Source organism: Mya arenaria, chromosome 6 (genome assembly GCF_026914265.1).
Source record: "Mya arenaria isolate MELC-2E11 chromosome 6, ASM2691426v1".
Taxonomy (NCBI): domain Eukaryota; kingdom Metazoa; phylum Mollusca; class Bivalvia; order Myida; family Myidae; genus Mya; species Mya arenaria.
The window spans coordinates 27,038,912-27,094,508 of NC_069127.1; the positions used below are offsets into that span (position 1 = coordinate 27,038,912).

The 55,597-nt window shown below is 34.0% G+C and overlaps 1 long non-coding RNA gene and 1 pseudogene across 1 annotated transcript; both read left to right on the forward strand.

The window, feature by feature from the left end:
* Positions 1–28,674: 28,674 nt before the first annotated feature.
* Positions 28,675–32,661, forward strand: LOC128236537 (uncharacterized). Its single transcript, XR_008261379.1, has 4 exons — positions 28,675–28,745; positions 31,608–31,800; positions 31,933–32,064; positions 32,294–32,661. It is a non-coding gene; the product is annotated as an uncharacterized LOC128236537 (long non-coding RNA).
* Positions 32,662–36,098: 3,437 nt separating this feature from the next.
* LOC128237667 (copine-8-like) lies at positions 36,099–53,182 on the forward strand (annotated as a pseudogene).
* Positions 53,183–55,597: the final 2,415 nt, after the last annotated feature.

A 55,597-nucleotide genomic window follows, 5' to 3' on the forward strand; every position in this document is an offset into this window, starting at 1 on the left:
AAGCACAATTGTGAACGTATAAAAGGGTATGCATTTAAATAAAGTTAGGTACAAATGCATAAATAACATTCCAATTTCAAATGAGACATTTTATTTAATTTTAATTATTAAAATATTTAGTCATGGCCGGAACATATTCCAATGATTCATTTTAAAACACTATAAGGCAAACGCTTTCCTCTGTACTATAATAGAAAAAATCAAGGTATAACAACTCTTCCTAGTTTTTTTTCCAAATAAACTTACACAACGTCAATTCAAAAAATGATAACTTCTTACAAAATAGTTATGGGATGCGATTTTCAGGGGAGAGCAATGTTTTATTTTAGTTGTCAGACAATTGGTAAGAGTTTTACCTCTTAGACTGGATTTTTGCCGAAACCAGTGTTACCGATTTATTTCAAATTACTTTCTACGTGTGAACAATATTTTCGATATAAGAACTATGATATAATATGAACATTCTATAACTAAATCACTGAATAACCAAAATCAACACACACCTAATGAGTCTCTTTCACAAACTAAAGTGGTGAGGCCGTAAAATATTTAGTCAACTTTTGAAAACGTATTTTTGTTTGAACAAAATCTGTTCTATTGTCTTCCGTTTACTCACACCACTGAATCAACCATACTTTCAGTGTGAACTCTGTGTGAACAGACTGACATCAAACAGACAGACAGACAGACATCAGAAGTACATCAAACAGACAGGCATTCAACAGACATATTTCAGGCAGACATAAGACAGACACGCAGACATAAGACAGACAGGCAAACATCGGACAGACATCAGACAGACAGTGACTAGACACAGGCAGGCAGACAGACATAAGACAGGCATCAGACTCAGGCAGGCAGACAGGCAGGCAAACATCAGACAGACAGTCAGGCAGACATTTCAAATGTCCTTTACACTGTATCCATTCAAAATAGTATGCAACTAAATGTTTTTACATCAATATCAAAGTCAATCTGAGTTAGTAAATTTGATAATATTGTGCAAGATCTATGCAGAAAACCTCATAGTCATTGCATGATAATCATATAAACAATAATTCAATTGAACAAACAAGACACTTAATGAATTGTAGTTAATAAAAGTCCTTAAAATTGATTCAAAGATTTCCTACAAAAGAGCATTATGTGTGGCATGCTACTGTACAATAAAAGTGGTAATGGAAGATCCTATTTCTCATTTATATTACATATTTAAAAGGCATCATTTATAATATACTCTTAGAATAATACTTCATACAATGTTTTGCCAAAGTAATAAAAAAAAGTCGGCTATTTGTTCAGAACTTTGTTGATTTTAACAACTTTGTTAACATCATCTTGTTAGCTGTCTAATCTTAACAGCTCTGTAAATTTCATGGATATACCTTTCATCTGCAGTATTTTTAACAAGATTCGCAACATCTGTTTCAGGTGTACTTATTTCATTTAAATTTATGAGCGTAATATCAATTAATTCACCTTTAACAACAAAGGCATTTACCACATTGTTAACTTTAACAAAGTTAAAAAAGTGGCTCAATATCTCCTTAAAATTGTAAATTTCAAGAATAATGACAATATAACACACCAAATAAGGAGATTCAGTCTCAAAAGAGAGAACCATACTCTAGACACATGTTCAGCATTGTACAGAAACATCAAAGCAATGAAAATATTATCAAAATAATTACCCCAAAATAATTTATAATAACAATTTTAACAAGAAGCAGTGACGCGAGGCAAATGCCAATGTTTGTCTGTTGTTGATTTTCAGACAAACAAGGGGCATAACTCAACAATTACTAAAGCCAGAATTATGGGCCTTTCTATACATGTAAAAAGACTTCTGATGGTCTTCAATGGGTTGAGAATTATGGCTTAGGGTAAAGTTTCTTAACGGCTGACAACAACACCAAGGCGATGACAAAACCTTAACTGTTTTAGGCTAAAACCGATGACCTAAAAATAGGGATGAGACGATACAGTGAATATCGATACTGTATCGATATATGCTGTTGCCGATACGTATCGATACACAAGCCCGTCGTATCGATACGACTTGGTCGAATTTCCGGGACGAAACTGTTTTATACCGTTCCTTAATCGGTACAATTTGTATTATTCGGTGTAAATTTTATCCTTTTGTAATACGCCGTCTCATTGGTTGATTGGTTAGGAGTAGCCAATAGTATGCGTTGTTAGGGAAGCGCTCGGCATAATCATCAGTATGGCGGACGAAGGAGATTTTGTAGAATTGAGCAAGCCGAAAAATACCTCATCCCGCATCTGGGATTTCTTTGGGAACCCAGTGTATCTAAGAGATGGTAAGAGGGTAGTCGAGCGTGAGAATGCAGTATGGAGGTTGTGCAACAAACTCGTAAAAAACTGCAAGGGAACCAAAAACATGTGGTTTCACTTTGAGCGTCACCACAAGAAGGACTATGCAAAGTTAAATTCACAAAATAGTCTGGCCTCACAACCAACACCCTCTGGTGAAAAGCCTGAACTCGTATCAGAGACAACAATTAAAAATAATTTCTGATAAAGTTATCCCCGATATGTACACAGTTGGGCACAGGTTGAAGCTAAACTTAACGACTGTATAAGCATCGCAATAACAACTGACGGATGGACATCACGTGCGTGTCAAAGTTATTTGACGGTCACCGTACATGGGCTAGATTCTAACTGGAACCTCCACAACTATGTTGTTGCTACTCGGATGCTAGATGTATCTCACACTGGGGTCAATGTTGGTGAAGCACTTGCCGGCGTTATTTGTGAATTTGATCTTATGAGATCGTCAGGCATTGCTGTTGTAAGTGACAATGCAGCAAATATGGATGTTGTGGCAAAGGCTGCTATGCTGTCTCCACACATCAAGTGTTTGCCCATACCGTAAATCTTGCTTGTCAAAGGTGTCACAGTTGAAGGACTAAATGCCTTACTGTCAAAGGTACGAAGAATAATCACATTTTTTCACAAATCCACTACAGCAAGGGCTGCATTAAAACTGTATCAGAATACGGACAAACAACACAAGCTTGTCCAAGATGTGTCAACACGGTGGAATAGCACTTACGAGATGCTAGCACGCTACGTTGAACAGCATGAAACAGTCATAAAAATACTGAGTTCCAGTGATTTCAGGAAGAATGTAAAAGGCATTGTGCCTTTGTCTCCAGATGATGTCAGTGACCTTGAATTGGTAATAAAAGTACTTGCTCTGCTGAAACAAATAACAACCATCATGTGTGATACAAAAGTTCCCACAATACCACTCATTCTTCTGTTTAAGATGAGAATTATAAACGCTTTGAGAGCCGAAGACAATGACTCCGAACTTGTATGCTTTGTGAAAAATGCCATTCGGGTAAACATGGAAAAACGATATACAAACTTGGTAACTGAGGAGTTCTTGTATATTGCTACAGCCCTAGATCCTAGATTCAAATGTCTCCCGGACCTGCCGGAGGTCAAGCGAGAGGAATTATACTCCAAACTTGCAGAGAGGGCTGAAGTAATTGATATTCAGGTAAAATATTACCATATTAAATACAAGCAATTTGATTTATTACGAAGAGGGTTTTTTTCTAAATATTTATTGTTTCAGCCAATATTTCTAGTTGCAATAATGTCTTATAGAGTATTTGACAAACATGTATACTTTAATGGCATTTCCAAGAACACTTCTGGTGACCGACTTGATACTTCAATAACATACTAACTTACAGTAGGAATTTCTTTTCATCAAAATAAATAACTAATTTGTAATAGATGTAATGATTTATTTCAATAAATCAAGACTGAATCTACAGGACATGATGTCACCATTGCCACGCCAACTTCACCAAGGGCAGGATCATCTTCAGGAAGTCTTCCCAGTCTACCGCGCCTACCAAACCTGGATGAAAATCAAAACAAGTTGACTGAAGGTACAAATTTAATTTTATTTCACAGAACAAGTCTACTTTTGGTTTTAAACTTTTGAACACTCAAGTTTTTCATCATATTGAATGCAGTATTTATATTGTTTAAATCCTACTAGACCTGTACCTGTGGAATAGATTTTAATGGAGCCGCCTTTCTTGAACGATATTTCTCGACCTCAACTCGAGCCTGTTCAGACGCACTGACAGCAGGGTCGGTGTTGGTAATGTATACATCTCCCAATAATTCCTCCATCACACTTTTAGCCTTTTTCTTCACCGGCTCACACAAAACTGGAAAATAATTTCAAATAAAGCCATTGGTCACTTCAATAAACTTTCTGAATTGTTTTTTTTATTTATATTTAAGTAAAATAAATTTTTATTTGAATAAACAAGTGTGTTATCTACAATATATTTCCATTATCTTATTTTGTATGAACTATGAATAGTAGCCTAATGCATATTAATTGTTATATGTACCAAAAGGATATTAATTCATTTCAGATGTATGCAGTTGCTTAAATTTCAGGGAAATATAATGACTAAATTATTGCACTGTGTTGCTTTGTTAAATAAGTTTGAGTATAATTAATTAATTAATTAGCAAAGGCATTGTAGAGTTTAATCAGTTAACAATGGTTCTTTATGAATTGTTGCCAGGTGTTGCATATGTTTTCTACTTTGCAGGACTGGTGGAGACAACATGAGGAGGAATTTCCTCGTCTGAGTAGGCTAGCTAAAGAAGTTCTGCATATCCCAGCCACATCAGTTTCCAGTGAGAGAGTCTTCAGTGTTGCTGGGGACATAGTTACAGCAACATGAAGCCGCTTAGCACCAGACTTGGTGGACACCCTTTTGCTTTTAAAATATAATATGTGACTCTGTTCATTGGCTCCAGGAAGGATTCATTAAGGAGAAAATAAGTTCAAATAACTTTGTGAATGACATTCAAATTTCATATTGGCGAGATGTATTATTTTGTTCATAAGTTAAAACAGTTCATATGTTCTAGTCATTGGTGTTCTAGTCACATAGTAGCCCAAAGAATGCATTAGTATGTATCTAATTAGTATGTAATATGTACAGTTAGATTATATAAAATAGGAAACATTTAAAAATTATAACGAACATATTACTGTAAAATTTTACTTTTAACATACTAGTCAATATATTTTTTTCTATAATATCATTACAATAATGTTAGAAAATATTTCATTAGTTATCATTAAAATTAACACATTGGTTGTTACAAATTTATTATATAAAATAAAACAATTCTGGTATCTTTTGTGTGTTTCTGTAACTGTGTTTACGTATCTGTATCGTATCAAAAATATCGTATCTGCATGTAGTTGTATCGATATGTATCGTATCACCTGATGACCGTATCTTCTCATCCCTACCTAAAAACGATGCTTATTGTACATGTCCCTTACATTTCTGCGAACTGCACTTGATTCTTGTCCTAATTGGAATGAATTTGTGTGTAGCACTTCCAGTGACAGTTTTTTGTTTAAACTGGGATGCATTTGGTTGTAAATCAGTCAATATAGCTGATATCAATATAGCGCCCAAGTGTGCATCTATTTTCCTCAAAGTTCATCAAGAGGCATAACTTTGCACTTATAACTCGTACCAAGTCTCATGTCAATATGTTGATCGTTTTTGAGTTAAGACTAGAACATGTAACAAAAAACTTTGGCCTGAAATAGAGGCCAACAACAACAAGGCTTTGACAACATGTAACTTGTGTTTCTTTCAAAAAACACTACATGTATGAAAAAACAATCATGAATTCTAATATAGCCTTATAGATAATTAACAACAGATCATAAGATCAGAGTTCATCATCGTCGTCGTTGTCCTGCAGGAGATGGTGTGAGTGCTGAAGGTTCCCGGCGGGGCTTTGGAATCTGCAGAGTAGGAGGCGCGGCTTCTTTAGCGGATGGTGGCACACACAGATGGCAAACAAGCAGTGTACCGTCATGATAAACACCATCAACACTGGAATAACACATAATTAATTACTAATTTGGGTAATTTCATCATTTCTCATATATATAAAACATGTGTATGTATAATTTAAAAATTCTACGTAACTGAATAACTTTGAAACTGTTTCTTAAATATTTAATGGAACGCAACAGGTAGAATCATAAAATCAAATGTCATACATTGTTTTATCGTTTTTACATCCATGGAAAGTAAAAATACATCATTGAAAATGTATTTCATTTTGTATATACATATACATGTATGTCCTAACCTTTATGCATGAATTCACTGCTTACAGTCAAACAAGCAGTTAAAGAATTCTTTCATTTAATAGAATGATAATGAACATAATAGAACAAGAGGCCCAAAAGGGCCTATGCACTACTGGCATGGCTTTTGTGGTTATATCAATCCAGAGCATGTATGTATGGGTAAAAGGCAACAGACATATAGTTTATGTTTTGTGTTTGGGTTACCTGAAAACGTAGCACGTTCAACATCTGAGCCCAGAAAGTATTGTAAGCAGATTAGTTGCATGAACTATTTTAATATGTGCCGAGTAAAAGTCATCTGACAAAAAAAAATGCTTTCAAAACTGTACTCATAGTAAAAATTTCTGTAGTTTTAAAAGTTAAAAAAGTTGGTCAAAAGGTCAAAGTCAAGGGCATCCTAGGACAACATTGATCAATTTGAACAAACATTCACAATCAATTGATCAATTGTGCTGAGATGGATGCACGAACACACCAAAAGATTTTCAAACCTTTCCAGATTTATGTTTACCAAACCTGTGAACCCTGGGTGTGGCCAGTAATGACACCAGGTGCATAACTTATACATTCACAACCAATTTTGTTAAGATGATTGTGCAAACTACAGAACTTAAAGCTAAAAAATGGCCTTTTGGGCTTTCAACAAGAACAAGGCAGAGTAATTCACAAAATCAACTGCAGAAGCAAAAAGCAAATTGTCTCTCAAAATCCTAGACTTGCAAATTGTCTCCCTCAACTCTAGACTTGAATTTACATGTACATGTAAACTTGGCTAAAAATAGAATTCACTCATGCAGACCTGGCTAAAAATAGAAAGCATTTCTTTACAACTTTCATGGCCCATAATCTAGGCATTCATGGGCGGATCTTGCTGGTTTTCGAAAGGAAGCGAGCTCTAATGGATATCTAGATACTGTAGAAGTTTCATCGAGCTACAATCAAAACTGAAGACTGTATAGTGTTCACAACCAATTGTATACACAATAGCATTTTTTATACTATCAAGGGCCATAATCTAGGCATGCATGGGCGGATCTGGTTTTCGAAAGGAACCCAGCTCTAATGGATATCTAGATACTGAACAAGTTTCATCAAGATACAATCAAAACTGAAGACTGTATCGTGTTCACAAGCAATTGTTTACAGACGCACGAACGCACGGCCGCACGGATGCACATACTACGTACACATTACCATTGCATAAGCTCTTCTGGCCTTTGGTCAGTAGAGCTAAAAATAGTTCAGAACAAAAGATATAGAGAATAGTTGGGGATATTTTCATTGTTTTCCAATGAGTAATCAAAGACGCACTTTCAATAGTAGCACAATCACAAGAGAAAACATAATTTTCTCTGATCACGAGTAAAATATGTTTTAGTTTACACAGAAATTAAACAATCCTGTTTCTTTTAAGCTAAATAAAACAAGATGTCATTTTAATAAGTGTAAATTGGAAATTTGTGTGACAACATTGTGGTGAAAACTTTTAAAACAAAATCCTGCAAAGTGATGTTAATATGCTATACATGAACCAATATCAAGGAAATTCTCAAAATTAAAAAAAAAAATCACTGCAGTGAAAATAACCAGTGTGAATAACATGCTATTCAAAAATATCAATATTTTAAACAACATTCATGTAGTTTCTGTTACAGTAAACTCATCCTCTTATTGAATCTTTGAAAAACTGCTGTACTCTCTTAAGGGACCAATTGTTGAGAGCTGGAGGGACCTTTAGTAAATGACACATTAAAGGATAAATATTCACATTTAGAAATACTTTTTTCAGTCTTGTAACAGGTCTTGGATCTTAAATCAAACTAGTAAGGCAATCCATTTGGAGAAGGCACGAGCATAAACACAATGTAAATTGATTTCTTTAATGCTTCTCCATTAAATATCATGTTTGTTTCAGGTTCCCCTGTTGCTTAATAAAAGTATTATAGTTGATTATGATAATGATGTCACCAAGATGACATCAGAATGTTATGATTCTCACACAATTCTTCATTGACATCATATAAAAAATAACATAAAGAAACAGAAAATTTGTAAAATTTGGTGTAAGATTGAAGTTTATTTCGCGTGATCACATGTGATCAATTTGAGTATTTTGATCTTGATTTTGCTATTAAAAACATTTGTTCAATTAATTTCTTTTTTTAATAAGTCAATTTCTGGATTTATTCTTAAATTGGTGAAAAAAGGTATACAATGTGTTTAGCATGCATGTGAAATCAACTAGCTTTGCCCCCATCACCCCCAAGTTTCAAGACTCTGGACCCCCCCCCCCCCCGTGAAAAAACAATTCTTACTTTCTTGTTATCAAGCTTAAAACTATTTATTTTGTAGAATTTTACAAATTTGGATTAAGATTTGTTCTTCTATCCGCACAACTGAAACCAAATACCAAAGTAAACCTGACTGGACAAAAAATTGCACCTTCAATTATACTGTAATAAATTACATCGCCTGTACCTATAGTTACCTGGTACATGTAGGGTTGTTTTCTCCTTGAAGCTCTTGTTGGCAGTTCGTCAAAACCATGTCCTATCAGGCAAAACCATCAACCTGCTTGTTGATGACATCTTAACAGAAGTTTCATCTGAAATAATTGAACATTCTGGTCAAAATCATAGTCCATAAAATACATGACATTATGTCTACAATTGAAAGATACATGTTTGACACAGCCTAACAAGAGCACTGCAAAGGGAATTAATATACACACGTAAAAGTCGTATTATGTCAGTAGAGAGGGCTTATTGGGGATGGGGGTATTCCAATTTGGATGTCAGACATGATTCCTTATGCCATTTAAAATTGATTTTCCCCAATACGGAAATGTTCCCAATTAATTTTTAAAACTAGAAATTCTGCAATGTGATAAAGATTTTTCATTTTTGAAATTTCAAGTTTGGGCACTGCATCTGAATTACGCCATTCTTACCAATTGAAATTCCTATTTTTTTGAGATTGCTATATACCAAGTTCATCCAGTACACATTATTCTTATCTTAAAACCTTTTAAAAATTCTGTATTTAGTAGTAAAAAGCTCAGACTAGAGACTATTTTCATGCTGTTGTGGTGTACTTGCGTGTTAATATTACCTGATAACACAACATCATAGGAAGGTTTTTATTTGTTGCACGCATCGGTAGAGCCCAGTTTCTTTCTGGCAACTTTGTTCTTTGTGGAAATCAGCTTGGAAGACATGTAGCTTGGCATTGCAAACATCCAACCAACGATCTTCCTGTAAAAAAAGGATCAAATTAAAGCCAAAAATAAAATAGTTAATGTTTCTCCTCATATTACGGACTCAAGGAATTCAGCCTGACACACTTATTGCCCTGACTCAAAAATTTAATTATTTTAAGTGCAAAAAATTCTTTCAGCCTAACATGGAACAAATCTCTTTGTTTCGACAGCACCATAGCCAGTGTTTTCCCCCGTTGCATCTTCTTTTCTTAAAACATCAGTAAACTAGAAATGTGTCCATAGGACACGGATGCCCCCACTTCGATTTTTTGTCACAGAAAATAAGCCATAATGATTATTCAGGATAATCTGCACATATAGGATAAGTTGAGTTGAGTTGGGTTTTACGGCATCGCAAGACTGTATAGGTTATATGGCGCCATTCAGGCAGGAAAAAACTTGTTGGATCCACATTGGAAACATACTTTTCAAGAATTAGATTGGAAACATATATTTTTGAAGTATTTTTGGCAAAAAAGGGCCGTAACTCCTAAATGACTTAAGCGATTTCCATGACTATCGAACTTGATCAAGATATTATGGTCACAAACATGTGTTTAAAGTTTGGTGAGGATTGGACAAACAGTTTTCAAGAATTAGATTGGAAACATATATTTTTGAAGTATTTTTGGCAAAAAGGGCCGTAACTCCTAAATGACTAAAGCGATTTCCATGACTATCGAACTTGATCAAGATATTATGGTCACAAACATGTGGTTAAAGTTTGGTGAGGATTGAACAAACGGTTTTCAAGAATTAGATCGGAAACAATCTTCGGGACGTACGTACGTACAGACAGACGTACGTACGGACAAGGGCAACCCTATATGCCGCCACTTTGTGGGGGCATAAAAATTAAAGAAAAGATTGCCATTTGGTCTGCATTTTGTAAATATATAGCATCTGGTTGGTAAATGTTTTCAATAAAGCCTGTATACTTTACTTATAATATTGCTATTGACATCAGTGGGCATCAGTGCGGAGGGAAACAGCTAAAATTGTTACCCACTGCAGATTACTATTTATGTATTATATTGAAATTTAAAGCAGTCAACTATATATATATATATATATATATATGTTGAGATATTAGAGCATTTCAAAATGTGATAGTATATTAAACCAAATAAATCAACATTAATACTGAAATAATACAACAAACAAGGTTTTTAGACCATAAATATAGACAAGATGTTGGTCATATTGGACTAGCCGAAAATTGTAATTGGGCCGAACAGACCTGATAGGCGATACAAATTAAATGGACCTGACATATTACAACAAGAAACGCCGCAATGCAACGAAACCAGGTTTTTAATGAATGACAGAAGAACTTCAGTCTGTGTATGTGTTTCTATTTTTAGTAACAGTGACCTTGACCCTAGGGACCCCAAACACAATCCCATGAAAGGTCTCCATAAACTCTTCCTTTATACCAAGTTGTGTCAGGATATGTCATCCCTAACTACAGTTTTTCAGTTTCAACCGTTTTTCTACTTTTAGTGACAGTGACCTTGACCTTGACCCTAGGGACCCCAAACGCAATCCCATGAAAGGTCTCCATACACTCTTCCTATAGACCAAGTTTAGTCAAGATATGTCATCCCTAACTAAAGTTATTCAGTTTCAACCGTTTTTCTATTTTTAGTAACAGTGACCTTGACATTGACCCTAGTGACCCCAAACGCAAACCCATAAAAGGTATCCATAAACTCTTCCTATAGACCAAGTTAAGTCACGATATGTCATCCCTAACTAAAATTATTCAGTTTCAACCGTTTTTATATTTATAGTAACAGTGACCTTGACCTTGACCATAGGGACCCCAAACCCCAATTACAGCATATATCAAAAGAAGCAGATATTGTGTTCTTGCACTAAGATGATGCTTATACTGTCTCACTCACTATAAGACATCATCATGTTTATGGCTTCATCAATAAAATGTTGTGTTAGCGTTATTTTGTTTCATTTACGTACAAGTTTTATTTAAATATTGTATTAACTTAAAACAACATGAAATAATCATTTGGCAATAAAACAATACGTACTGATGAAGCCATGAACAGTTTATGTCGTATAAAGTTTGGGTTTTTTGGTACAAAGAAGAAGTTGTAGACCAAAACTTAATGTTAACTTTCTTAGTTCGGAGTGCGAGACGCCTCTAATGACTTAATGGAATGCTTTTGGTTGTAATTCGCTAAAAAGGATTTTTATTGTTCTGAGTTCTTTTAAATGGTAAAATATATCCGGAGATCTCATTGACAGAGGCTCGTGTGCGAACGTTATTGTTCAGCTTTAGACGTCAGTACTCATTCATTAAAGCACTTTGCAAAATATATACGCACTTAAACCATGGTTTCAAATAAAAGAATATTCGATGAATTTTCAACGGCGTTGGAGTTGTACAAGCATTTCATTCTTTAGTTAGCTATAACCTGACATGAAATTAAAGATCGCTTACATATAAACAATAATGCACACGTGTAGTAAGTCATATAACTCTGGCAAGCATGTTTGTCAATTTATGACGGACTGAGGTTTGTATGCACGTTTGTTGCTCTTGTTTCCAGATATGTTTATAGGGATAAAACAAAATCATCTAAACGTGTAAATGAAATGGACCTGACAAGTTACTGTGAGTCATATCTCGAATGGCGGTGGCGGAAGATGGCGTTTTGCTAACCGGAATTGCATGAGCAGGCGCTAAGATATTTTGGCGCTGTGTTCTTCTATAATCTCTTCGGTCTGTATGGGGGATGCCGGGGGCTATCCTAAATACGCTGAACCTAAAGGCAGTTATTCTAAATAGTTTGCGAAGACAGCTGTATCGGCTGATACATGATGTGTATTTTCATTGCGAATTGTGTACTGAACTTAATAATACATACATGCCATTGTGATACTGAGAGGTAGATCTGCTTTAAGATCGATGTATACTTAGATAAACATAATCGTTGACCTTTGTTTATAGCAGATTAAATATTTGTAAAGCATTGTAAACTGTTAGGTTATGTATGGTTATCTAAGGTTATCCAACGCTTGTGGACTGTTTTAATCATTGTAGTAATTCCGATAATCATAATCATACATTGCGTTTGAACTCAATTATCCTAATGACGTTCGTTGGGACAATGTTTTATGAGATTTTTTTTTATGTTGATGAAGTAGCCGGAACTATTTGACATGAACCTTCTTATTTTGCTTTGTAAACAGAAATCCAACACATATGAAATAATGAAGGTTTCATCCAGGTACCCGGTCAATCATGTGACGGGCTGAAAATGGTATTGTGATTAAGCGTAGGCTTCTTGCGAAAGACGCTGTGGGTTGGACCCTTATTTGACACGTACTATTTACCTCACGTTTCTACAGCGGAAGCGGACTCAACGAATATTGATGTCAAATTAAACAGCTTCCTTTGCAATATAGATAAAGTAAACATTTTAAAGTGAGCCATGTTCCGTATTTGTGTCACTTGTTGTGAGGGTATGCACGGACCCAGTGCAGTTTACCAGAAATTCAAATTGCACACCTGCTCATCGTTGACAAAAGCTCGTTGTCTATTCCTTTCAAAACTAACGAGCTTATGGTCATCGTGATTTTGTGCGTTGCCGTTTTTGAAGTTTAACATAGGAGATACCGCAAATTTAAAATCCTTTGAAAGAGCTCTGACAAGTTGAACCCAAATTCAATTAAGCAGATTATAACCGCGAAATGTCAGTTTAGTCTTTTATTGGATTTATAAAGTAGGTTATTTAGAAACTAGTGTCGAGGTATTTTGCGCTCAACACTAAGAAAAGATAGCACTTACTGATGGTCACTTACTAATACGGTGTCCTAATGATGCTGTTTAATCTAGTTAATAAAGATAAAACGTTTAATGATAAATTTGCGCTACTACTATAAATAATATTGATGAAGATATTGAGGAAGTCATAATAAGTATGTCGTATAGTGACAGTATTTTTGAAAATAATCTACTTTTAAAATTCTATATTGATCGACGTTTTACGTGCCGTACTTAGTTTGAATGGCCGATATATCACATTAAACTTGTATGGTTTATCTGATTAAATCGTGAGATAAGCGTTATACGTCAGTGTTAAAGAAAGTATATGGAGAGTTGCCATACTGCTTAGATTACACCAAGATATTGTTATTTTATTTCTAGCAGTTGAATAATAAAATTGCAGAAGTTTAATATTGCATTCAATGCTAAGATAATATTTCACCCAGATTTTGTCATTTTAATTTTAGCAGTTGAATAACAACCTTGCAGAAGTTTAATTGCATTACATGCTAAGATTATAGTTTGAAGTTTATTTTTGCAGTTGGAAATTATCTCATGTCTTGCTATTATCTAACCCTCTGAAAACGCCAATAATCTTGTGTACTGTAAAAGGGAGCTTAGATTATGTTTTTACATATATTTTTATAGTCGGAAATAGCTGCTCTTTGTTTGTATATACCTAACTATACGTTAGTAATATAAACTTGTCCTAGTATTTTTTCTTACAGTTCTGTATTACCGTAAGGACATGCTATGCGATACTCACACAATATCAAAATGGACGTCGCGGGTTTGAAGTTTAAAACCTTTGTCTTGTCTTATGAAGCCACAGCACCATGCAAATTTAACTGAACATTTATAATAAAAAAGGTGTAACTAGATTTTTTTTATCCTTTAAAGGAAATATATTCTGATCCTCACATTGATCAAACCTCATTGCACCATCTCAACTGCTTGCTGTTAATATGTAAATAAGTTTACAGAAGAAGTTATTGAAGGCAAATTCAGCCATTGAAATAGCATATTAAAAGTTACAATTTCATTCTGTCCCTTGAATCTTACGTATAATTTGTATTGTATTTGCATTTACAAACATTGAGGCTAACAAACCCAAAAAGGCATGTAAGTGCTTACTTAAAATATGTGTTATAAAAGTCGTCAAAAGGCATATAAATATAAGATATATAGTAAACTGACGAAAAGAGGTTGAAACTAAGGAAACTTGATTTAAGGGTCTAATAGGCCATTAGATACTTAATTAAATCGGGACGATATACTTGTGCTTATCATAATCACAGTTATCCTATTACATCTACATTTAAGCGAGTCCATAAAATGAATAAAATCAATTCATCGCTATTCGTTTGAAAGGACTTAGTGTTTGCTTGCTTCACGTTCTCACCGGCAGTCTTTAAGCGCTTTCAGCGCTTTGATAGAGTACAATAAGCAAAATAATTAGTGGGAAAAAAAACTATCAACCCTCAATCCATTTATTATTCGTATTACTACTCCATACTGTTTATACTTCAATAATACACATGTTAGTTTAAATAGTAACATTTTACTGTAGAAATCCACAAAATCATGTTTTTAAACCCTTTTGTATTCATTAACAAATGACAAAACATATGTATTTTACAGGATAATACATGGTTGACCATGGCTTTCGGTTGATAATTGCCCCCTTGAAAATATTCCTTCCACTTGAGCAATTATCAACAAAAGCCTTGGTCAACCATGTATTATTTAATAAGTAATTATTGTGTTTCATTTCATAAGTCGTTTAAAGGGCCAGATAATCCAGAATTCGAGGACCGCTTTAAAGCACGCACTTTATGAAACCTCACCCTAATGTTTAAATTAATTGTAGGCTGTTCTTATTCGCTCATCTTGTTTCTACCATTTTAATCTAAAGTATCCGATCTACAAATAAGCTTCGCAGTTTAGCGAGCCATTGTTCATAATGTTCAATGTTGATGCCTCTTGACCCTATATCAATTGTGATAGTTACTAAAAGAGTATTGTATGTTGATAACTTCTATTTTAAATCTATGACCAAAGCATCTTCGTAGAAAAAGTTACAGCAGTTTATATGTTTGTTCTTTATTTCAATTGAAAGCGGAAGTAAGACGATATATTTTGTTAACTTTCGAGGCCGATATAAATTACAGGTTATCTTTTACGTATTGTTTTTTACCAATCAATTTTGTGCTATTAGATAAAACCAAAATAATAATAAATCACCATGCATTTAAAACATTCTTGAATTAAGAATCTGATAGGCCATTGGATACTTGATTAAGTCTGTAAGATATACTTGTGCTTATTATAATAACGTTTTATCTACTTTAAGCGAGTTCATACGAATTATGAATAAAATCGATTTATCGCTATACATTTGGAAGGCCGTAGTATTTGTTTGCTTCAGTTATCTCACCGACAGCCTTTAAGCGCTTTCAGCGATTTGATAGAGTACAGGTAGCCAAATTATTAAATGGGGGAGAAACCCTCTCAACCCTCACCCCATGTATTATTTATTATTATTAGTTATTTGTTTGAACTGAAATCGATAGTATGGTATCATTACAATTTATTTGTCGATATATTGGATTGGATTTCAAGTTTGTAATTTATATACGTATACAAACTGATAATATGACATGTTAACATGACTCCGTCAGCAGGAATCTTGCTATTCTTAATTGATCGTAACTAAATTATATATAATTATGTTTGAGTCTTTATTTAGTGTTAATTGCGGATTTATCTGTAAATAAAAGTAATTATTCGACTCTATGCGTGCGTGAACATTGACGTTTTATATAGAAATAATACACTTTATACACGGCTCCTTTAAAGGACTCTATTACGTTTTATAGAGTCAAACAAACAAGTGACATCATACCGTGTAAAACAAATGAACCAAATGATTTTAACCAGAATTGAAATTTTAAGCTAGAAAACTTTTGTTTACAATTTTCTTCATATATGACAGCAAATGCTCTCTTTCCCCGTTGGTAACACTATTGGAGATTGAATTAAGTTAGGTTCGGATATTTGTAAATGTTTCTCACTTCATGTACAAATTACTAAAGAAATGGATGTCACCTGTATTGTTAGCCATTTGCTATTTATACTTTCGTTACATTGCCATACCACGTAAATTCGATTGCATTTCTTGGGTTGCCGCATGACGTGGTCTTAGACATTCCATAAAAAGTACTTGACTTGACTGGACTTGGGTATGAAATATTCATTCAAATAAGTATCTGTCATTTTGATGCAGGTTGGTGTTTGTTCATTAAAGTAAGTGAATAAAAAACCCTTTGATTTCTTTAACAAAAATATAGAGTAATCTCTTAAAGGTTTCCCCTAAGTTATTTCCTTTATGATTGATCATGTACAATAATTTCGGATTCACACCTCCAGTGTTAAAACCAATTATAATATTGAAAGAACCTTCTGTTACGATATCAAATAACTTCTACATTGATAATAATATTTACCTTATCGTCGCTGAAAGAGTGGTTTTTCAAAAGGCCTTCGTGATCAATAACTTTTATGATTTATGAAAGTATTTATTTACATTAAGTACATTGAATTCAAGTCATTGTCATTTAGTAGACTTTGCTTAAAGGGATATGAAAAGTGCCGTTTGTATGCCAAACTATGATGTTTTGATCATGATCATTTACATTGCAGTTACTGCTAAGTTCTCGTCTTGTAAAATAAATTTAAAGTGACACACATATTTAAAATCGATACATACACATTTATAACAAATACAAAGTTTTAGTGATAAACATTTAACTTCTTACTAAATAATGCATTTATGCAAAATACCTATTACTGAAAACAAGATTGTACCTCGTGAAAAATGAACACGGTGTTTTCTGAACATTTTTCTTGGACTTTGATCCGAGCATGCAGCAGAACTGCATGTTGTCTGTTTACGACATTGATCCCATGTAAACAAACATTTCCCTTTTTGAACGCATCTTTTAAATGATATATACTCGGCAAAATAAGTCATGCAATAAGGTATATAATGGTATTTAATTTTATTGTATATTGAACAAAATATTTTTAAGTCATACATATGAAAAAAAAACAAGAACAATCGTCTATTACAAATATTGATGAAGTTTATTGCTATGAACAATGCACTTTATCGATTTGATCAGTATATGGGTCAGGGTGTAAAAGTCACAATACAGCTCGTCTTGGCGTATAACTGTTTTGTATGACTAACCACTGGAATGAAATAAACAGTAATAAACTCTACAAAAATAATGTAAAACAATGAAAAGTCAACAAATATCAACACAATATCACATGACTACAAAACCTTATTTTATATATATATATATTGTTAATGAAGGCGTATACTTTCTCTTTTTAAACGTTAATAATGTGTATATCCCCCGAAATTGTCCCTGCATTCAATGATTTTGGCTCTTGATGTATAAACGCGTCTTTTTCATTTCCTGTTGTGGAATCTCATCCCATTTCTGTTCAAGAAATCTTCAAAGGTCCACTAGGGTGCTATGTGGCGTTATACGCAAAGAAACGCGGCGTCCAAGACAATGCGGGCCAGTTCATGCGTGTATGCCAATTTCCTGAACGAACTGGCTCACAATAGCAGCCCTATGGTGCCTAGCATTTTCTTACTGATAGATTGGAACGTACTGATGATTAGAACGTGCGGTCCAAGAATCTCGTCTCGATACCGTTTACCGACCAATGAGCCGTCAACAACCATTTTCTACCCTCTGCAGTTAAACTTCCCAGATCATAACTGAACCTCCCTTTCCCGCGACAGTCGGCATTACGGTACAATGCGCGTGACGCTCAAGACGCCGGTGCCACACACGCTGGCGTACGTCAATCTTCCGAAGGTAAAAACGGGACTCGTCACTGAACAACACAGTCCGCCTCTGCGATCTGTTCCAGCGTGCATTTACGTTGCAAAATGCTAGCCGGGCATGTATGTGCCGGTCTTGTAAGGCGTTCATCCGGTTACGGATAGTTTGGAATGAAATAGGTCTCGCGCCTGGACCCCGCCTCGCCATTAGCGTTTGACGCAACGCAACACTTGACAAAGTCCTGTCTCTAGCGACATAAACTTCAAGATATCGGTCTTCCTGGCCGGAAGTGGCTCTGGGTTGGCCTGACCGCGGCATATCACGAACGGACCCTGTCGCTTGTAACCGTTGCCATAAGCGATAAATCGTTACACGGTTAACGTTGAAGCGCCTTGCAATGCTTTCAACGTTCCATTCCGCTTCTTTAAATCTGATAGCACGTAACCGGTCGTCGTCGGAAAAATGGTTACGATTCATTTCTACCAAAAATGCTGTTTGGACGTACACAATTATAACAGCTTGTGCCTAATTTGAAATGAAATCCCCATTATGTTAACCGGATCCGTTATGCGAACAAAACAAGTCATGCAATTTCTCCATAAATCTGAAAAACACTTGCATTTTGTGAGTTTTGACTAAAGACCCCTACCCATTTCTAACGGTATTTTCTTAAAGTGAATGACCAATGAATATTCTTTAATGTACATGCAGTTGTTACGAATAAAAAGTACTTTCACATAATAAGTACCATTATTGATGAATATTTAAAGTGCTTGAAAAAAACATGAGGGAACACGTTGTCGCATGACCTTTTTGCCGATTATATTATTTTCATTTAAAACAAATTAAAACCGAGATTCACGGTACAAATACTTTTTAAAAAAATGTTGCAATTGGCACAGTCCTTTTCATGTTATTTTATTTTCTTATAATTAGTTATAACAATTTAATATCTGATTTCATTTTCAACATATTACCTATGAATTTATCATTGTATTAATGATAACAGACATAATAGAGAAGGATGCTAGTGTAACACTTAACACAAACGTGCGTTAAGATATACGAGTTACAATAAATATTTATTAGCTATGCTATACTCAACCTATCGTTAACTAAACAAAATGAAATAGTCGGTCAAAACATCTCTGAGAGCTTATGTTTATTGTTTATTTGGCAAACATATCCATCTTTAACGCACGTAAGCAAATACATGTATGCTTAAGTTTAACAAATATTTTGTTTTTGTCGGTCTGTTTTTTATGAATAAATATTGATAAATCGTTGTTAAGTAATGTATTGATCAAGTACTAAACTGTCAGAATAAATCATTTGAAAATAAAATATACTAGTGAAGTAAAGAAATTGTTCATGCAAAACTATACCAGTTCTGAAAAATCCAGAAAGAGCATTGTTATAACGAATTAATTCTGAAAATTATTACAAGATTTGAGGTAATATCCTCCTCTGTATCACAATAACATGTATGTATCAAATAGTTGAGGTTAACATCATAACAAAAATATAACCATTGAAAGTCTTAACGTTATTTAAGACAACTTTCTTTTTTTTGTTACAGTTTTTTATTCGCTAGTATATTTTTCAAAAGGACTTTAGTCAATAACTGCTGCAAACATTTAAGAAGCTTAGCCGGTCATCCATCCAGAAAGTTGGAAGGTAGCAAAACACGAAGTTAACGTGTACTTGTATGCACCTAGTTGTTGGATATGTAACTGGTCCAGTGTAAAGTGATGGTACCGAGAAGACATTTTCCCGGGTTTGACACAATACTGGATACTGTCTTATGCTGAGCTCTAAGCTTTCTTTAAAATATTTCAGTGCGAGACAATTCACCTCATTAATACAAAACATTAGCTCAACAGCAAGACTGTTGCTTGCACATTTGGCCAGAAATGATTAGGAAGGCCTATCCCGTCAAGACACTTGACCGGTCTGTCAACCAAGTTGTCACAGCGTAAGGCAATCCTCATTCGGTATTTTTTTATTTAACATGATTGCATTATTAATATAGTTATATAAAAGGGGTAAAAGATCCTTATAAGGCCTACGTTTTTCTAAATTCCTAATGTTAACATTTCCATACACAGTACATACATGAGCTCCAGAATGCACTAGAATGCAACCTGTTGGTTATCGTGGGCCAAATTTTCAACTGAGGAGAACCCCTCTTAATCTATGTTTTATTATTATTCAATTAACCATATTGCTGCATAACGCAGCTTCATTCAATAAGTCATTTCATTATAATACTTCGGATAATTGGGAAATATTTTCAAAAGTAGAACTGCACTGTTTTACATCCTTTCTAGGTACAAAATTGTGCCTAGGATTCTTAATGAAACAGTACCCGCATGTTTGAATAAACTAACATGAACTAACATATCAATGCCGTGTGTGTATGTGTCGAGTTTTGAACCATTTAGCATAACACTCTTAGGTAGTCAATATACTATATATGTTATTTAAAATCTCTTGTTTACCTAATCAAGTTCACAAATAAACATAATTTGTACAGTACATGTGTAGCTATTGTCTCGACATCATAAAGTAGCTGGTACGTCTGATTACCAACACTTTGTACAATGTTATGTTTCATGTTTATTATTCTTAATCTTGACATGTAATCTTTACATAAAGCTATCTAGATGTCTTGATATGTACATGGTTTGATAAAAATCTACTTGTCTATATATCGGACAAGATTTTAAGTTTGAAATTTCAGGTATAGAAAAAGAAGCTGATATTGTTAGCAAACACATAACATTTCTCCTTCGGCACGAATCATGCTACTCTCAATTGATCGTGACTAAATTATATTCAATAAGATTTGAGTATTTGGTGTTAAACGCGGATTTATTGGTGAATTATTGTGAATCATTCGTTTAAATAATAAAGATGGACATAATACCCGGTGTTAGTGCCAGATTGATATCAACGGGATAACAAAATGGTCAGTATAGTGAAAGAGAACAGCTGATTAATAAATGTTTAAATTAAGCTTAAATAAATGCCCCATACATGAGGAATTATATAAGTTCTATTTATAGATTTAATCTGCAAACGTTAACATATTAATCATTGGGTACTTATTTTAAGTGAAAATCGTGTTTTAACATTTGTGTACAACTCTTGACAGCTGTTTCCTGAATAGTTGCAATTATCAAACTCTATGGATGCGTGTACATTGAAAATTTTCATATAGAACAATCACACGTTATACACAGTTCCTTGAAAGGACTCTACGTTTTATACAGAACGGAACAGATATTGTATTCGACAGCGTAAAAAGCTCATCGGCACAACAATATCTATATAAACAAAAGCCTGACATGTGACAATTATAACATTATAAGTTATATTATGATTATATATACATTTATATGTAAAAATAAACATCGTGAGTATATGCATAAAAATATCAAGAATGTTATTAATATTAAGGTATAATATGAAAGTTATTTATGAGTAATGAATTTTGTAATATATAGATTTGTAGAGATTCACGGTTGTGTCAGTACTCATTATATATTGTTATGTATCTTCGCAATCGTTTTCAATGTTTACTTTTCTGTATTCCTTGCCCCTTGGTTTAACCTCATTTGTAGTGTCTGAGGACTTAAGATAAGATAATTCCTGCAAAAGTTTACGTTGTGGTTGACTCTATGTTTGTTTGTTTTTTAGTTTTGTCATTGCGAATGAACCCTATGAAAGCCCTAATATAGAAAATCCCAAGAGGATCTATCAAGAAACTATTTAATCCATCAATGAAAAATAAACAGTTCTCATTAAAGCTATCAACATTTGGCTTGTCAATTAAACATTATTTCAGTATTGATAGAGTTCTATGAAAAAAGTGTAGCCCTTTCCATTATCTAAAAAGGTTGCCCTGAGGAAACTATGCATTTGTTTACTCTACAAGAATCATTGTTTTGATTGGCTATAATATTATCCAACTCATTTTTAACTTTTTACATTTATTCACTTTCTAAACGTAATGTTGTCTATTGCAACGGTTAAGTCCTTGCAGCGGCTCTAAAATTCCTAAAATAATCCTAGTTTTAAGCTTTGCTCAGGAATCCTAATAGTAGATAAAAGATCCTTATTAACCCTACGTTTTTCGAAATTTCTGATGTTTACTGAGGAGAATCTCTCACTACCCAATCCCCATGTATTATTTATTATTATTATTATTATTATTATTATTATTATTATTATTAAATTCGCCGTACTGTTCATACTGCAGCTTCATTCCAGAAGACATATAAAGTGTCATTTTAACATAAACCGTAGGAGCGCTATGAGGTATTTTTACAGTAATCCTGCACTGTTTCAAATCCTTCCGAGGTCTCACATTTCGTCTTTAATTCTATAAATGAAGCATCACCCTCATGATTAAACTAGCTAACATATTTCTTCAGTATATGTATGTGTCGGTTTTTTTTTCATCGATATGTATCCGATATAAAATTAGACTTTAATTGTAGCGAGCAATTGGCCGTTATGTTAAATTTTGATGCCCTGTGATCCCAGGTACTGCTTGCTGATTACGACTATGTTAAATACATGACCAAAATCACCCTTAAGAAAAAATGCAGTTTATATGTTTGGTCTTTACCTCAAATGAAATCGGATTAAATGACCAATTTTGAAATCTTTCGAGGCCGATATTTGTTACGGTATATCTTTTACATATATATAGGTCTTTTCTAATGCAAAGATATAATGACTACTCATAAATATTCACTCGAAAAAAATATCGTAAGATACGAGCGTTGAAAAGGCCGCCTAGAAATTATTAATTCAAATACCTTCTATAATAACTTATTTTTTCTTAGATTATAATCTTTATGTGTGTCGCTGAAATAGTGCTTCTTTAAAACAGACTGTAAATTACCAAAGTTTTAAAGGTATTTATTTCAGAATATTCTATTCTTCCGCGCCAATGATGTTATATAATAAATAAAGATATATAACAATTACTCTTTGCTTGCCAAACCAGTAAAATACTTATCTAACGCGTTTCGATGGTATAGCGTGAACTATGTGTCTATCGGGAAACGAGAGGGGATTTACAGTAAGCTATTGACTAGTCAGGCACGAGGAAATCATGATATAGGTGTAAAGTTGGTATGTGGTCATTCTACCAGTTGACTGCACGTTGTATGCATCGAGAATTTTACAATTTCCTGTCCTCGTGGTTTGTTAATGCAGCCGTGATGACGGATAAAAAAAAACATTTCCAGTAAACACGTGTCGCAGTCTTCTATCCAGGAGAATTTAACAAAGAACGAGTTCTTTCCGAAAAAAGGGAAACGAAAAGCAGCACAAAAACAATGTTAAAGTTTTTCAGCAGGATGAAATAATCCAAGAGTTGTCTTCAGGACTCTTTGACGAACATTTTGACAGAGCCCGTTGTCAATGCAACCAGAAAATAACAGTGAATATTGACCATGCAACTCATAGACAAAATCTCGTTAAGTTGGCTGTTTCCTCAATCTCATTAAAATCAGATCAGATCATTTCGGTTTCATTGCATTGAGAATTGTGTAATTTAATATATTGTATTCCCTCTAAATGCTTAAAAAGGAGAGCATCGATGACGAATTATGAGTCAGTTGATTGAGTGGTGGCTTTTTCTAGGGATTTGACGTCAAAGATTGCAGGATACCTGGTACATACTAGAAGTGAAACTCCGTACATAAAGACTATTAGCTACTTGAATTAGTGGAAATCGTTCATTATCTCATAGGGTGCCACTCCCGCTTTACCAGCTTTGCCCATTCACGTTGCATTGTGCATTATATTTAACTGAATTGATTAACAAACGCACCTCAAGTTCATTGATAAGTGCATCTGTGTACAGTATAAAGCGGGCGCACTCTCTTAGAAATGGATCCTACCACTTATTGTGTTGTGACTAATTTGTCTCAATCTGCAAAGAGAACATTGTCAAAACCTACAATTCGTAAAGAGCGCGTCTTACCATAAGACAGCTAATAGCTAATAGATTGGCTTCATTTGTTAAATTGTCTGCAACCTCTTGCTATGTCTATGTTCATGAGATATTAAAGCTGGAGTTATAATTTTCTAAAACTTCACGATCTTTCCCACAAATGTGCTGAAAGTCATTAAATGGCCAATTCCGTGCCATTTTCCTGCTTAACTCTGACAATCAATAAGGATAAATAAGTTTGTTGGTACCCTGTTTAGTATTTTTACATACACAACGCGAGTATCATCCGAATGGCTACAAGCTCTACAATGATGTTAGACTTGTCAGATTCAGGCCTCACTAGATACATGTCGTCTCATGGAGAGATATATCACACTTTCCTGCTACACAGGGCTTGGATTGGGCATACATGAACAATATTAAAAATCATTTCCGGCATATTTCTCATATTAGGCGAGTTTCGACAGCCAATGAAAATGGCCCATTTCTCAAATCCTATATTAGGCGAGTTTTTAAGCCAATCAAAATGGAGGAAACTCATATTAGACGAGTTTTGTTGATATTGGCCGAGTTCTGGCATATATTGTCTTCAATTGTCTGGTATTGGTACCGCAATTGTCTCTGTATTTCGCCAAATACGTAATAGTTGATTAATAAAACTCGGGAAACATCGGATAACAACGACACATATCGCCACTCTCCGTTGCAAATGGGTATGACTAAAATACGAAAATAGGCTATTTTCGCGAAAATAGCTTTTTTGACTAGAATACGAAAATAAGGTAATTTTTTATGAAAATAAAGTTATTTTGGCGAAAGTAAGTTTTGATAAAAATCTGAAAATAAGGTTAGTTTGCGCGAAAATAACTTTTTTTGACAATTATGTACTTAGTTTGGGCTAAATTAAAGATATTTTGGCGAAAATAAGATTTTGATAAAAATCTGGTAAATTTTGTCGAAAATAACATTTTTGACAAAAAAGTAGTTATTTTTGGGATGAAATATTTTTTTTGGTAAAAATCTGAAAATAGGGTAAGTTTTGGCGAAAATAACATTTTCGACAAAAATGTACTTAGTTTTTGGATAAAATAAAGTTATTTTCGCGGAAATAAGTTTTGGTAAAAATCTGAAAATAGGGTTAGTTTTGGCGAAAATAACATTTTTGACAAATATGTAGTAAGTTTATGGCTAAAATAAAGGTATTTTCGCGAAAATAAGATTTTGGTAAAAATCTGGAGTGTTGGCGAAAATAACATTTTTGACAAAAATGTAGTTAGTTTTGAATAAAATAAAGTTGTTTTTGCGAGAATAACATTTTGATAAAAATCTGAAAATAGGGTTAATTTTGGCGAAAATATATTTTTTTACAAAAATGTAGTTATTTTTTGGCTAAAATAAAATTATTTTCGTGAAAATAAGATTTTGATAAAAAATTGGGTATTTTGGGGGAAAAACTATCCAAACACAGAACTTTCTTCTACTCGACCCATTGGCATGGGTGGTTGGGTGAGCTTTCTAACCCTCGCCATCGGGTTTCACTAGTTACGAGTTATACTCATTCGGCGAGCACACCACGATTTACAATTTAGGCTCAGCCTGTCATAGGCATACATGTCGGCATCTTTAAGTTGTAGGACATATCTTTGAGTGTTCACTTTAGTTTTATCGTGTACCTGCTGTAGTAGCAAAAACGGTCTATAATTATGGATCATTGCCATCAACTTAATCCGCTTAATGACAAACAAGTGTGTATAACCGCTTTGATGTTGCACATCGGATGGAGGTGTGATCAACAGAACATGTCAAAATTTTATTTTCTTAAAAACACAATTGTTTCGAAACACTAATGCACCTGTCCTGTGTTATGTAGACCAATTTTTTTTTAATATTCTGGATTAAAAATTGCCATTTTCGGCAACAGAAGAAGGTATTTTTCCCATGTTTTTAAAAATCTTATTTTCGCGAAAATAACTTTATTTTTATCCAAAAACTAACCATATATTTGTCAAAAATGATATTTTCACCAAAGCTAACCCTGCTTAAGATTTTTATCAAAATCTGATTTTCGCAAAAATAACTTTATTTTAGTCAAAACAAAATACATTATTGTCAAAAAGTGTTATTTTCGCCAACACTAACCCTATTTTCATATTTATATCAAAATCTGATTTTCGCAAAAAATAACTTGATTTTAGTAAAAACTTAATACATTATTGTCAAAAAAGGTTATTTTCGCCAAAACTAACCCTATTTTTATATTATATCAGAAACTTTTTTTCGCGAAAATAACTTTATTTTAGTAATAACTAAATACATTATTGTCAAAAGGTTATTTTCGCCAAAACTAACTCTATTTTCATATTTATATCAGAATCTTATTTTCGCGAAAATAACTTTATTTTTGCAAAAAAAATACTATATTTTGGTCAAAAATGTTATTTTCGCCAAAACTAACTCTATTTTCATATTTATATCAGAATCTTATTTTCGCCAAAACTAACTCTATTTTCATATTTCTTTCAAAATCTTATTTTCGCGATAAAAACTTTACTTTTGACCAAAACTTACTATATTTTGGTCAAAAATGTTATTTTCGCCAAAACTAACTATTTTCATATTTCTTTCAAAATCTTATTTTCGCAAAAATAACTTTACTTTTGACCAAAACATACTATATTTTGGTCAAAAATGTTATTTTCGCCAAAACTAACTCTAATTTCATATTTCTTTTACAATGTTATTTTCGCGAAAATAACTTTATTTTCATCAAAAATAAACTTATTTTCGTATTTTAGTCAAAAAGCTATTTTCGCGAAAATAACCTATTTTCGCGAAAATAGGTTATTTTCGTATTTTAGTCATACCGTTACAAATCGTGCCGAACATCGTACGTACTCGGCCCATACCGGATGTTACTATTTTTAGTAACGGAAGGTATTTCCTCGCTTTAATAATAATGTTATTGGAATTTCCAAGATCGCGGAACGAGACAATCGTGGCCGCTAAACCGTCCCGGCATTTTTTATGAAAAACACTTTCGATTAGTCCTTCATACATAAATACACCCAAAGCTAGCTCAATCTGATAGTCTGTGTCAGGTTTTCCAGTTTCAATGCCTGTCACCCAAGTGCCTGTGCGTCTGTATTTTCTAAGGCGTTTTGGCCCAAAATGCCATTCTTTGAGGTTTTTCAACTGAACCTTGACTCAAATGGCATTCTAACCATCAAATGGGGGCAGTTCTACACATCTTTGCCCACATTTCAAGTTCTTGCAGTCAAATTTTCACCAAATTTGGACATTTTCAGTGCTCGTAAGATTGCAGACGACTCATTTTAAAAAAAAAAAAATAGGCGAAAGTTGTGAAAACCAGAAAATAGCATATTTTGATCAACCGGACAAGATAAATGCATTTAATTGTGAAAAATTGCCAGAAATAGTGAAATGCAATACATTTCTTACCAAAAATAACACTTTTTAAACAAAGCAGTTTGGTCCCTTTTAGGTTACACACCACCATTGTTATTCCCTATATAATTCAATGTAAAATTATAATTTTTAGACATCATTTAAAGGCATTTCGAGCGAAATGCAGGCTATGATAACCACATATATTCTTAAAGTACAAGCTTTAAATTACCCTTTAAGCCAATAAAAAAGGGGGGTCAAGTTATTCCTAAGAAAAATCACTCCACTTGAAAAACAAACTCTAAAAATTGCACTGTCCGCCATGACAGATCTTCCAAAATGACCTTTCAACTATAGGGCAGCGGTTTATGCTTTAATCTCTACTCTAAATAATAAATCAAGCAAGAATAGATACTTAAGGTATACAAGTTTCAGGAATACTGATACTTTTGATTTACAGTGTATTGAGCATGTAAAAACATGTATATCAATCATAAGAACTTTTTTTTTTATTGAGAATTTTCCACACAACGGAAGTACATATGACGTAATGGTGACGTCATTCCTATAACTAAACCCGTCCCGGCATTTTTTATGAAAAACACTTTCGGTTAGTCCTTCATACATAAATACACCCAAAGCTAGCTCAATCTGATAGTCTGTGTCAGGTTTTCCAGTTTCAATGCCTGTCACCCAAGTGCCTGTGCGTCTGTATTTTCTAAGGTGTTTTGGCCCAAAATGCCATTCTTTGAGGTTTTTCAACTGAACCTTGACTCAAATGGCATTCTAAGCATCAAATGTGGCAGTTCTACACATCTTTGCACACATTTCAAGTTCTCGCAGTCACAGCAGCTTTTATTAATGAGGGGAGGGCATATATTCCCCAGGAAAAAGGTTTTGTTTTTGAAAGTTGCTTCTTGAAGTTTGTTATTGCTTGAGTTTTATATGTTGATTCACATGTTTTTATTTTTGTTTATACAATTTATTTATTATATCAGATTGCACCTTTGAAGTATTTTCTTTAATTTGTTGGGAAAATTGACCACATTCATGCATATTCAAATGTATCATGTGCAGTGGTTTATTAATAAGAATTTCTTATCCAGTCATACCCAACTTTTTAAACTAAATACTTTGTTTCAGATTTGTTAGTGTTTCATGTTCATCCCTTTGTTTTCAGTTGAAGTTTGTTCTATTCCTATAGTTGACATCAGCCATCAATATATCCTGTAAGGATAGAAGAATCTTGAGTAAGTATGGATTATTTCGCTCTTTATAACAACAAAAGCATGCAGAACAACCTCTTGCAATGAATTCATATGGTTAATATAATATTATTTATAAATCTTAATGTAAATAAGTTAGAAATACTCATAAAAAATCCTTTCACTATCATTTTTAGCTTGACTATTCGAAAAATAGGTGGGCTATTCTACTTGCCCCAGCGTCGACGTCGGCGTCCAGTTGAAGTTTTTGGGCAAGTTGGGATTTTCACTTATAAGTCCAATACCCTACATTCAATTGACCTAATTCGTCACGCAGTTGTTCAGGGCCATCACATGATGAGGTTAGATTACTCCATATTATTCTTTACACAGATTATGGCCCATGATTGACTATGGAACTTAGGTTAAAGTTGTAGGGCAAGTTGGAATATTTATTAATAACTTCTATATCCTTTGTTCAATTGACTAAATACTTCACACAGTTGTTCAGGACCATTACACAATGAGGTTACATAACTCCATATTATCATAAATACAAGTTATGGTCCCTGATTGACTTAGGTTAAAGTTTTAGGGATTGACTTAGGTTAAAGTTTTAGGGCAGGTTAAAGTTTTAGGGCAAGTTGGGATTTTCACTTAAAACTCCAATACCATTCATTCAATTGACTTAATACTTCACACAGATGTTCAGAGCCATCACATAATGAGGTTAGATAACTCCATATTATCTTTTATACAAATTATGACCCCTGATTGACTATGGAACTTAGGTTAAAGTTTAAGGACAGGTTGGGATATTGTTTAATAACTTCTATACCCTTCATTCAATTGACTTAATACTTCAAACAATTGTCCAGGACCATCACCCAATGAGGTTACATAACTCTATATCCTTAATACAAGTTATGGCCCCTGCTTGACTTAGGTTAAAGTTTTAGGCAAGTAAAAGTTAAGGGCAAGTTGGGATTTTAATAAAAAAACTTCTTTACTGTTCATTTAATGCACTTAATAAAAGTCAAAATTATTTACGACCATCTTACAACAAGAAACATAACTCCGTTTTAAGCCTAAATAAAAATTATGGCCCTTGAATTTCTTTTTATTTCTTTTGAAAGGCATATTTGTATTTTCTTAACCACATTTTCATAATGGGAAATAAAGTTATTTGAATGACTTGCGTCATTGTTTGGGCGGGCTGGTGGGAGGGCAGCACCAAAGTCACCTTATGTATTGAAAGTATTTTAATTAGGTTTGACAAAAACAGACCAAACTTGGTATTATTACATCGTTATTGTATTCTAATTTCAAAGCGGCATAGTCGAGCGCGCTGTCTTACAACGGCTCTTGTTATATTGCTTCTTCCTAATATATGGTTTATAATTTTTTTTAACTAAAGTTGAAAAAAATTAAAACAATTTTTATGCCCCCGAAGGTGGGCATATTAAAATCGCACCGTCCGTCCGTCTGTCTGTCCGTCCGTCCTTCCTTCCGTTCGTGTGTCCGGCTCAATAACTCGTGTCCGGGCTGTAACTTTCCCTTGTATGGACAGATTTTAAAATAACTTGCCACATGTGTTCCACATACCAAGACGACGTGTCAAGTACAAGACCCGTGTCCCTAACTCAAAGGTCAAGGTCACACTTAGTCTTTATTCACAATGGAGTGCTGCATATAGGACATAGAGTATAGGTTGTCGTGTCCAGGCTGTAACTTTCCCTTTTATGGACAGATTTTAAAATAACTTGCCACATGTGTTCCACATACCAAGATGACGTGTCGCGTGCAAGACCCGTGCCCCTACCTCAAAGGTCAAGGTCACACTTAGTGTTTATTCACAATGGAGTGCTGCATATAGTACATAGAGTATAGGTTGTCGTGTCCGGGCTGTAACTTTCCCATGTATGGACAGATTTTAAAATAACTTGCCGCATGTGTTCCACATACCAAAACAACGTGTCGCATGAACGACCCGTGTCCCTACCTCTAAGGTCAAGGTCACACTTAGTGTTTATTCACAATGGAGTGCTGCATATAAGGACATAGAGTATAGGTTGTCGTGTCCGGGCTGTAACTTTCCCTTGGGCATATTAAAATCGCACCGTCCGTCCGTCCGTCCTTCCGTCCGTCCGTGTGTCCGGCTCAATAACTCGTGTCCGGGCTGTAACTTTCCCTTGTATGGACAGATTTTAAAATAACTTGCCACATGTGTTCCACATACCAAGACGACGTGTCGCGTGCAAGACCCGTGTCCCTAACACAAAGGTCAAGGTCACACTTAGTCTTTATTCACAATGGAGTGCTGCATATAGGACATAGAGTATAGGTTGTCGTGTCCGGGCTGTAACTTTCCCTTGTATGGACAGATTTTAAAATAACTTGCCACATGTGTTCCACATACCAAGACGACGTGTCGCGTGCAAGACCCGTGCCCCTACCTCAAAGGTCAAGGTCACACTTAGTGTTTATTCACAATGGAGTGCTGCATATAGTACATAGAGTATAGGTTGTCGTTTCCGGGCTGTAACTTTCCCATGTATGGACAGATTTTAAAATAACTTGCCGCATGTGTTCCACATACCAAGATGACGTGTCGCGTGCAAGACCCGTGTCCCTACCTCTAAGGTCAAGGTCACACTTGGGTGTTTATTCACAATGGAATGCTGCATATATAAGGACATAACAGTGTGGGTTGTCAACTATGGGTGGTATTTTTGTATGTTTAGAGGCAATTTAAAATAACTTGCCATATGTATTCGACATGTAAAGGCAAGATCAACTTTTCATGTACTGACCTTGTTCATAGGTCAATGTCACAATCGGGGGCATTCGTCACGTACTGTGACAGCTCTTATTTAATCTACATTATGAGGTTGTATAAAAACTCAGGTGAATGTGGAGGCCGGTCTGTCACCAGAGGAACACACAGTGCAATATGCCAAAAAGTGCGCGCTGAAAAGAAAGCATTGCCAAGACAGGTCCCAGCTGCCATCAACAAAGAGAAGGCGTCTGTTTTTGAAGCAAGATCGATGTGTAACACAGGCAGCTCATGAAGCACTCGAAGGTGCATCATATCAGTCAGGTAAGCCTTGTCTTATATTTTAAACAAAAACAAAAGTAAATAATTTTTCATTTCATTTTAAAAAGTAATAGGGTTTTGTTTACAGTTTATGCATAGTCATATTTTTGTGTTAAGCATTTTTTTTGTGTGCAGGCATTGGACACGAGGACCATGTTGACATGGAAAAGCTGCCCAATCCTGTTCCACGGGGAGTGTTTAATCCAGTGACAGTGCCATCAGGGTCACCCTCCTATGTCATCTTTGACCTAGAAACAACTGATCTCAGTATGTTTTTATAATATTGTGATCGAACCAAATTAGGCATGCCATTGTCATAGCCTTGTGTATTGTGTCGATTGCATCTACATCTTCATCTCATCTTTTATTGTTTCTTTGTGTGTCCATGTTCAACATATTTCATCATGTATATAAATTAAAAAAAAAAAACCTATCATTAAACGCCTTTATCCAATGAGTAATGAAAATTACCAAAATGCGCAACCTTACATTTCAGTACGTGGGGGACAAATGCCTCACATCACTCAACTGGCAGCCATTGAACTGTCCTCTGGCCAAACCTTCAACTGCTACATCCGCCCGTAGATTCCCAACTCGGACAATGTACAGCAGGTGACAGGCACAACCATGGTCACTGACAGGGAAATGATGGTGGATGGTAGACCTGTGACCCCAAGTTCATGGAAATCAGCCTCCATCAACTTCCTTAACTGGCTCAAGAAGCATGAAAACGCATTTCTTGTTGCTAACAATGAGAGGCGTTTTGATTTTCCAGTCATAATTTCTGCCTATACTAATGTTCATCAGTGTGATTGTTTGCTGGAACATACACAAGGAATGCTTGATTCATTGCCCTTATTCAGGAAAGTGTTTCCGAAGAGATCCTCCTATAAACAAGAGGATATTGTCCACGATATTCTCGGTATTGAATACAAGGCACACAATGAGGAAGAAGATGTAAAAAGTTCAGCCAGCCTAGTTTCTAAAGTCGTTAATGATCATGGGGATAAAAGTGTACAGGAAAATAGTTTTCCAGCAAAAGCTGCACACTTAAGTTTTTTGTCTGGTAAAGAACGTGCCAAGAACATGCCAAGTTTATCAAGATTGGTAGCATTTGGTGTAATGAAATCAGCAACTGCTGAAAATATAGCTTGATCTGGTCTAAATGTTCTACATCTGGTGAAGATGGACTTATAAGCATATTTACAATGAAAAATGAAGAAGGACAACCATGTGTTACAAATACCAAAAGAACAAATATATGCATAGTTAAAGGGACTTTACACCAGATTGGCACCAACATTATTTTTTTTCTGTAACGAATCTCAGGTCAATAATTTAATAAAATGTTTTACTCTTTGATATCTAATTGTAAAAAAAACCCTACCAAAATGTAAAAAAAAATATCGAGTCAGAAACTAGGTCTGAACCGGTGTCGTCGAAATTGCAGTCCTAAGTGTTGTATCTAACTGTGCTACGAAGGCTTAAAAGCAGTTGCAATAAATAAGCTATATACCTAACATGGTCATATCAGATGATAACATCGACTAGTCAATCACACATAAGGAATGGATTCTTCTAGGTAGACATACCTAGTAAGAATGTTTAATGAAAAAATACGAAAAAGCTGCGAAAAATAAATTTATTGTTGGTACTTCAGTTAGTAAGTTCCAATGCATTGTACACATCAATACCAAGTTTATGTCAGTTTTCAACAATTTTCTTTTTTTCCCGCTGTTTTATCATACGGAGTACAGTCCCTTTAATGCTAAATATTTTAGCATGATAACAACTGTTTAAAACATGATTGCATGAAACTATCATATTCATTGTAATATATTTTTATTTAAATATTTTTTTCAAACATATTCTGGTTTTTATTCCACCAGTTCTGTTTAAAGAATGTAATCTGATTTAATTTCTTGGGTAAAATACATTAATTGGAATAAAACACATAACATTTATAGTAAATTAAGATTTACACTAGATTTAAGCTGATTTTTTAGCATTTTAATTTGCTGCAAAAAGTATGGTTACTTGACATGTTGTATATTTGCTTGTAAAGTACATGGTAAACTATCAAAAAATGTCTTTTGAATTGTTCTATAGACATCATAGAAAATATTTAGAATATTTTCACCAGCTGTTCTTATATTATACTATTTTTTTATGAATTTAGTAAAATTGCTGTATTTTTTTTAAATCAGAAAAAGCTATTTTATGAATAGCGCAAAGATCAGTAAAAGTTATTTTTTTCATATTTTTCAATACATTTGTCATTGAAACATTCTTTTCCTGTTAGCTAATGTTTATATCACCAGGCAATACTGTTTTTATGTCTCAATCCCTGATTTTGAGATAAAAATTAAAATAAAGTCAAAAAATGTACATGTCGTTCTGTGTTGTTATGAAGTTTAGGGGGTGGACACAAAAAAACACAAATAACTTTTTAATTCATGGTGAAAAATTCTTCAAAATTTGGATATAAGTCCCATAGTGTACCATGATTGTAACTATGTTGATGGTTTTTGCTTTTAAAAAAGTGAGTATTACCTTAAGGGTAAAGACGTACCTTAGGATTAATTTTAAGGTTCACCGTCAATGTCAATTTGTAAAGACAATTATAAACAGTTTTGTGATGTGCAGTGATTAAACGTGGTATATCGAAATTTTATAAAGGTAGAATTTGGGGTCGGTTGGATGAAGGTCACTGATTGTGTTTAGATAGCCAAACCTAGTGCCTAATTTTCTCATGCAGGCCTCAGTATCACGCACTTATTTTCTCATTTCTCAATCTCAATCTCAACCCATATTTGTTCAAATGAAAGCATGGCACGATACAAAATTATATGTGATTTATGCATTTTAAAAGCACATTATCTCATGCATTTTGTTAATAAACATCAATGCTCATTATTCTTTTAAATAATTAATTAATGAGCAAAAAGTGTACTTAAGTCATAATTTAAGAATAAATCACTTAATGGACTAAATTGTTTGTAGCATACTTCATGGCGTTATTAGATATCGAACAATAAATTTTGCTTTAGAGTTGACACATGCTGGATTCACTGGAAGGATAGATATCACTCATTAAAGGTTTGTTTTATTTTGTGAACTGTATGTTACTAATCAGTCTTTGAATCATACAAACTGTCTCACTATACGAGCATTATTATGGCTTCATAAATATTTAATTGTGATAGCCTAAATTGATCATTTCAAACTGTGTATCCTTTAATGAATCGTGATAAGCTAGCAGTTTTGAAACGGATTTAATAAAATTCAGTTTCAAGTTTGCCTGATCGTTATTCAAGAGAGCATTTGAAATTGGTAAATAAGGTATTTTCCAAAGTGAAGGTATTATCTCCTTGATTATATCATTTTATAACTTAATATACACTATCTAAAATACTTGATGTTTATCAATCGTATATCATGTATATACTTAAAACACTTTTACTTCGTTTTAATCGGACTGATTTGAGGAAATCGACTTAAATTATGAAGTGACTTAAGTAGTTTGTTGAATAACGGCCGTGGAACCCGTTTTAATTAATAAATAGTTGTAAATAAAAATGATTTTAGTGTCTAATTTTTGTTATTTTCTATATAACTGCGTTAATTGAACTTTGGCAAGTATAAGCGATAAATAAAAAGTTGAGAAAAAATGAAATAAATATATTTGTTGTCATTTCTAATGTTTCTAGAGATTTAAGGATTTTAAAGTTACGACTTATATACTTAAAAAGAATGGATCACGGATTCTTTTTAGGGTACTTCCTAAGCTCAATCTTGTAAAAGACATTCGCTCTGAAGCATGTTTAATGTTAGCTCTTCATTGTTATTAGAATAGAATCAACAACGATGTATTGTCAATGATTGCGGCGGGGACGTGCAAATATTTCAATCTTTAGTAATAATAAAATAAAAACTATAGGTACACGCCCGGTTGTCGAAATTAAACCCCGTTTAGGAGCACAAGGCATGGGCCCAATCGATAATGAACTAGAGACTCAAACATATTTACATCCCACTAGCTTTAAGTCAGCCATAACCTGAAATACATGATAGTTCGTCCACATGTTCACTATGACAATACGTTCAAGTAAAGTAAGTCCCAGTAACTACGGTAAACATGTTTGTCTAGTTATTACCCATGATATACTATAGAAACATTTGAACATTGATATACGAGGACGTAGCTCTTGCTACGGTATGTGCTTAAGGTTAAAACACCCACTGCTCTCAAAGTGTAAAAAAGACGGATCTGACAAAGTATATTTTCTGTCAGATCTTATATGGAGGCGGAGGAGGGTAGCCTTACGCGTACCGGAAGTGCACTAGCAGGTACGCGCTACGAGATTCTGGTGAATTGCACGGGGCTTACGGACCTGGATACCCTAACAAAGAGCGACCCAATGTGTGTGTTCTTCTATAAACACTTCGGACAGTGGCGCGAGGTCGGGCGGACTGAAGCCATCAAGAATACGTTAAAATGCACTGTACATATTTAGTTGAACTTTACAGGTTTAATTTTTGCTCAATTGGAAAGTGTACAAGTTGGTTTTGTCGGTAGGAACGAAAATGAGTCTTACATGCCAGATTGAGCTTGAACACAAGGCGTATTTTTCGTGAATCGAACGCCTTACCACAAGACCAATCTTAGCCAACAACCTTGCCACCGGGGGACACAGTGGACTTCCAAATATGGGTTTGGTTAATGGTTACTTAGCTCGATCATTCTTTTTCGTTGAGAATTTCGGTCGACCCTTCAGCATAAGGACATTATCATGAAACAGTGTTTCAACGACAGCCATTGGGATAACTGTAATAACTTGTTTCACAAATGAGCTTTAACGCTGTATATAACATCGGTCATCCGGAAAACCACAATTACTAAAACCTATTCGCAGGTGTTATAAACCCTAACCTAAATGAATAGATTACGATGCTGTCTTAATATTTAACATGTTCTAAATTGCGTACAATATATCAGCAAAAAAAATAATATTTCAACCAATAATTTGTTACTTCATAATACCGAAAGCTGTTCAAATGAAGTTATTTTAGAGGTTAAACTTTCATTATTAAGTTATAAGAAATATCGATCTACAATGACATGCACATACTGTCCATTTCCATTCTACTCTACATTCATATTTTAGTTCGTTGGGTCCTTTGTTTTGGACTTCGATCCGAGCGTGCTGCAGAATTTCATGTTTTCTGTTTACGACATGGATCACAGGTAAACAAACGTTTACTCTTATCAACACCGTAAATATTTCCTATATTCGTATATTTTTATTCCTCACTTGAGAAAACATGATTCACATTAAATATTGAAATATTGTTCAAATTGAAAATTGACAGAGTCCCTTTCATATTAGTTTCTTTTCCTATAATTAAGTCTTACTTTCAATAATTGGTCATTACGGTACGACATTGATCACAGATAAACAAATATTTACTCTTATATACACAGTATTAAACTCGTATATTTGTTATTCTAAACTTAAGAAAACTTGATTTACATAATATGCAATGTTGAAATATTTGTGATATTTGAGAATTGACACGGTCCGTTTCATATTGTTTTATATTCCTATTATGTATTCTGACTGTGTAATACTTGATCACTACTGTCTTTCTTTAAAAACATCAACGTTTGGTCAGCTTATTTACACTCGACAAAACAATCTTGCAACATGGTATATGACTAATAAATATGTCCTGTTTTTTACGTTCGATATTCTTTTTCTATGTCTCATAAAAGAAGATTCTTAGCCAGTTTCTCTGCTACCAATTGGAAATGATTGTATGTAAATGAGAACAATCAACTCATATTTGCACGTATGGCTAGGACATAAAAAGTCACAATTAATCCCTCTCTGTGTATATGTTATAACAACTATGAGTTTAGAGTAAGCGTAAATCGATTTCGTGACAAAAATTAGGTCACAGCTTAATGATTTGACAATATCATAATATAAAGAATAAAAGGACTGCATACATTACATTCATCATGTTAAAGTTTGACGTCAACGTTTGGCAGTATCATTTATATAATGTGAGGCAAGTAGCCTATAACAAATTACGGTTATTAACAAAGCAAATATTTTACGACGTTGAAAACACTTATCTGTCGGCAATCAGCCATGTTGATACAAAATGCGTATCATTAGAATTTTACTTAACTTTGAATGACACGACGCAAAGCCAGTTGATAATGGTTGATCGTTGTTCATAATGTTGGGGTGGTATTGCATGCTCTTAGCGTCAATGGCTTACAGGAGGTTATTTAGACATTGACATTGAACCATTTTAAGCCGCCATATAGGTTTCGATTGACTTGATCCTTTTGTTGCCTACAACACAATACAACTGAACTAACAATTCATAAATCATACGTTTGTCACCTAAATAACTGACTCTTTTTTCACACTTTACGGTCACGCATTTACCAAATATAATAACACTTGTGACTGATAAATATTTCTCTTTAAAGGCGTTGTAAGACGTTGTCGCATGAAATTCTTTGAACGAGTTTATCCCGACTATTTGCTGACGTGCATTGAGACGGATAATATGTTTTTTCATGATATAATAAACAAAAACACGACAGATTTCTGAACTAACTTAATAGATTATGTTTGGTTTGGTTAATTCGGGATTGGTTGAATGTTCTGTATGTTAAATGATCGTTAGGACATTGTTTTTAAAAACCATTAAAAAGTTGGTCACTACGATCATTACTGTCTATGTGTACACGAACCTTGGCAAAGGAGGGGCGGTTCGGGCGAGCCTAAAACTGTGACGATAAGGTACGATTTATCCCCAGGCTGTTAATGATTGCGTGGAGGAAGGATAAACGCCCCTTATATGTCATAAAATATGCCTTAACTATCTTCCCTGACAGGTCCCCGGAGCTCCATCCTCACGACATTGTTGGTTCGGTGGAGTTATCGTCCCTTGATCTCGTCGACCCGGAAGTGGATATCTGCACGCGCTATAAAACGCTCCGAGTACTAGGTTTAACAAATTGATTGCATTTAATTGAAACATTTACCATATTTATTCACCTATGCTGTTTTTCAAATGAAACCTAGAACAATCAGTTGACAAAACACGTCATAAGATTGACGAAATATTTGTAAAGAAAATTGTTTCATTTAACAATAATCTTAACATGAGTTACATGTTATTAAAAGAAAAAAACGGCTTATTCTTTAGCGTGACAATGACCTGATATTTATATTCATTGCATTATTCACATTGACGACAAATGAAAAACAAAGCTTATTTGATGATATTGTGGATGTATGATACGTTGGAAATGAGTAGATCGATTTTATGTTCTTTTTAAGGTAGCGCGCGATGTCGTGGGCTTATCAGCATTACGTCTGTGTGCATTCGTGAATGTCGAGATAATGTGTCGTTCCATGTCGGTGCACACAAATTAAACAAGAAAGACAAGCTGATAGGCAAAAAGGTATCCCCACAACACTTTCGTTTGCTTTATGTTATGTGCCTTTGACTATGTTTTTCAATATCAAAATGATGTTTTAAACTGCTCATCCTTGGAATACTAGAGGGAAAGTAATGTCAACCTCTTTTCATCGTCTTGCAATTGTGTTGATATTGACGATACATATGTGACATCGGCTGCTTAAATGAACCCTGTAAAACTACTCACGTACACGTTAAAACGACATTGACGTGTATAATATAACATTGAAATTCAGAAACTATAAAAACACATTCAAAAATAGCTATGACTGTTTGTTTATGAGGTTATATGACTTGCAAAAAAGCAAATGTCATTGTTCGGTGCTTTTTTTTCGTTATTGATGAAAATGAATTAATTCAAGTTTGTTCCCTCGTCTTACAGCCTGACGTGTACCTTGAGATATCCCGCAGTATCGACAATGTGACGTCTCTTGATTCAGCCTGACGTGTACCTTGAGATATCCCGCAATATCGACAATGTGACGTCTCTTGTTTCAGCCTGACGTGAACCTTGAGATATCCCGCAGTATCGACAATGTGACGTCTCTTATTTCAGCCTGACGTGTACCTTGAGATATCCCGCAATATCGACAATGTGACGTCTCTTGATTCAGCCTGACGTGTACCTTGAGATATCCCGCAGTATCGACAATGTGACGTCTCTTGTTTCCGCCTGACGTGAACCTTGAGATATCCCGCAGTATCGACAGCCTGACGTGTACCATGAGATATCCGGAAGTATCGACAATGTGACGTTCCATCCAATTTATCGCACGGAGACGGACAAGAATACACAACATCCCAGGTTTCCTCTTAAGTTAAATTTGTCCAAAAATCAATTGCACGTTGAGGCAATCTTTGTATTTAAGAGTAATACTATAGAGAATTGGTGGGTGTACTAACATATTTTGTGTATTTTGCATATTTTGTGCTGTGATGGTATTCAATAACCAATCGAAAAAAGCTTAGCGTTTGTCAAAAAGAACAAGTGTTTGCAACATAAAAGTCAAGTAGTTTAGATATGAATAAGTTTTTTTGCATTTTGTCAGTGAGAAACGTACCTTAGGAAAGTAAGTTAGATGTTTTATGAGCACAGACCCATAAATAACAGTAGAGTGTAAGGTCGTTTATTGGCTCATTATTTTTTTGTGATACCGGTATCAAACATGAAATGCTTAATTCCTGACATGGCATAGGGTCTTTGAACTCATTTATTTGTGTATGTCATTTACCGGATAGTGTATGTTCCACGTCAAATGGCGTCCTTTCGAGCTTGGTTTACAGCGTTTGTGTATTGGAGATTGGGATCGACAGCTCGAGTTTACAGTTTGGCACCAGAGGTAACAGACACAATCTATAAGTCATTATTGAAACAGTCAGACCGGTTTCATCCCGTTGGTGAATTTAGTTGAACAATGATCTAGATCGTAATTTGCTTTAAGAAAAGAATTGGTCTAAAGTATCCAAATGATTCAAACTATCATTGAAGTCGCGTGGAAACGCGATAGGTCTCAACGTTGAACCATGGAGGGTCACGTGATCAAAATGAACCAGCAACATTATTATTGTAAAATAAAGCTATGATATATGTTTAATAAAAACAAAACTTTATAACCAAACAATCGTATACACTTATAAAAGAAATAGGAAACATCAAGATACCATAAACAACGTATATTTTGTACCGTTATAACATACATTTGGGCACATGTAATGGGTTTTTAATAACTCGTCCAGAAATTCGCAAACCATAACTAGTTAACCAGTTACTGCTTGGAGCCAAAAATGCATTTACAGCTAAGTGGTAACACGAATCTTATTACGTTAACCATTTAGTTTATTACTTATTAAGTGGAATTCGCAAACCATAACTACATAAACTGTTTATTTTGTACAGTTAAAATGTAATATGTGGCACTACTGGGCACTTTCAAGCCTGTTTTTAGCCTTATGATATTTATCTTACCACGAAAATTAACTTGTTAGCTAGATAGTTATCGCGCAAATTAAGTGGTTAACACAAAACAATGCGCGAACGTTAGAAGGTTTTCTTACGGCATTTATATGCCAATGAAATTGCTTCCTTTAAGTCATGTTTCAAAATCATTCGCGACGTCTTTGATGCTTAGCATCTAAATAAGTCTTGATATTTATATGGAATGGCTTGTGCTTTGTTATGATTGCTCCTGTGTAAAGTCTTTTGTATTTGCTTACCAGGAAAAAAGTAATTCGCTACTGTATGATTATCTATCTTATTTTAAAAGATATGAAAAGTACGGCAATAATAGGTTTATTATATTGCTTTAGTATTTTTGAGTTAACAAATATTGTCAAAACACATTTGCATTTAGATTCCACAAATATTTCAACAAAAGTCTGATACAGTTTTTCTTTATTCAATTAGCTTTACTTCTTTACCCACACAAATAAGTTTTCATGGCTACCTATTGTACAGCAAAATACTTTTTATTAAACCTAAAGAAATTTGACTGAGTACGTTAAGGCCCCATCAGATTTTTTATTATCGGATGGTCTTAACGGCTTTCTTTCGTTTTTGGTGAGAGATTTAGTTAAGGAACATATATCAGGACATACTATCTAAATAGATAATACGTTTAACTTGTAATTATAGTTTGATAAATCGGTTACATAAACGTTTTTCCAAGATTCAAGTCTAAGATGTAAAACTCTTAACCATCGTCAGGTAAAGAAAACGTAAAATATAGCATTGCTCTCCCCTGATCAATGCACACTGGTTTTATTTTGATTTTTATTCCTTACAATTTAGTTCTAGGAGGTTATAATTTTCGAAGTGACTCTATGGCGTTTTGGATAGCAATCTTAGAGTCATCAAACCTTGAAGTTTAATTTTATTATTCTATATTAAGAGGAAAACGTATGCCCCCTAGTATGATACAAGTCGTTGGATATCGCTCAATTAATGTGTTGTATGTTGTTTAACGTTAACTGTAGCCTTTGTGAACAGTTATAACCATCATTAAACTATTACCTAAATGAAATAGAGATCGTACTTTTTTTCACGATTGGTCACCACCGGCCATGTTACAATATATACAAGAAAATGATAACAACACTGCTATGCTTAAAACAATTTAAATTTATATTTTAAATAAAGCCTTAAAAATTGATAAACTGACCATCGTTATCAGCATATTGGCTATAAACTTCCTGGCCATTGTTTTGCATTTTGTTGGTTTACCACAAAACAAGGAAAAGAAAGGCAAGTATTGAACAGTGAGTCAATAAAGTGTTGCATTAAACATATTTTGCGTCTAAATCTGATCCTAGGTCATTAACTACAATAAAATAAGTACAAAAGTAACCGAATTGACATAGCTTCGATATGATAAATTAGACTGCAATGGCATTTTTTCGGGTTCTTTTTTCATCAATACATTTTTTTATCAATACTTTTTCAAGATAAGATACTTTAATATATCAGATTACCTCATAACACATTATCACATGCATTACTGTTTACAGTAACTTTAGTTTGTAATTATGTTGTATGTGTAAGGGGCGGTACCTTTGAGTGATAATATTCATGGAAGGGCGATAGTAGCATTACTGCTATCTTTTATAGCATCACTCAATGATATATATACGAAATATGTTAATATTTTATTTCATACAAATGTGTTATGTTTACTAATATGAGCTCTATATCCTCGCGTTAAAAAACCGTAGTGATGTGTTATCTTCTTTTCGTATTATCCATTCAGCACTTCCGGGTGAAATAATTCTTTGAATAAATGTAGCGGCGGTATTTTTATCATTTCAGTGGAACCGGTGATTATAAAATGCTGGGCCGACGGGTAGCAAGCTAAGAGATCTAAACTCTATACAAAAGTAGGTTTGATAAATAATTTAAGCAAAGTATGTTAACCCTTTTGTATTTGCTGCAACTACTACGGAAACGTATTATTGTTATGAATGCATGTAACCGGATATGCCGCTCCTTTCTCGATGATAGGGCCAATGTATGGAAATACATTATTTTCCATTATTACATAATATGTGTGTTTTCCGTCCGTTACCGGCGTGTGATAACAATAAAAATATATCGGTAAAAAATGTGCATTATTCAGTAAATTAGTTTTCAATTGTCATTCCCAACTCCTCCCAACTGATGTTATTTCTGCCGATTGGATTCAGAACATAAGCCTTATATGGACATGATGATTCCATTACTTCGTATGCAATGTACAAATCAATTTTCAGCATATTCTCTGCTACTGAAGGCGAACAGATTGAAGTTGTCATTTTATGACTGAATTCATCAAAGCGTTTCAGCTAGGCCATTTTCTCATAATTTACAGGTTTAAATTAGTTGTCAAAACACATGTACATATTTGTTAAAATAAGATACATATTGGTGAAAAATTGATTAACCTATATATATATTGTTTGTAAATAACTCAAGTTATCCGGTATATTCTCTACAAAACATATTTTCCTATTGACTGAACACTGAACAAATGGTGTCGTAGCAGCAATCCAACTATCGTTAATTGATTTGGCCTTGATCGAGCGTTTTGAATTTTTTTCAAAAACATCGCTAATAACGTCGCACAAGTACCTGTTAAGTAGGTTATTTTAAACTAAAATAGTTTGTTTTTCTAATTTCATGACTTTTGAAGGCTTTTTGATTCACAAAAGTAACTGATCGTGTGTTTTTATGCAATCATAACGATACTCCACCTTTTTTCGGTCGTTACCATCTGCAAAGTTGTACTTGGCACTCGGGCTGTTAACTATTTAATGGGCTTTTGCAGATGGTAATGACCTCAAAAAATGGTGTATTTACCCTATGTTCGCAGAACATGAAAGAAAAGCCTGGTAGGTGAATATTACGTTGCGTGGAAAAAGTCATTTGTGTACTTGGAATGAGAAGTTTGAAGTTGATACCTGCATCCTATGAACCTGCAATCAATTCGCGGCATAAGCTATATATAAGAAATCATTTTTTTACACAAACACAAATATCATGCTTAAACGATATCTGGGATGCGTACCTTGCAAATTACATAAGCGAGGCAGCCAATATATTGTAGAATAGTAGCTTAAAATCGCAACTAAATTCCCAAATAGTTTGTACTGTTACAGTAATGAAATCGGCAGCAAAAATATATATAGTTTTTTTTCACGTGGTAAATGAATACAAATGAAATGTGTTCTATACTTATTACTGTCTCTATACTTCTTTAGAGAACAAGGTGTTGCCTAACTCGAGAACTCTTGCACTTCTTTCATCAGTTTGGTAAAATGCAAATCACCAGCATCATACTCGTTAAAAATGCCATATTTGGAAAAGAAGGAACTTACCTAACAGCAATACGTTCCTACAGATACAAGCTTAGCACTATTTTACATTCGCAATCAATCATAGATCATGTAAAATACTCACACAAAAAAAAAGAAATATTGAAAGCATGAAAGAATCAACTTGATTTATGAAAAGCCAGTTTTCTTTCGAAGTAATACAAACCGACTTATATTCATGTGTTTCTAACTTATTTCATTCCTTTACCTTTTTCGATAATGTATGCATTATGATTAAAGAGGTTATGACTCACAAAGCAGGCCACTTTATATCATACTCGTGACCTATTGCATATCTTAAAATCCAATATTTCATTTTGTATTTCAGATATTGTATACGGATAATGTTCTTGAGTACTTATATACGATGATTTAAAAATGTTTCATTGAAATGAATTGATATAAATCATGCTTTCCTTCGTTTTTCTAAGTATTATATTAGGATCCACATATAACACGAATAACTTAAAAGAAGAAAAAAGGGCTGTCATTTTTTACTTTAGGGAAGGCCATTACAAAGAACTACCTCTTGCGCCGAGGAAAGAAGCAAAAATGACAAACAGTATTAAAATCACAAATAACGGATACTTGCGCTTCTTTAAAATTAGGTAAGACAGCGTAAAGAGATATGCCCTTTATTGATAATGTAGAGCGATTGGCCTCACTTGAAGATATGGGCAACACTTTTTCAAACACATTGTTATGTGTATAATACTTATGTGTTAAGAACAAAGTTTAGGGACAAAGTCATGAAAATAGCGGAAGAATTTCTAACACTACATATTATGATTTTCGATACAATTTAAAGCAATGCTTAACCTCGCCGATATAAATATACGTATTTTAAAAGCATATTGTAAATAACGTTTTGCAACACCTTCATACTGTATATTTACATTTTTGTCCCATAGAAAACACCTTACATGAAAGTTATAGAGACGTAAGGAGGAGTTATTTGCCGTTACCGCACAACGCAGAAAATAGGTATGATGGGATTTGGCGCCAAGATAAAAAAGTCGTCTGTTATAAATCACTGTTTTCCACTTTCGAACGATTGGAATTTCCACTTTCGAACGATTGGAAACAGATTCACGAATATGGAATTGAGGTAAATATATATGTCACGAATGTCAAAATATAATTGGTCAGTGATCACGGACACAGTCGAGCGATTTCTTAAACTGAAATCAACACATCTTCCGTTTCTTTTATATATTTTTGAGAGTATTGGTGTTTCAATTCATCTTTTTCAAAATCCCGTTTTTGCATAGCCCTTTGCTACGCAGCTTCCCTTAGGACGCCCTAATAAACACTTTTGATAGACGTTGACACAGTTATTCGTACGCCGCATCGTAAATCGGATTCGCAGAATCAATAAATGTTTATAAATCTTGATTATTTTTTCTTATTACCTCTTAACACATCTTAAAGCCCCTTTGTTATCCATGTATCCGTGCGACGCCCCTCACGCACAACTTTGATCGTAGATAACTAGGACAGTCATTTTAATGAATTTTGAATGTGTTCTTTCGAGCCAATGTTTGAACTGTGAAAGTTCCTAAGGTTAATATTTTTTAAAACCGGATGTATTTCGAGAATAGCTTATAGCTTTTATCTAGATTTTTAAACCGACATACACAAGTGAGTAGTTTGCGGAATGCGTATTAATGAGGGTCATGCCAGTTAAATTATTAAGGAGCATTAACTAATAGGTTGTCCTTCCCGGAGAAGGACTAAAAGTGACAATCAAAATAACTGACTTACGGTTATAACTTTCATTTGATTACACTAGAGAGCCATCAGCCGGTACAAGAAGGCTGTGAAGCATTTACGAATGTCGGGTCCCACGCGACTGAAGCCAGTGATCTCCTTTGCTGAGTCTCTGGCGGTGCGCGAGCCCACACAGGACAGCCAGGTCTACCATGTCCTCCTCGTCATAGCGGTTAGATCTAGATACTTTGTCATATTGTTGTGATAATGTTCTATTCATGTCAATATATATATTTTGAATTCAAAACATATTCAGAGACATCCGTTAGTACATATTAGATTAGTTAAACATATTCATTTTACAACGATTGTTAAACAAGCTATTGCAACTTATATTAAGCACTTTCGTTGGCAGAATGTTGCGCAAGAGTGTTGCCTTGTGTTGTGGGGGAAACCAATAGAAAACCCACTTGTCCGGCTTGATGGCCATTAACCAAACTTACATGCGCCAAGGCTGGAAATCGAACCCGTGTCGGCTTGGTGTGAAGCGAGTGCGCTAACGGGACAGAACATATTACTGGTGTTAACTCATATGTTTCTATTGTTCGAAAGTTTCATTTGAGATTACTGCTCCTAATTAAACAATAGTATACAAAAATACCAATTCTCAAAGAAATTACCGCTTAATCCTTAAACATTCAGTCAATAAGACTTAAGGCAGATCCCAAAATATTTGGTTAAATTTGGCATATCATCTCGCCTACACAATAAACGCAATTCACCATCTCACTTTCCTTAAACGTTCCATCTCTTGAACGTCTTGTGGGCGGTGGAGAAACTGCATTAAATAAAAAGGGACAGTCTTAAATGATTTAAAAACAGGGTTTTATTATTTTAGGATGGCATTTTGAACGACATAGATGACGTTCTTGAACGCCTGACCTCTATAAGCCACTTGCCCTTAACGGTTGTGTTTGCCGGTGTCGGTCCAGCAGACTTTACGCTCATGGTAAATAGTACATATCGTCTTAGATTTTTGAGGTACATACATAATATGATAGACAATACGAAATGTAAAGCGAAGTAAAATGAAATTAACACCGCTGATCGGTGGATTTAGTTTAATGGCAATATTTCAGTTTTGTTTAATGGAAAATTGGCAGTAGGTATATATGAAAGAACGGTGCCATTTGTATTCCGGGGAAAAGAAACAAAACGTTAGGTCTTATTAAATTCTATTTTATAATATATTTTAATGGTTTTTGTTTGCGTTACTGTTTCGCTTGTTAATGTCGAATTCAATACTTAACAACTATATCAGATTTCAATTACTAACATTTACCAAACTCTATATAAACAAGTTAAACAAAACTTAATACCTGTATTTCAACTTTATATTTTGATCAGGAATGTTTCAATCAAGAAAGCACTGGTTTTGTCGGCCTAAAAAACAGAACGACGTCACTCAACCGGAAGCATACACATTTCATATCATTTTCATGGGAAAACGGACAAACCATTGATCTCAACCGACTGGTATGTATCAGCTCAAATTACATTTTGTGCACTTCTTTATTGTGAACAGTCTTTTTTTAGCCATATGATGGTCAATGGAAAAGACTTATTACACCATACTATTTTCAATTTATACAATTGTAGGCCCGTGAAACACTAGCAGTCATTTCATCGCAGATCACAGAATACATGCGGCGGAAGGATATCATACCAAACAAGCCAAGTTTTACCAGTTTACCACGGTCACACTCTAGTGCTTCGTTGATCAATACAAGCCAGACCAAGGGTAGAGGACTAAGTAGACGGTCGGCTTCTAGAACCAGCCTAATAAGTCGGAACTCGGTGCTTGACAATTGTTTTTCGTCATTTACTGTACAATCATCTGCAGATGTTATACTATAAGGGTAACTATGCTGACGGAGGTATGGAATAATAATCATATCTAAGTATTACTTATATAATTGTCGAATGTATACCTATCTTTACTCCTATTGTTAATGATATCAATTAGACTTTACTTTCTATATGTTGTGCTTAACAATTACCTTTTTTGGTTTTGTTTATATCCATGTTTAATACAAAAATAACAAATGGCGCTCCAACATATACTGCATACTATGATTGTTTTATGGGATGGCGGCCATATAGTATGGATAAACGAATATTGTACTGTACTGTTGCATTTTAATTCATTAAAAAATCCACAACTAGTCATTTTGTAATAAATATACAAAATAAAGTGTACGTTGTGTTTTTGCTAGTTATTGTCTAAAAGTTAAGTTCAAAGGATTTGAGTGAATATTAAATATTCTCTCGGTTACTGTATTGAATGTCACTCAGAACGTTTGGCGTTAACACCTTGAGGAAGTGGAATAAGTTATTAAGGATATCCAAAGATCAGTTTTTAATGCAAAAAAATGTTATTGGTAGAGTTTCATTTTAGTTTCCCAAAGCTGAAGTTTCAAAGTTTTAACAATAATTATAGCTTTAATTTACTAATTTAAGAAATTATATTTTAAGGAACAAAATGATAAAAATATGTCTAAATTGTCATCGTAAAGTTCGAATTCATTACTTTTCAGAAATGTATAATATCATAATAGAAGCGTCATTATGGTGTTTTAAAAATGTTAAAAGCAATTCACACAAAAATAATATAATGTAATTCAATATAAATTGAACAAAATAATCTCGATTTAAATATCTTAAATGATGCACAAACACATATTTGCACCCTAATGATGGATGACTGACCTTAAGTGTATATTTGACAGCTTTAAGAGGCATGTAAAACATATCAATTTAAAAATATGGCGTTTACTTCCCCAATCAAGTCTTGGTTTCGTCTTGATTGTCTTAGTGACTATTCTTCTTTTGTTATTCAATAAGTGGCAAAAATACTCTCTTTTTTTTCAATTAAAACCGGCATGTTTGTTTGAACCGTGTACTTTCGGTTTCAGAAAAAAATCTTTGGGAGATTCAAATTTAAATTCATGATGATGTTTAACACCAGATTACTGTCCTGTCAAAACGCTTCAACAAAAATATTTAATGACGAAACTATTTCAATCTAAACTTAATACATATACGTATGAAGAGAGGAATCCAACAACAATAATCTTATTTTTCAAAATAAAGGGGTTTTAATGTTAAGGGTTAATATTTATATAACGTAATTGAGGATGATTGGAATTAAAACGAATTAGACCCAGATTGGTTTCAATCCTTTATTGTTTATAGTGTATCAACGTAATGCAAACATATGTATTCAAATATGTCTAAAAAAAACAAAAAACGGCATTGATGTTCGACCAATAAAGCCTAAGGCATATCAAGCATTTCAAATATTGTTGTTCGTACATAAACACTTGTTATGCAACATACCTTATAGTAAAATAAGTAAATTAATCGCAAAAGTTATGTACAGAATGCAGGTTAATGGAAGGCATTCTTGTTTAAGATTTATTAAGAAATAACAACTAACAACAATTAAGAAGTCAGTTTCTATATAAAGTATATTCCACCTGATATATATGGGTTATAAAATGTATAAAACTGTACAATATTCAGCTATCACAAGGTTCATATGTCGTAAAAGTAAATCCAGAATTTGTTAATGAACAGTGAGTCTAAAGACATTAGTCCTATGTTATGTTAATGAAAGCAACTGATATATAAATGATTTCATTCTGATTATTGGGAGAGAGGGATTAGAACGGGGAACCAGAGCAGACCTGATCGCTGTACAAGTCATCGGGTTTGGTGGACTGTAACTGATCAAAAGGCACATTGACAACACAATATTGGTTGTTCTTTGATTCGCTTCTTACGCTACACTTAATATATTATTTAGAATGTTAATATTCTGACTATTGTACAGTTGTTAAGATTGGTGTTGCATCGTTGCACAATAAAAAGAACATTGAAATGAAAGATATGTCCATTAATCAAGCTTTTGGCAGACTGGCTATTTTTCAGGATTGACAGATATCAGCAGTTATAAAACCTGTAAAAACACATATAATCGCCAATAAGGCTTATAAACGAAATTTAAAGACGAATCACAGTTTGCATCAAAAACAAAACAATCACTGTAATTTACAAACAGAATATTGAAATGTATTCATCAATTAGAATAATGTATTTATTATGTTTTTTTCTAAATGGTGTTGACATAATGTACATTAACAATTAGCATATGAACAACATCGAGAAAAAAGAAAAGTTCCATTGTCATATTTTAAAGTATTTCCTTGTGACTGTGGGTTCGGTATGTGGCCTTCAATGGTCATACTCTCCCGCATTTATTCCAAGCTATACGTGATTACATGTATATACTTAAGTCATGTTTGGTTGCAGTTTTTCCCTCCAACTGGTGGTTGTCACGTCATATTCCTTATTCTCTGTCGGGCATATGATATTGTCTTTCTCAGAAGGATGATATGTATTGATTGGCTCATTTAATTTAATGTCTTCACTAACGAGGTAAACGATTTGTCTCCGTGTAGGACCAATGGCAACACTTAAAGTGGTTTCATATTCATAGATGCCAGTACTGAAATGCTCCTGCTCGAGAGTCTCGAGATGCACATTTTGTATACATACATCTGCTGATTTGCGGGTGCGTTTCACATAGTTGAATCGAACAAGGAAGCATTTTGCCAATGTAAGCAACAGCGCGGAAGGAAAGGTATTGCGCTTAGCATGACTGTATCGTTCTCCTTAGTTCGTCCAGTTTGCTCTTTTAAAATACTCGAATACTGACATCGAAATCTGTTAACATTTTGACATCGATCAGGTTCAAGAATAATTATGCATCCACGTTTGTAAAGAGAAACACAAGTCAGTGTTGAATTGTCAAATGTAAACTTGGCATTGTCGACAATTCTGAATGTTCTTACACTGCTAAAATAAAATCTTTCAGAGAAAGCTTAATACCTATCAATGCCTTTGGAATTTCTAGGTAACATAGTTCTGTCGAGAATACAAAAGCTTCGTCCAATAGAATTAAAAGCGTCTTTATAATTCATACAATTTTGCTGAAATGCTTTCATTTAATGCACACTGGGAATTCAAATAGTGAAGTCCGTTAGGTGGGTTATTTATGATTTTTTGTTGTTGTTTTTTTTTCATTCTTTTAACCTACTGGTAGCAGACAACAATTTTAAGCCGAGCCATAGATTCGAGTTTTAAGGATGTCCAAAATGGTTTAAATCAGCTAATAATTCAAACATTTACAAAAAATGTTTCCATTCTACTGAAAAAAACATAATAACAATTTTAGAGGCAATTATAATTATGCTAAAATTGTTCCCCTGTGTTTTATAGACAGAAATTTGACAATAACCGATTTGAAACTAAAATACTCTTACTGTTGCCTGTTACCTTAAAGACAGTTATACCCTTTGTTTACAATAACAAAAGCATATACAGCGCGCTCGCCTATTGTAATTTTTCGCTGCTTGTTATTTTCAGGATTACAAAGAAACGTGCATGGATCACTGTGAATCTTTAACCGGAATTATAAACATCTCTAATTTAAAAAAAAAAGTTATCTTTTTTCCTTGATAACGTACTATAGATTATTGAAAATCCTTGCATAAAGTTGCAATACTGTTCATAAAGTAGTTGGTGAGATATTGACTGGCATGCAAAAGCTTAACCATATTGTTAAATTCTATAATAAAGGGCCATAAATTGCATTATATCCAAATTAGAGTTATTTAACTTGATTATTAAAGTACGTCCGTTGTAAAACGTCTTAATACAATACATCACATAGTTGCTGATATATTAATCTATAATTATGCTTAAATGCATAAAATTAAATAACCAAAATTTCTAAGTCGAATACTAAGGGGCTCTCATTTCTATTTCATGCAAGTAAGAGTTTTCTAACTAGATTAATAAAGTAGGTTAGATAGTTACGAGCATATGGCTAAAATTGTAATACAATACATGACTAATTTGCTGAGATATCGACTTGAATGTGGTTATATGTATCATCTTAGTCAGAACGTCTAAAGCGAATAATAAACGGCCATTAGTATCATTATATGCAGTCAAATAATAGAAGGCCATAATTTTCATTATACGCAAAATTGAGTTATCTAACGTTATAAACGTAGGTTGAATGGTTTAGATCCGTTGTATAAGGTATCAATGCAATACATGAAGTAGTTGGTGAGATATTAACGTATTTGTTGTGGCATGCAAAACATTACCCAGAAAGTCGAATAATGAACGGCCTTTATTTATATTATATGCATTCAGTCAGGTTAGTTGAATTTCCGATCATGGACTCACATGCAAACTGTGACGTCACTTCAAACATTTTGATGTCAAGGGGCAGGACATCTGTTTCTCCTTCTCGAAATCCACCCCATACTGCTTTTGATGTCATCATGTCAGACAACGTCATGACGACAGAGTGTGTACCGTCTGCTTCTGACTCCGGAAATACAATCCAAATTTCGCCTGATGTAACCCTTCCGACGGCACGAGCCAACAGTCATGAAACGGACATGGTGATCGACTTTCCACAGCCACGTGACTCTTGTTTTCAATAACCTTCTTAACATAAGGAAACACGGGACGCCCATAAACAAAATGGTACAAACTTACAACTGTCTAAAATGATGGTTCACATAATTCTAGTTCCATAAACAGACTTACACCGGGTCCACACCGGAAACAGTCAGTTTCAGCGCGCCGTGTAAACCTTCAACAAACTCAGGCTACAAACATTAACTCTTTCCCTGCTGATGAATATGTGGCCTCAGCAGGTGCTGACTCTGACTCTGGCTAAGAATGGCAGGGGAAAGTTAAACTTAAAATAACCGTCCTTAATGTACAGTGTTTAGTGTCTAAATATTGCAATAATATTGCAATAAACTGCATTGTCCTGAAATTATTCATATTCAAGAATAATTATATAGCTATGCTTACTGATACATGAACTAATCAATCTATTGATTTAAATGTACAAATATTTCAGCAAATTCGTTTAAATAGAAAAAGAATTAAAAACTCTAAACGGGATGCCGTTGGTATAATTATCTATGTAAAAGAAATAAATGCGAATGACAAAAGTTTGTTTTTCCACTGTGAAGACGACTGGATAGCAATATATTCCTTCTGGATAATGATTTATTTATTGGTTTTTGTTATGTTAAACCAGAGGATAATGGTAGATTTAATTTACAGGTAGAAAATGTTTTTGATATATTGTGACGAGGATGCGGGGATTGGTAAATTTACTTTTTCTGTGTCGAGAGGATGCAGTTTGGTGGATTATGTTTCTCAATCCATGTTTGATTTCATTACTTCAATAACAGTACATGATCCCAATGCTTTATCTGATCATTGATTAATTGAGTACACATTTGAAATAGTGCTTACTTTGACGATGCTTCTTTATCATGATGACTGTAGAACATGATTAGTATAAAGAGATTAATTTTAGATATAAGTGGCAAAATGGACTATCGAATAATTTTATTAATGCAATAAGCAACGATGTTTTTGTTGATGAACTCAATACACATTGGCTCCTTTAACGGAAAATTGTCCGACGGACGGTGACGTAGATTCTAGTTTATCACAATTGTCCAAACTTATGAAAAATGTAACTGATGGTCTTTTTAAAACTTATATTTAGTATAATGCTAATAATTTTAATAAAACACAGCCTGGTAATAATCCTTGATTTACTGACAACCGCAGTTGTCTTTAAAATGAAAGTATCTTGCTACTGGTTAATGCTCGGTCGGAATATAAATGTACTATACAATCCTGTACAAAACATACCTTGCCGACAGAACAAAAACTTTGAAGCAATATATACATAATAATGCAAAATGTTACTGGAAAAGTCAGCGCATAAGAAACCTCCAGACATACCATTCTCGTCTTTTAAAGTGTATTGAAAAGCCGTTAACAATACTAGTGACCCATTTTTTTCAGGTTGATGAGGATATCATGAATTTTGATAAACGATTTGAACCGGACGAATTTCAAGTTATGGTTTGTTTATATCTACTTATGAAGGCGTTAAGCCAAAACGAAAATAAACTTTACGTGTTTGTGTGGTTTATTTTATTCATATTCACATAACTTATTTTGTGGGAATCGAATACTGAGATGAGTATAACAGAGATATATCAAGGTATTAAACAATTTTTAAACTGATTATTTTCAAGAAACATGGTCTGGCGGTTAAAAAGTGCCACTTCATTAGAAAGGATCTGTTCCTAACCTGGAAAAATACAGGAGTATTACTTTATTGATTTAATTTTAGGTATACTATTTAGCCGCATTCATAATAACCAATTGACATCATATTATTCATTGTTTGCCATTTGCTTTGTGCTAAAACCTGCTGTTATGTTGTACAAAGGCACACATAAATGTAGCCCGAGACCTACACTGATATATTTAAAGTCACAGATAAATACTAGCCCTAAACCTTCCATGCTCTTTTATAAATGCACCAATCAGCACTTGCCAAAACCTACTATGCTCTTGTATCACATACATACATAGAAAAAAAGCACATAGAAAAAGCCCCTAACCTACTGATCTTGTTTGAAGCAGGGGTTCTAAAGTTAAGGATTAATACTGAGATCATTGAGAGCTTTTAAAGATTCACTTGTACTCCCAAATAAGATTTACCACATTTAATACTTATAAAGGAAACGGAGTTAAATTTGAAAGAAAGCTGCAGATAATACGGTATTTCTATTTGATGAGACGATAGTAAACCATAGTAAGTCTTCACCAATCATTTAATAATTTTGCGTTTTCAGCTATTAAATAGACGATTACAATCTTATTATCATTAATCAATAGTTTCCATAAACGCATAAGTTAGCAAGTAGTTTAAGGTTAAACACTCAAAATTTGTGTTCGTTATACATGTGAATGTCTTGATTTTGAATAAGAGTGTTATTTTTAACTTAGGACTAAAGTGGAGTTGCAAAGATTTCACATTTGCATTTGTTGCTCGAAAATTTGCATCAAAAACAGTGGGACATACATTGAATTGAAATACAATGACTTCAAAAACGATTTGGAAGCCACATTATTCTACTTTGGGCATTAATCCCCATACTCAAACAGGCCCCCCGATAATAAAAATGACAAAATACAGCTGATAGGACCTTGTTAACGACAAAGGGAAAAATAACTAAGAACTACAAAAACAAGTATCAGTTTACAGCAA